Source organism: Arachis hypogaea, chromosome 19 (assembly GCF_003086295.3).
Source record: "Arachis hypogaea cultivar Tifrunner chromosome 19, arahy.Tifrunner.gnm2.J5K5, whole genome shotgun sequence".
Taxonomy (NCBI): Eukaryota; Viridiplantae; Streptophyta; class Magnoliopsida; order Fabales; family Fabaceae; genus Arachis; species Arachis hypogaea.
In genome coordinates this window covers 107,676,318-107,733,647 of record NC_092054.1, presented here as the reverse complement: position 1 = coordinate 107,733,647, position 57,330 = coordinate 107,676,318, and the positions used below count along the sequence as shown (strand labels likewise).

At 35.4% G+C, this 57,330-nt stretch overlaps 1 protein-coding gene across 1 annotated transcript; it reads left to right on the top strand.

Annotated features, from left to right (window-relative positions):
* The first annotated feature begins 11,568 nt into the window (after nt 1-11,568).
* LOC112779795 (uncharacterized) lies at nt 11,569-17,120 on the top strand. The gene is made up of 3 exons (XM_025824141.3): nt 11,569-11,862; nt 15,051-15,314; nt 16,386-17,120. Exons 1-3 carry the CDS (start codon nt 11,695-11,697, stop codon nt 16,665-16,667), a joined length of 714 nt encoding a protein of 237 aa, XP_025679926.1. The 5' UTR covers nt 11,569-11,694; the 3' UTR covers nt 16,668-17,120.
* Nucleotides 17,121-57,330: the final 40,210 nt, after the last annotated feature.

The window sequence follows — 57,330 nt, the reverse complement described above, 5'->3', positions numbered from 1 at the left end:
GAAAGTAAAAGAAACATAATAAAAAGATAATCATGTAAAATGAAACAAGCAAAAAGTTTACACGGTACTAGTGATAATGTTTTTTACTATAATAATAAGTTAATAACACATGGATTGAAAATAAAATCTTTAGGTGTAATTTAAATAATAATTGTTATTGAAGATTCTAAGAAAGTGCAGACATAACGACTGGAGGTGAGTACGCAGAAGCACTTATTCGTTTTCTCGTGCTAATGCTCTCCCACTCTCTTTCCGGTGCAGATTCTTGATTCTATTTGCTTACGTCCGCATCTTTTTTGCTTCCTTCACTCTCACTTCAATATCCACATCAACTTATATATTCAACCTAACTAAGGTAATTGTAAATGTGTTTACAGCAGGAAATTATAAACTATATATAGCTTTTGAATGTAATATCATAATAATAATCTAAAATGGTTTCCAAAGGTTCATAGAGCATAAGTTCTGATCAGAAGTATTTCGAGGTGCACGCATTATTGATAAGAAGCTCTATGATATACGCTTGTCTTTTGTTTTCAAAAATATTGATTTTATATATTGCAAATATGATTTTCTTTTTATGCATGTAGTTAAAATGTATTGAAAATTAATTTTAATGAAAAGCTACTGCATTGGAATTTTTCAAAAAATTGAAAACTACTTTTTTTATATTATAAAAAGATTTGATTTTATAAAATTTACACATATATATGAAAATTAAATAATAATCTTTGAAATAAAAACTAGTTAATGTAAAAGTAAAGGGAAACCCAGTTTTACCAATATACCTCGAGACTATCGGTAATAATAGTTAATGATACTGATGCTTAAAACCATCAATAATAATAAAAAAAAATAATTTTAATTTTAACTTTTAAATAATAGTCATAGTAGTGACTGGGGCGTGCCATGGTCAGCCGAAATTGGTTGCGTTATATTAATACTACTGTAGCAAAATAATATAATGCAAATAAGTAAGTATTTCAAGGATTTTTTATTTTTATAAATTAAATAAATATAATAATTATCGAAATAAATACATCTTTTTTATCTCGTTTACAATAGATAAAACAGTTGGACGTTCATTTACAAGATAAACGAGATATCTTGTTTACATTGTAAACGAGATACATGTATTTAAAAAAAAATTTAACAATAATAAAAAAATAAAAATAATAAAATATATTAATAATATCAATAATTCAAACTTTTAGCATGCAATTATTAGTACATAAAAAGATTGGTAGAATAGATTAAAATAGAAAGATGAGAAACGTGAAATTGGTGCACTATAAATAAAAAACAAAAAGATGAGATAATCGTTTGTCAATTGATAAGAGAGAACTGAGATGGTTATCTCTCACGTTATCTCCCACTATTCACGTAGGATATAACTCGTTTCAATTCTCTTCTCATTGTCCTCATCAACCTCTTTTGTGTTTTATTTATCGTGCATCAACTTCACTCTTCCCATCTCTTAATTTTTAGAAGTGAATACAATTATCGTATTTATTCCCATCATGGAACTTTTCTTGAACACATACGAATTTTTTATTTTTCAAATTTAAATCAATTCAATTATATCATAATTTAATCTAAATTTTTTATATACTCTTTTTGAGTATTAATTGATCAAATACATCTATTTTAATCTTTTTTACTAATTTTTTTATGTACTAATTACATGCCAAAAATTTGGATTATTGATATTATTAATATTTTTTATTATTTTAATTTTTTTTAAAATACATGTATCTTGTTTACATTGTAAACGAGATATATACGTGTCGCGTCATTTATCGATATATACAAAATTATCTCATTTACATTATAAACAAGATAAAAAAAATATTTATTTTGATAAATATTTTTTAAATTATTTATTTTAATAATTATTATAATTAATTTATTTATTAAAATAAAAACTCGATATTTCAATTGATAAAGTATATGACAACAAAGTTTAAGTCATGGCTAATAACTCGATTCTAAACCACACTTACAAGTGTCAAAACCTTCTATCGTTATTTAGGCTGCATTTGATTTTGAGAATAATAAGACACTAAAAATAAGATATAAAAAATAAAAACATAAATTTTATGTTCTTATATCTTATTTAATGATAAACTAAAACAAATTAATAAAATTTAATTTATTTTCATTTTTTTCATTTAAAAAATTTGAAATAAAAAATATAATAATAAAAAATATAATTAATAAAAAATTAACAAAAATAATAAAATAAAAAATAAAAAATAAGTTGTGTCTTTTGTTAGTATTTTCGTGTCTTTCGTATTAGGATGGATACAAAATACACTAATTCAATGTCTTTGGACACATTATCTTTATCTATGTTTCGTCTGTCAAATACAATTTTGTGTCGCTATGTCTTTATCTTAATGTCCTGTTTTTGAAAACAACCACAGTCCTAATGTGTCTCGGTTAATTATCTATTGTGTCTTAATTAATTTTTCTAAAAATTTTGACAAGTCTCTCCTAATAAGATATGGATATATATTTTATATTTCTAAATTTCATCTCATTAAGTCTTTTAAAAAAATTCGAAAGAGTATTTCTATAAATAAGATACTCCACCGTTTAAATTTAAATTTACATAGGAGTCTTAATTTTAATTTTATACATTACATCATAACGATAATAATACAAACATCATACAAATTATGCAAATACTTGTATTAATCTTAACTATCTTATTTCACATACTAAGAACGGAGTAAAAATAAATAATTTTTTTAGCAAACCAATGTAAAAAATCTTTACACCTTTCACTCAGAATTATTTGGTCTCTTCCATCTTACAACAATATCCCAATCTTGCAATCATTTACAAATTAAATATTTTACAATTTAAAAAATATTTTCACATTTATTATTTTCAATTTCAATTAATATTTGATAACAAAAATAAACACAATAATAAATACTAACCTATAGACAAGTTTATATCTACTTACTCCATAAAAAAATATACAATAGAAACAACAACTGCGGTCTCCTTTAATCTAAATACATAAAAAAATTTGCAACACACCACAATTTTATTAGAACTAAACTCAATTAAAAAAGTTAGGGCATTCTAAATGATTGAAAAATACTTAATTAATAAAAAATTAAACTGATCTGATTAAATTGAAAAGCAACTTACTATAATAAAATTATGGAAGAATAAAAAAAGATGAAAAGATAAAAAAAATTTATTGTGTATTATTATTGTATTATGGAAGAACAATACTATCTATTTATAGTAATTATTAAACTGATTTTAAATTTAAAAATAAGATAAAATAACTAAAATCTCTAGATAATTTTATTAAAGAAAGATAAGCATAACTAGCTTAAAAAAATATAAGTATAACAAATTTTGTTTCTAGAAGAAAAAGATAAAATAATAAATAACAAATAAAATAAGAATTTAATATGCCCCCACATGCTGGTGAATGGAAGATGTCAATAATATCCACAGCTTGGATAAGTTTCGATGAAATGATTGAGAAAGACGCGTGCGCTACGGTGATGCAGAAACATAGAAGGAGATGCTATGCTTGAGGGAGAAAGAGCAAGAAGCGATCTTCAGAGAGCGCGTAGAGTGCGATAAGAGAGTCGTGCGGCACAGTGATGTTGAATCATAGAAGGAGATGTTGTGCTTGAAGGAGAAAGAGCAAACAACAATCTTCAAAAAGCATGTAGATCGCGATAAGAGTGATCTTCAGAAGGCGCGTAGAGCGGTAAGAGTGCAAACAGAACTGTCGAAAAAAAAAGAAACACAGACGGAACTAGCGAAAAAGAAGAAGTGCAAACAGAATTACTGGAAAAAAGTAGTGTAGACGGAACTGCAAAAAAAAGAGGTGCAGACGGAACTGTAGGAAAAAAGAAGCACAGATGGAACTGCGGAAAAAAGGAGGCACAAATGGAACTGCGGGAAGGAGTTTGACATGAATATGATGGGAGAACACACATTCTTCCTAGAACTCCAAATCAAATAAAATCCTAGTGGAATTTTTATGCACCAAGGTAAATATGCCAAAGAATTAGTAAAGAAATTTAGTTTAGAAAATTTCAAACCAATGAGTACTCTAATACATCCAAACTATAAACTTGAGAAGGAAGAAAAAAGAAAAGATGTGGATGAAATAAAGTATAGAGAAATGATCAGATCTCTTGTGTATCTAACATCTTCTAGACTGGATATTGTTCAAAGTATTGCAGTTTGTTCTAAATTCCAATCACAACCTAAAGAATCACATCTTTCACTTGTAAAAAGAATTATTAGATACATAAATGGCATTGTTGACTTTGGTTTTTGGTATCCCAAGTCTGATGAATTTTGTGTAGTAGGGTATTGTGATACAGATTTTGTTGATGACCAGGTTGATAGCAGAAGCATGTCTGAAATTTGTTGCTTTCTTGGATAGTCCCTAAATGTGTAGTCAAGCAAAAAATAGGCTGCTGTTGCATTATAGCATTATCCACAACCGAAGCTAAATATATAGCCGCTTCTTTTTATTGTTCTCAATTAATATGGCTTAAAACACAACTTGAAGATTTACAAATTACAATTCAATAGTATTCCTTTATTTGTGACAACATGATTGCCATAAAGATTTCTAAAATTTCTATTTTGCACTCAAGAACCAAGCACATTGAAGTGAGATTTCACTCCATTAGAGAATATGTGCTAAAGGATACAATTAACATACAATTTGTAAAATTTGAGGATTAACTTGCTGATATTTTTATCAAACTTCTGTCTGAAGATAGATTTTGTAAATTAAGAAAAGTATTGGGCATTGTTGAGTCTGATTTCCTAAATTAAGTTGATGATGTAGCTCTCTCTGTGTTTTTGTCTCTCAGATCGACAGGAGATAAAACTGGACAGATAATGACTCTCTTTAAGTCCCTTGAATTTCAGACTAAATGTTGGTAAAATTAATTAATTTAGGTAAAAAACTAAATCTTTGGTAGACCATTGTGTTTCCTTAAAACCACCATTAGGCCAAAAAAAAAAGTTGTATTCTATTATGTAGGTCTCATTGTTTGCATTGATCATTTACAGTAAAAAGAGTATTTGTTTTTAGGGCCTTTCTTTAAGTCAAATCAAATTCAATTTTTCAAATTTTATACAAGATTTGTCTTTTCAAAACTACTTACTTGTATACTCATACTTTTTTTTAAACACTTTTTTTTATTATATTTAAATATCAGTTTGTGTGTTCAAAATTTTTCAAAACATTTATAGTAGTTACCCTTGAAAATTCCTCTTCTTCTCAACCTCCATCATTCCCTTAAACACATTTATTGTGCTCTTATAAAGATGAAAAAAATAGTGACCACACAAAGAGGCACGGACATTTATCGTGCTCCACGAAACCCATCACCAAAAGGGCAAGCTCATACTCATATCCACATTTATTTCTATTCTTCTTCACATTCTTCTCCAGTTTCAGAAACCACGGCAAGAACCAAGACCATGTCTCAACGTCCATCCACAGTGGCAACTGGCATTGGAACTTCTAGGGCAAAAGAAAAGAGACCCATGGGTGATGAAGAACCTCCTACATCTTTACCTCCTCATTTATCTTCTCGTCTTCAAGGACGTTCGACACCTTCTACTCACCCTTCCAAAGGTAACTGAAGACCTTTTTTTAACTTTGTAAAAAAATTCACAAATCTTGATCCTGTTGATTTTAAATTTCATTTCAGTAACCATCCTCATTTTCACTATGATCCTTATCGTTTTCTTCCAGTATGAATTATAAATTTCATAAAGTTATTATTTCTAAAAGACCTCTATGTTCTATATTTGTGGCTGATTTGAATTCTCTGGATAATAAAGGGATTGATTTAAAAAAAATATTTATTTGGACTAGAAAAAAATTTTTGAAATAAAAAAAATCAGTTTACCCTGATTTAGTTAGAGAATTTTATGTCAACATGTATTATCATAAAGAAAGTGTTCACTATTATATTAAAAGCCATGAAATATATTTAAACAAAGAATCTATTGGTGATGTCCTAGATTATTATTATGTTGGTGTCAATGCCTACATTTTTAAAAAATGAGATAATGATCTGGGTATATCACACAAGGATGTACTGACTAATATTTGTGAGAATATTTTTCTCAAGGATGGTATGACTCCTAACCACAAATCCCTAGGTCCTGTCAAAGCCAAACTTCATTGCCTCATCACCCACATTCTCATGCCTTAAAGTAGTTCATATGAATGAGTTACCTTTTGTGACACATTGATTCTTTATGCAATATTCAACAAAACTGAAATTTCATTTGCTTACTTAATGATGCGCTATATGCATAATTATATCAAAAATGATAAAAATATTCTCTACCATATAGCATGTTTTTAACTTGCATCTCTGAGTACTTTGCTGTTGAACTGAACAATAAGTACCAAGAGAATAGAATTTCATCACATAAGGATGGTGGTGCAGTCAAACAGATAAAAGAAAAAGAAACTAAGGCTACCAGAGATACAATTATGGAGAAAGAAGAAGATGAGAGTATTCCTCCTCCTTTTGCTACAGAAACATCAAATTCCAACAAATATTTTATTAATGACATTGTCAAGGATGTGCTACTAGAGTTTGTTAATCTTACAAAGCAAATTATCAACTCTAGCAAACAAGTTAGAAGACTTGCAATTCAAAATAAAAATTCATTTAGAAAGTCTCAAAGCAGGGTTGAAGTACTTCTACTTGAATCATTGGAAGATAATTACATGTTATCTGAGCACAAAAAAGAAGAATTTATGGAAATCAAAGATGAAGGATCTGATGTCTAACTCCTTGTCAATGATGCTATTTCTAAAAACTGTTTTATGTTTGGATTTAAGTTACTTTGACACTTTTATTTCTTTTGGATGATTGTAATAGATGTTGATAGACATCTAACACTGAGCTATATTTTACTGATGGATTGAATAATGAACACTAAATAATTTTTGTGCAAATTTACTTACTTTCCTTTATAACAAAAGGGGAGTAAGTGAAAGAAAAAATGAATTGTTAAGAAGAAAAATAAACTAATTGTTTGAGAAATGGATTGATTGTTTGAGACTGACTGATATTTTGAAAGTATTGATTGTACCTCTGATTGATATTTTTAATAACTATTATTGCTACAGTTTTAATTGATTTTTTATCACTATTATGATTACTGTTTGTTATAAATTGAGGTTGTTTGATGATTTTGTTTGGATAATCAGCTTTATAAATATTTGGCATTGGTTAGGCTGACTCACTTAATGTATAAAGTTATTTGATATAGTGTTTAGATGTTTGGTATTGTTTTGTTATAAATTTTATTGATCGCAGGTTGAAAAATGTAAACATTTAGGGAGAGTCAAGTGAATAAAAGAAAGCGGGAGTTCACATCAAAGGAAAGTTTCTTAAAAATTCTTTGTTATTCTTTTCCAATTCATTTTATAATTTTTATCATCAAAGAAGAAATTGTTGAGTTTAAATAACAAATAAGAAATTAATTAATGATGACTAAATATTATTATTGGGTCAAAATTCCGATTATGTTTGTGATTAGTTTGTTAATTGTGCTAGAAATTAAACTAATCAAAGCTGGCCCAATAAACTAACACAGCCCAAAGAAAAAACAAGTTAGTATGGTTAGTGTGTAGAAATTATATATGGATCAAAAGAAGGAAAGAATCTTGGCTAGTCCAAAACAAACTTAAAGGCCAAACTGATTATCTAAGTCCATTCACCTAACTTGGTTGCTAACTAATAAATGAAACTACATTTCCATCCGAAACTAAATATAAGCCACAGGATCAATTTCTCTTTTCTTTCTCTTCTCTCTTTTCTCTCACCCACGTGAAGTTCAGAAAGAAAATAAGAAAGAAGAAACCTAATTAGGGCTAAAATCAGAGGTGAAAAAAAGGTGAATTACCAAATCTAAGCAAGAAGAGGAAGTCAAACAAGTTAGGGCTAAAAGCAAAGATCATATCCGAAGGCTTATCAGAAGAAATCTATCCATATTGGTATTTCATTGAAGATTGTTGAAGAAATCTTCCTTTTGCATACACAGAATAGAAAATTCGATTCAAATGGAGGTTATAGATCTTTGCAACAAATCTATGGTCAAGAAAGAAACTTGGAGCCAACGTTTTAATACACGGCTCAGATTTATGAGGCTAATATGAAAAAAGATGAAAGAGAAGATAGAAGGTATGGATGCATGTACTATTAAATCACTGCTGCTACTCTATCTCTCTTCTGCACTGCTGCTACTGATATTAGGAAAGAAGAAGTCAAACAAGTTGTTGAAGACAAGTTTTAAGCTTTGGAAACTTTACTCCTGTATTAAAGGGATAAATGGCCAAGGATTGAACTAAGGAGTGAGAGTGATGAGCGGATAATTTATACGCTTTTTGGCATTGTTTTTAGTATGTTTTTAGTAGGATCTAGTTACTTTTAGGGATGTTTTTATTAGTTTTTATGTTAAATTCATATTTCTGGACTTTACTATGAGTTTGTGTATTTTTCTATGATTTCAGGTATTTTCTGATTGAAATTGAGGGACTTGAGCAAAAATCAGATTCAGAGGTTGAAGAAGGACTGCTGATGCTGTTGGATTCTGACCTCTCTGCAGTCAAAGTGGATTTTCTGGAGCTACAGAACTCAAAATGGCGCGCTTCCAATTGCATTGGAAGGTAGACATCCAGGGCTTTCCAAAGATATATAATAGTCCATACTTTGGCCGAGTTTAGATGACGCAAAAGGGCATTGAACACCAGTTCTATGCTGCAGTCTGGAGTTAAACGCCAGAAACACGTCACGAACCAGAGTTGAACGCCAAAAACACGTTACAAACTGGCGTTCAACTCCAAGAATGACCTCTACACGTGTAAACTTCAAGCTCAGCCCAAGCACACACCAAGTGGGCCCCGGAAGTGGATTTATGCATCAATTACTTACTTCTGTAAATCCTAGTAGCTAGTTTAGTATAAATAGGACTTTTTACTATTGTATTAGACATCCTGGATTGTATTTTTGATCCTGTGATCACGTTTTGGGGGCTGGCCTCTCGGCCATGCCTAAACCTTTCACTTATGTATTTTCAACGGTAGAGTTTCTACACTCCATAGATTAAGGTGTGGAGCTCTGCTGTTCCTCATGAATTAATGCAAAGTACTACTGTTTTCTATTCAATTAAACTTATTCCGCTTCTAAGATATTCATTCGCACCCAAGAACATGATGAATGTGATGATTATATGACGCTCATCATCATTCTCACTTATGAACGCGTGCCTGACAAACAGTTCCGTTCTACATGCAACCAAGCTAGAATGAGTATCTCTTAGATATCTAATACAGAGGACCGAGTCCGAGATATTAGAATCTTCGTGGTATAAGTTAGAACCCATGGATGGCCATTCCTGAGATCCGGAAAGTCTAAACCCTGTCTGTGGTATTCCGAGTAGGATCTGGGAAGGGATGGCTGTGACGAACTTCAAACTCGCGAGTGCTGGGCGTAGTGACAGACGCGAAAGGAGGGTGAATCCTATTCCAGTATGATCAAGAACCTCCAGATGATTAGCCGTGCCGTGACAGAGCATTTGGACCTTTTTCACAGAGAGGATGGGATGTAGCCATTGACAACGGTGATGCCCTATATAAAGCTTGCCATGGAAAAGAGTAGGAATGATTGGATGAAGACAGCAGGAAAGCAGAGGTTCAGAGGAACGAAAGCATCTCTATACGCTTATCTGAAATTCTCACCAATGAATTACATAAGTATTTCTATCTTTATTTTCTGTTTATTTATTATTATTATTCGAAAACTCCATAACCATTTGATATCCGCTTGACTGAGATTTACAAGATGACCATAGCTTGCTTCATACCAACAATCTCCGTGGGATCGACCTTTACTCACGTAAGGTTTTATTACTTGGACGACCCAGTGCACTTGCTGGTTAGTTGTGCGAAGTTGTGAAGTTATGTTTGGACCATGGTATTGTGCACCAATTATTGGCGCCATTGCCGGAGAGAGAATGAACAACAAATTTTACAACCTCAGAGTAACAATTTCGCATACCAGAGAGCACAAAGTTCAGATTCTCATAGCTTACAGAGTTATACCTTCTTTTCATTCATGGTTCTCAACTGAATATTCTGTTTTCTCAATTTAATCTTTTTTTTTGTTTCAATAAAAAACGGCATTACTGTAAAAAATGTAAGAAAAAGCCATTAAGTGAAAAACGGCAGAGAGAGTTAGACTTGGAAAAAATCCAAATATTTATTTCATAAATCCTTTATATGTACTTCTGTTTGTTATTATGATCCTGAGGGGATTCCTTGCTAAGTTGGGTGAACCCTTAGTAGTTGTAAATCTAGGTTGAGTTCCTAGTCAAATCTGATTTGGGTAGAAGCTGGGTTTGTCCCAGATAAGATCGGGTTGAATCCTAAGAAAATTGGTGAATGTAACTTGTTAAAAATAGTGAAATTCTATCATAGTTGTGATGCAAACTAACTGTAGGCTACATTGCACAAGGTAGCTGAACCAGAATATATTGCTGTGTTACTTTTTTCTCTGTTTTAATTCTAGTTTTCTTATCAAAACGAAATTGCCTCCTACTTTTCATAATCAGAAATACTTCAAAGCATATATCCCTTCACACAATTATATATGTTTTGCCTCCTCCATTGACAAGAGACAAATTAAAAGTATCTCATATTTTTCAACTCGAGGTGACTTAAGAGACACTACAAGATCTATCCAATTAAAAAAAAAAAGCAAACAAACTTAAAAGAGGCCTAAATTTAAATTTCCTTCACTAAACCACTAATATCCATCAAATTTGTTGAAAAATTAACTATTAAGAGTGTATTTAATGTAAATAAAAATTTTTTAGGATAAAATTAAAATAAAAAATATTTAAGAATATTTTTAAATTTTTTAATAAAATTCAAAAACAAAAAATATGTTTTATCTTTTTAAAATGGATCAATATATAAATAATATAATAAATAGTAATATTTTAAGAATAATATTAGAGAACTAACCTTTTTTCAGTTAATATTAACTATTTTTTTAAATATTTTATTTATTTTAAATTTTAAATTTTAAATCATAAAATTTTAATACTACATTCTAAAATATAAATATTAAACCTAAAATTAATTAATATTAACTAATTAAAAATTAGTTATATATATTTTCTCATATATCTTAATATAAATAAATATACCAAAACAAATCTCTCGTCTTAATTAATATTGTGAGAGATCAAATTTTACTCTTTAAAATAAAATTCAAAATTTAGAGAATTTAAATCCTATTTTTCCTGTGGCCAAACAAAAGTTCAACCTATATACCATAACTTACATTAAGTGTGAAATTATTTTCTGACTTTCTTTAACAGTAATAATACAATGAATCACTCTAACAGATGTTGAATAACAGGAGAAAGTATCAAACCTCCACTAACTTTAAATATATATTTTTTCAACTTTAATTTTCTAACTTATTTATTTATTTATTAACACATATTTGCCTTTATAAATGCAGCCACTAAGCCCAAAATCATGACGAAACCTATATTCTTGTGTAAGTGAGAAAGAATCAGCGAGGATATATCTCTTCTTATTAAGAGAGAGAAACCTAAGCACAAGAAGAAAATCAGAAGAAGATTAAGATGGAATGGAAGAAATATTACTTGGATGTGATATTGGTGCCATTAGGATTTATGATAACAATTGGTTATCATGTATGGTTATGGCATAAGGTTCGGACACAGCCTTCTTCCACCATTATTGGAATCAATACTCATGCTAGACGCTTTTGGGTCCCTGCCATGATCAAGGTACCTATTCCTCTCACTCTTCTTACTGCTATAGCTACCAACCTTCTCCATCAACACCTTACTTAATTATTATAATTAATTACCCCTATGATCAAATAATTCTCTACTTTTACTCCAAAAGAGAGTAAAAGTGGAAGTTCGAATTCTCAAGAGCTCTCTTGTGAAAAACTGTACCGTTTATTGCTCTTGGTCCCGGAGACATAGACTTATCTGTGTCTATCGTTTTAGTCTATTCAAAAGGAAAAAGGCAATGTAATATGGCTAACATAATTTATTATTTTTAATTAGTTAATAATATTTAAAAATATTAATTAATATATGATATTACTCTGCTAGACTAAAAATATTGAATTGCTAATTAAAAGGGTTGGTCAATATAAATTAAAATAACTAGTTCTTGAACTTTTTTGAAAAGGAAATTTTTTCATTTCAACTTAACTTTGACATGTTGTTTTGGTTGGGACCATTTTCATTATTATGTGTATGATATGTATGCTATTTTTGAATATTGATTTTTGAGTAAATAGGCTAATGAATTAGCACTTTCTTATTTTTAGTAATAACTTTTATATGTAACCTATATAATTATATATTTAATATTGTTTCATTATTTCGATAGTAATTAAAAAATATAAAATAAAATAAATAATAATTAAAAAATAACAAAAAATAATTTTAAATTGTTTTAAATTAATTTTTTATTGTCTCTTAAATATTTTTGTTAAACTTGCTATAATGACTATTATATTATTGTTACTTCGGCGAAGGGTTTTTGTTTATGTTGCATGGCCAAGTTGGAGCCAAAGACTGAAACGTATATAAATTGATATTATTAGGTAACGTTTGTTTATTATAATCGTACCTTTGTACTTGAAAGAACGATTTTGATTCATAATCTACCTACTTTTGATATTAGACTTGATAGATTTAATTGAAACCCAAACTAACTTAATGGGTAGTATTATTATGAGACATTTGTTAAGCAAGGTCATCTAATTAAGAGTCTCATCCTTTTTTTCCCTTTTTAACTTAAATCATGACATACATAAACTTATAATATTCAACTCTAGAGTTTATGTCATAAATATTTTCATACCGTACCATATAATTGGTACTAACTACTAAGTATATCTTCTACCAAACATGCGACTTCTAATATATTTGATGTCATCCCCTTGCTTAAGCAAAGCGGCAATTTCACTGTTTGTGATGTAAATGATCGACTTTGCAAAAGTATATTTTCAAATTAAAGGTAACTATGCATCATAGGAATCTTTAGGTATATAGAAGTGATCTAAACCTTATTAATTTATATTCAATTCCCCAGTAGCGGCAGGGGCATGCAAACTTCATTCTCACCTGTGGATGATCAGTTTACTCCTTATTTCGATAAGATAATAATATTAGCTGAAAGTTGCTGATATAAAATCTTGGCTACCTAGCCAAACTGAACATTAATACATTTATCAGAATTTGTCTTATTTAACATTTATTAATTATCACAATAATCAATAAATACTAAATAATATAAGTTATGATTATTTTTTATTAATTTTTTTTAGTTATCAAATATTTTCGATTATTTTATAGGTTTAAGTAAGTTTTTGTTTTTTATTTTTATTTATCTTATGTTAAAATTAATTTTTTTTTGAGATCAACAAATATTAAATTCTAAATTTTTAAGTCATAAAAATTTTAATATTATTATATTATAAAATTATTTTTTTTAAATTAAACTGATAAAAAAATACACATAAATAATTATATTTATGATAATTTTGGTAATACTTTTTAATCATTTTAATTTTTATGAATTTATTGAATTTTTTTGTATTCATATATATTTTCTGTTTGGACACTTCACAAAATATTTATTTACACACACACTAATGAAGATATTTTAGATCATAAATCCGTTAACTGCGAAAAAAGTATTCATCATAAAGTAGTTTATCTTATTGTGACCTAAATACGCACTTGACTCGTGCTTGATTTAAATATTTATATAAGAGATTTAGTTTGATTTTACTAGTTTGTTAATGACTATCACTTGGATATATAAAATGACTGTTTATTTTGGGTAAATGGATTTTTGGTTCATGTATGTCCATGATGTGATGTTTATCATTGTAGAATCTTGCAATTGCAAACCTACAAATATGAATATTCGAAAGAATCAGCATACAATTGGCTGGCCTTGGTTTTTGAGAATATTATTATTATTGTTATTATTATGTTATTCTAAGACACTTTATAATGCCTTTAGCATGTTCTGGTCCACACCTGCATATGAAAGTGGGTTAGTAACTAATACAGAGAAAAGTACTTAATGATTCCACTTTTGATTTTGTGGTCTATAATATATAGGAATTTTTTTTAAACATCTAAATTATTGTACCACATGTCAATATTTAATTATTCGATCTATTTTATTATTGTTGAATTATGATGTAATTAACTAGTTCTTTTTTTATAATTTAATTTTTTATTCTTTTATCACCTTCAATTTTATTGTGTCAAATAAATACTCGGTTTTTAAAAACTCGTGTAAGATATACTATTACTGATGGCTCTAATATAATTTGAAATTTGAGCAAATTAAAATAAAGATAAAGAAAGTGTCATTCACGTTTCTGGCGGCAGTCCACAATGTTAAGTAAATTTAAATCTTTCTAGGCCATAATGCTAAGTGGGTCACACTTATTTTATGTTTCATTTGTTCATTTAATTTTTATATGAGCCATACTGGTTAATGCTTACTTGCTTAGTGCTTTTAGATAAGAGTGGATCGGATACTTTAGAATAAAACATCGTTTCACGTAAGAGTTGTGTTATTTATTTCATAATATAGTATAGTGGTGGAATGTAAAGTGAAGAACTATATATATTAGTGCTTTCAAGTATAATGTAAACAAGTTTTTATAACTGATATTTAAATTATACTAATAATTTAGTTAATTTGACTTATTAAAATATATTATTGGTATCTCTCTCAGCACATTTTTTATTTAAGTATACTACTGCACGAATATAGGGAAGATAAAAGAAAACTCTTTAGAACTTAAATAAATTATAATACTATAGTTGGTTTTTTATATACACTTAAAATATTTAAATTATAATACCAAATCTTTCTATCTTAAAAGAATTTGGTAAGTAATTTGACAAAATCAATTAACATGACACAGGATATTGAAAAGAAGAACATCTTAGCAGTCCAAACTCTTCGGAATCTAATAATGGGGTCAACTCTTATGGCCACAACATCCATTCTCCTCTCAGCAGGCTTGGCCGCAGTCATAAGCAGTACATACAGCATAAAGAAGCCTCTAAACGATGCCGTTTATGGAGCTCACAGTGAGTTCATGGTAGCACTCAAATACGTCACACTCCTTACACTATTCTTGTTCTCATTTGTCTGCCACACTCTCTCAATTAGATTCCTCAACCAGGTTAGCTACTAACTAGTTATTTCGACCTACAAATATTTCATTTCAAAAATATATGTAAACAACAAACTTTAAAAAACCGTAATTAATAATTAATAATTTTTTATTTTTTAAAAAATAAAATTTAAATAATTACTAATTAATAATAATTAATTAATATAAAATATAATTTAAAAATATTTAATTTGTTGATTTATTATGGGCTAGATCTTTATTAATTACCAAGTGGGATTGCATTTCATTTTTATTCACATACGTGTGTATATGGTATGCATCACCGCATTAAATACTGTGATTTTAAGTTGAAAAAAAGTAGACATCAATTTTTAGTTATATATATTAACTAACTTTCTTTTGGGTCTTATAATTTAAAAGGTAAGATTAGATGTTTATGATATGAAATTTAGCATTTAAAATAAATAAAATAATTTTTTAAAAAATAATTAGTATTGGATGAAAAAGTTGGTTCATAGCATTATTATTCTTCTAAATTTATATATCCCAACAATGTTTGAAAAACAATAAAAAAATTAGTCAAAGTAAGCAAATTAAAATTATTTTATTTTGTATTTTTTAATTTAATATACTATATGTATATAAAAAAATCAATTACTAAATTAATTACTTTTATAAAATATATATTAAAATATAAAATATATATTAAAAATAAATTAAACAATACATATATTTATATATATACATAATGACTGATTTAATGTTTATTTTTTTTGTGTGTATATAGTATTTTTATTCTTAATTACTCGTGAAATAATTGGATAATATTAAATACAATTCTGTTATGTGTATACTTTTTATAATAAATACTGTTATAATATTATTATTTTCTTATCAATTAAATATGGATTTTATTTGTTTTATTAATTTAAAAATAATTTAAATACATGATTAATTAATAACAATTATATTTTTATACAAATGTCAAAATTATTTAGTATATAAATAATATTTTTTAATGTAATAATTATATAATTATAGATATTATATGTATATAGATATTGAGTATTATTTCTTTATAATGAAATTAATACTTGTATTGGTATTTATGCGACATAGGTTAGCATGCTCATATGTACACCTCAAGATGTGGTGTCAATGGTGACACCGGAATATTTAACTGATCTGTTGGAGAAGGGGACAATCTTGAACACCGTCGGCAACAGGCTGTTCTACTCGGCGGTGCCGCTCGTGCTTTGGATTTTTGGCCCTGTTCTTGTTTTCTTGAGCTCTGTTGCTATGTTGCCTGTGCTATACAATCTTGATTTTGTGTGTGGTGATGCCAAGGGTAATAAGGCAGTGGTGAGGAGTACTTGTGACAAAGGAGATGGCTATGTTTAATTTCATGAATCTATCAATCTTGGTAATTATTAGATTAACAAAGAAATATCGTTCCATGATTCGATAGTAAGACAAAAGTTTTGTTCATTCAAGATGAACGGACTTTGTCATATTCACATCATAACAATGTGAACACAACAATATCATATTTATTTTGAAAAAAGAAAAAAAAAAAATCTCACGTAATATATATCAGTTAAGGAATGCATGGTTGTGTAGTGAATGGTATATATAGAACAAAACTTTTGTTTTGCTCTCTCGGGTTATGTAAGAATTTAGTTACTCTTAGGTTAAAAATATGACATAGATGGGAAATATATAAAAATGTGTATGCACGTCATTAGGTCCATCATCCACAACTTTGTGTTGTAAAGTAGTTTGTAATATTAATTCACATTTTGAAGTGCTTTACTCAAAAATAATTCAGAGGGATTTTTTCCTAGTGTTTGATTATGATTACTATTACTAATCTTTTGAGTCATGTTCATATATATAATCAAAGCTTTTTCCTCTCTAATGGCACGAAATGTTCTATGTTCTATTGATTGCTTTTGTTTGATTAGGCATTAATAAAAACAATATATAGTAGTGCCATCCTCTGCATACTCCGGTGTTTTGCGATAGTTAAAGATAATAAGACAGAAAAATTGTTTATTTGACATCGATCTTACTATAATATTAGTTAAAATTGACCACTGTAATATTTGTTCTCTAGTATTACTCTATTGTTATTTTGTTCTTTATTCTACTGTTATATTAGGAAAAGTGAGATTCAAATAATTTTTTTTTTGATAAAAAATAAACATTCTTATTACTAAATTTATTAATTATATATGCATGTATTGTAGGTGATTTTGTTTGTGATTTTTGTTATTATAAAAAGACTAATCTTCACTCTTCATTAAAGGGTACAATGTATTGTGTAAAAGAATGCTTTAGATAACGTAATTTAAATGATAAATAACTCACTCTAATATCAATTATGATTTAGATAATAATCGTACTAACTACTTTTCTATTAGAGTAGTTATTCTCTTATGCTTCTTTGTGCTTGATAAGTTTGATATATATATAAATATTTGTAGTTTAATTTGTACAATTGGAAAATATGATCATAATACAAGTAATATTCGTAATCTATTTTCCTCCTTATTAATTCTTCAATTTTAATTTGCAGAATTCATTCTGCATTTCTTCCTTTACAATCCACCTCCTCCCTTAATCTCTGGCACCAATCATGACATCGGAACAAGATTCTAATTTCAATCTTGATTCCAATTCTATTTCTGATTTAAATTAAATAAGGAAAAGTATGAGGAGCCAATATAATTGCTCTACAATGTGTACAATGAGGATAATTTTGTAATTAAAATCAAATGATAATTAAAATAATTAATTATTATTTATTTATTTCAAATTTCAAATTTGAATGAAATTAGGATTCTCCCTTTATTGTTACCTCATTCATCTAATCCTCCCTCTCCTGTTGACCTAGCAGAAACCCTCTCCCCCAATTTGACCAAGCAGCCACTGAAGAGAGTCCCACCGCCGACGCTGGAGAACCAATCCCCATGAAATCCGCTGTAACTTGAGCAGTCGGCGCTACCCAACCGGTCTTCCCGCACGATTGGAGTGTTTCCTTCAAGCTTGGTGTTCGCTGCTGCCATCGTCCCGCGCGCCTCCCTCGTGCTACCGTCGAGCGTCAGTCGTCGACTAGGAGCTCCCTGTCGCCGTCGCCTGCCCGCCGGACATCCGCACGCCCATGTGGACCTGTGTCGCACCATACTCATCTCTAAACGCCGCGTCTTCTTTGCGTTGTCTGTGGTCTGCCGTCAACGAATCTAACGCCACCGTTCCCTCTGCCTGATCGCGACGCTTCTCTTCATCCCCCTCTTGGACTACAAAAGGTCAGTATAAAAGTTATCGTTCTACTCTATAGTGTATGTTTGTTTGACACCTAGGCTTCAGATGTTCTTTGATTAGGTGTATGCTGATTTTGAAGTTTATGGTGGTGCAATGGGATTGAGTTCTTGCTGTTTATATATGGTGGGGCTCCATACCAGACTCAGGAGAGTAAGCTTAGAAGAGGCGTTGATATTGTTGTTGGCACTCCAGGTCGCGTGAAAGTATTGCCTTTATAATATTTGTTGGTTTCATAAAATTGTTTTTCATTTTTGCAATATAATTCATACCTATTGCCAATGTTGATAATGGAAGCTTCAGTCTATTTAATGGCTATTGTTGATTTTATATAGGATCATATAGAGAGGAAAAATATTGACTTGAGCCAGCTAAAGTTCCATGTCCTTGATGAGGCTAATGAGATGCTCAGAATGGATTTTGTTGAAGATGTGGAACTAATTCTAAGTATTTAGTTTGGTTTTTGCCTCTTTGGCTAAATTTCATTTTTTTAAATCTATAATTTATAAATTATTTGAGGCCACTGATGTTCCATGCCAGTATTTGATTTTTTACTTTGTAGCTTCATTTTTTTCAGTATAACAATGGTCCTTGATTTTTACAGGCAAGGTACAAGATGTTAGTAAAGTTTAGACACTTCTTTTCAGTGCTACTTTGCCAGACTGGGTTAAGCATGTATGTATTGTCATCATCCTATGTTTCAGTGCTACTTTGCTAGCCATTTCTTGGGTAAAAAACCTAGCAATGATACAAAAAAAGTGCAGCCAAAGAATTTAATACCAAACCAGCAGAATGGAGAACCACCTCAAGAGAAGGTATTTGACAAAACAATGGATCCAAGATGAAAGAGGGAACATGATCATGCTAATTTGTTACATTTTATTTTTTTGTTGTTTAGTTTAGGTGTGATTGTAACAATCTTTTTTGTCTTTGTTAACCTCGTTTGACAAAAGTTAGAATATGTTGGACATGGGTGTGCTTGCATTTATTTTTCATCTCAATGTATATATGGTTTTGATTCGTATTCATTTATTATCAAACGCAGATGAAGAGGGTGGGATTATGTTATAAAGATATAGTTTTCAAGTTTGTATGCAGTTGTTGCAAGAATCTATACTTGGTTTATTTCAATGAACCATTTTATTTTGGCCGGAATAAACCATTTTACTTGATTAATTTCAATGAATTATATATATATATGATTAGACATGATAGTTATTCTTTATTTTACAAGTAAGGTTAGTAAATTTGTTGTAAATTACTTTATGCTATACTAACTAGTCATTCGGTACGTAGCGGGTCATTTTAGATAGTGAATACATAGTTATCATTATTTGAGATACATTGGATGTTCATTTTTGTACGTGATCGGATGTTCACTTTTGTTGTGAACGTAGATGGTTATTCTTGGATTCTTAATTTTATTTGATGCTTGATGGTAATGCTGGATCTGATTATCATGGTTATCCAATTTGTTACAAGTTTCAGATTGTTATTTAATATAGTCTTTTGGTATATAGCTCGTAGTTTTAGAAAATAATTACATTGTTATTTTTACACATTTATGTTGGATGTTCATTTCTATATGATATTGGATGTTCACTTTTACAGTATTCGTGAATGGTTATTCTTCGTGTTATTCAACTCATACTACCTGTAGCATGCATTCCAAAAGAATCATTGGATCTTGTGTCATGAACACTGATCATGTTGTCCAAAATCATAACAGATTCAAGTCAAATCTGAAAATATGAAAGAGATATCTCTATTCTAAGACATAACAAACCGGGTATTTGGTTCAGTATGTAACTGGATGGTTACTTTCATAAACAAAATAGATGGTCATTTTGACTCACTCGGAGGTGTGTCATGCCTGAACAACTGTACACCAACAGATTCACAGAAGTTTTAAAAAAAAAAGGTATCCACTTGAAACAAGTCCTCCAAAAGTATCATAAATAAATTCCCAAGACTCTAAGCGGTAAGTAATCTATATAACTTAAGGTAATTAAATTCACAGTTGTTAAACCCTATTACGCTACTTCTTTCTCCCTTTGTTCTTCCTCCCATTTAGTAAATTTTCGGCATGTTGTATCAATGTCCTCATGCTAAGTGCCGTGAATGGTGATCTAACTTCCTCGTGCTAGTTCCTCAGAAATCCAATGCAATTTTCTATTCAGTTTGTAACCAACAAAGGAAGATTATAAGAACATGAGCAAAAAACCTTATAGCCATTACAGATGCTAATACAAAAAATAATCATAAGAGCCATTAAGAGAAAGGACTTCCACAGCAAGAATTTAAGTGGTCTGAGAGACCGACTCCTCCAATTATAAATATAACAACCATAAAGGTAAATTAGATTCACACAAAGCAATAACATGGCACACCTAAACAATAGAGTAATAAATGTAACTCAACCATCCAGGTATTTATTGAAGTAACCATCCGTACCACGTCGATCCAGGAATGAATATCTGAATTCGGAGTATGCTCTAGAGACCAAATGTTCTATAATTAAATAAATTTATTTAACACCAAATATAAGAAAATTAATCTCTTTTATGTGATATGTTCATAATAAAAATTAAAGTAAGTCGTATGTATGATAGTGAACTTCTAGCTTGGACTTCTTCAAACAAAATAAAAATGGAACATCAATTAAAAAATGGAACATCAATTACAACTTTTCAAAATCTAAGCATTAGTGTAGCAAGCAAGGAAAATAAAATAAAAAACAGGCCAAAAAACATAATAGTTAGAAAGGCTTTTTATAGTGCTATGGCAGTTTCTAACTCTTCTTTCCAGAGTTGGAAAAAAAGCCATACAACAACTCAATAGTAAAAAGGAAAAAACCTTTTTTCCCCTTCCTCAAAAAGAAAGCTATCATATACAAGAAAAATGAACCGGGTGAACCCTATTCAGTGAATGATTTACTATCACAGTGATTAGAGCAAAAATAATAATAAAAAAAAGAGCATGCTTTTACTTTTTGAATGGAACAAGAAGAAGATTAAATTAGAGATATGTACATGGTTTTCCAACAACAAAAAAATTGAAGCTGAACTTGATGTATATGATAGTCTTTATTTCTTTAATTCATTAGATAATTCTAAATACATCCTGCAAACTCAAAACCTGACAGCTTAAGAAAATCAACTGAAGAATTAATTCAAATGCTGTGTTGCATATCTTAAGTTTTGAACAAGTGTAGGACAAGCCACCAAGAAAAATTCTCTTACACATTCTTTAAAAATTACGTCTTGAACTAGGAGAAGAGAATGCATATTAAACACAAGTGATTTTCTTTTCTTTCCCAAAAAATCGTTTTTATGTCAGTCCAAGAAAAACTGATCATCACAAAAATCAATCACCACCATAATTGTTTCATCTAAATATCTCATTTCATTCATCATTTCCATCTTCATTATATTAAGGCCATGATACAAAATATGATCACAATTCATTATAAATAACATAAATCAACAAGCCCAGAAAATCAAATCAATTTTTTTAAATTAAAATAACCGATCAAAAGGAAAGCTAAAATAATAAATAACAACAAAAGAGAGAGACCCTTACACCTAATTTAAAATTGGGCTAAATCACTAAATTATCCAACTTTACCAAATCAGCTTATATGAAAATAGCAAACAATTAAGTCAAGCAGTTATTTCAATATCATGATCAAGAATACCAAAATTTTAAAACCATTCCCGCTAAAGTTAAATCAATTGCAACAATCTCAACCAATTTCTCATCCCACATGCTCCAGGATACTAAAACTGTACTTATTGCATTTTCACCATGTAGAATCAACCATCCCAGCAACATAATCTATCTCTAGAACAAGATGCAACAACAATAATGAATTACGGAACAAAGAAACTAACCCACTTACTGTGGATGGTCGGCGACGGTCTGGTTATGATGTTCGTGCTGGTCCCGGTGAATGGTCCACGGCAGGCGGCGACACAAGGCGTGGATCCTTAGCTGCGAACCGTGCCACGGGGATGCTTCCAACCACGGCGTACAAGCGCGAAGACTGGGCGATGCTGGGTGGGTCGGTGGTGACGGATGTGCAAGGTTGGACAACAAGACACCGGTCTGGTGGTTCAGTGCCGACGGTGCGATGTGGATGCTGCCAGCGATGGTGTATAGCAGCGAATAGGGGTCACCGACGCAGTTCTCGTCGGAGCTGATGCGGGTCGCGAGAATGGCGGGTGCACGAAGGAGGGGTTGGTGACCAGCGACAGTGACGCGGCGAAGGGGGCTGGTGAGCGACAGTGACGTGTTTGAGGGTTAGGGTAATGGATGGTCAACAATGGTAAATTGGGGGTAATTTGATTTAGGGATAGGAAGTAGAGTAAATGAGATTTATTGTTATTTTTAATTTAATTTAGACCATATAAATAGCCCATTGTACATATTGTATAGATATGTCATTGTCTCCCTAGCGGGACTCATTAAATAATCCTAAATCTATGGAGACCACACTACCCTCTCTTAATCTTTGTACTCATAAAATCTTACCTATTAGAAACACACTTGATGAAGTAAAAAAACTCTTAGAATTAGTTATTTTTAGTATTTTTAATTATTATTTCATCAGTATAAATATTAAATTTTATTAATTAATATATGCAAATTTTAAAAAATATGTACAAATTCTATATTAATTAATGTATATAAATTTTGATAAATATAAATATAAATTATATATTTTTTATATATAAAATTTTAGTAAAAATTATTACTGATCAAATGCGGAGCCAAAAATAATAATATTTTCTGACCATTTAATATTGTTCTTACATTGCATGCAACAACTTGCTCTCTTCACAATTGGAGAAAATGATCTTGAGGATCATCTATGGAAAGATGCAGGTTCATAAAAATTTGCAACAGAAGCTAATAGATTGACAAATACAGTCACCAAGATCTTTAAGAAATGGAAGCTCCATGATAATTTTTCTCACAACTTGGCTTCTTCAATCGATAGATGCTTCTTTTAATTAAGATCAGAATGATTGACTACACATGCATATGAAGTATGGAAAAAGATTCAAGAGTATTTTGCCGACAGAACAACAGTATTATATTGTTCGTCACTCTCTGCTTTAATGGCTTATCGTAGTATATATTTATTAATTTTAAAAAAATAATATTGAATAATTTTTAAAAGTGACTTCAAATATCCTTATAATTGTAGGTAAAATATCTATGGATTTGGATTTTTTAAAGTTTGAATTTCATTTTGGAGAATAAAATGTGATTTCTCACCATTTATTTCATAGGTGAGACCAAGAATAAATATAAAAGAGAAACTATTCAAAGGTAGAAGATCACATTTTACTCTCTAAAGTAAAATTCAAACTTTAGAAGATTTAAATCCAACGTCTATTTGATTTATATATTTATCAACATATGTATATAACTGCTTTTTAGGTCTTTTGCTTGTAATATTATTTTATTTAGCAACGAGTCCTGTGTAGAAGGCCGCGACGGCTCTATGCATGCAGAGTGGTGTTGTTGCTTGGACAACAAGATACGTGTCCCACCAGGGGACAGATTACGGGTGTGTTTAGAGTGTGAGAAGATGTGTTAAGTGTGCTCATGTGATGACTCCCTTTGTTAATTTGTTTCATTAGGAAAAATTATGCTAGCAAAATTCTGGACTTGTATTTTAGGTCTTTGATTGTTTTCTAGACAAAGCCATGGCAATAAGGTTTTTTAAGCTTAGTTTCTGAACATTAACCACTTTAGTTTTTATTTTTGTGAGTTAAATATTTGTTTGTTTATGATGGATTGATTGGGTCGGCCCAATTTTTATTTTTGGACAATGGTCGGGCCAATTTGAAGATAGGGGGTGCCAAAGCGTGGGGTGGATATGGTTGTGATTTCTTCATGTTTGTTTGTTTGTTTTTTTTGTTTTTTGTTTTTAGTAAAATGTATTTAAATTGTAGGAGCAAAGTTTGATAGTTTAAAAGATTTTAAGAAGGCTAGAATATATATTTTAGATTTAATTTAAACAAACATTGCAAATGTAAAACACAAGAGTGATGGGATATGATTTAGTATATTTTGAATGATATTGATGAAATGATTAAATGTTTATAAACTGTGATCCTTTGTTTCTGGTCATTAGATAAGTGGTAATAATATAATTAATATAGAATTTAATTTTGATACACTGTCAATTTTATACATATATTTAAGGGGATTATTTAGATAAAGACCTCTAAACATTTTTTTTAAAGATATTTTTTAATAATTAAAATTTAATACATATAATCAATTAAATCGTATTATTTTTGTCAAAATTAGGTCAGACAAATTAATTTGACCGAAAAATAGTGAATCAAATCTTGAACCGCTCTAAATTAATATTATTTTTGATAAAAAATAACTACAATATCCTTATGGCAGCAGAGAAGTAAAATGTTAGAATTTAAGATTTTTAAAATTAATATACATAATATGAGAATTTTAATCATTTTCTATAACAAGGATATTGTAGTCATTTTCTATAAAAAAATAATATTAATTTAGACCAATTCAAAATTTAATTTACTATTTTTTCTGTCAAATTAATTTGCCTGGCCTAATTTGACAAAAATAACACGATTTAATCGATTATATTTATTAAATTTTAATTCCTAAAATATATCTCTAAAAAAAGACATTTTAGACATTTTTATCTGAGTGACTCCCTACATCTAATCATGTAACGTCACATTATTAACAATAATTATTATTTTCATTTTCATGGACCGTGTGAATAATCATCTAAAAGGATAGATGTAATTACACAAATATATAAAATATTTTACATTGCCAGTGCATCAAAATTAAACTCATGTATTTATAATTACTAAAAAAAAAAGAGAGAAATAAATAAATAAAATTATGGGACCCACTCTACTTAATATTTTTCTTTTTTTATTTTGCCTAACCCTAAATACATACATGTAAGAATCGAAAGTTATTAAATATTCAATTAAAATAAGATAATAATTTAAATGTCCAGAATAGGTTCAAAAATTTAGAAATATTAATTTAAAAATTTGAAGGTGAAATTCGGATTCACCGAATTTTTTTGAGTGGGAAAATATAATTTTCTACAAAAAATTGTGTAAAAATGCGTACCGATAATTTAGCCGGCAGTATCACCTTAAGTCTATCCAGTACTGTATATGAGTAATAAAAACGACATAAATTCTTAGAAAAATAATTAGAATTAAAAATCGGACGCCAATTATAAAAGTTTTGGTCCAAAGTTAGATCAAACGAACCAAAAATACTAAGCAGTTGACTGGGCTCAAGTTAGACCCAACATATATATACCCTTTAATGAGGTCATTTCAGCCATATTCAACACCTTGAGAGGGAGAGGGTTGCTGAATTAGAAGGGAGAACAGGATCCCATTATCACTATTCACCTCCTTTTTAATTTGGCCATATCTCTCTCACTGGAGCTCTGATTTACGTGCCGTTTGCGGCCACGCGAAGTCTTGTTGAATCCTTCAATTTCATCTATACAAATTTGGCAAAAAAAAAAAAAAATCAAATACCATACTCCTTTCCTCTGTCTTATATCAAACTCGAAAATGGCTTTTGGTTTTAAGATTTTTTGTGATTTTAGTTGTTTAGATGACATTTAGCATCGGATAATTGTTGGGTTTTATCCCAATTCATATTGGGTAAGGTAAGAAAGCCTTAAAATCTTGTGGATTACTGATTTTGTGAACTCTAGGATTTATTTTTCGTAAATTATGTGTATTAGCTTTGAAATCTTGTTAGTTGGAGTTAACTTGGTGGATTTGGAGCATTTGGATTTGAGTTAAAGTGGTGGCTGAAGTTTGGAAGCTTGTTTGGAGATATTTTTGGTGTTTTGAGCTTGTGTGAGAATCGGTCAAGGTATGGTTTCGATTTCTTTTAAATAATATGTAATGTTGTGGGCAACTGGTGGGCGGAATTACACTTCGCACAACTGAACTAGCAAGTTGGTGCACGAAATCACAATCACACTTTTGTAATTTCGCACAACTAACCAGCAAGTGCACTGGGTCGTCCAAGTAATACCTTACGTGAGTAAGGGTCGATCCCACGGAGATTGTCGGCTTGAAGCAAGCTATGGCTATCTTGTAACTCTTAGTCAGGATATCAATAATTCTCAGATTTAATTGTAAAAAGTAAAAGAACATGAAATAAATACTTGTTATGCAGTAATGGAGAACAGGTTGAGGTTTTGGAGATGCTCTGTCTTCTGAATCTCTGCTTTCCTACCGTCTTCTTCTTCACACACGCAAGGCTCCTTCCATGGCAAGCTGTATGTTGGTGGATCACTGTTGTCAATGGCTACCATCCGTCCTCTCAGTGAAAATTGTCCAAATGCGCTGTCACCGCACGGCTAATCATCTGTCGGTTCTCACTCATGCTGGAATAGGATCCATTGATCCTTTTGCGTCTGTCACTACGCTCAGCACTCATGAGTTTGAAGCTCGTCACAGTCATCCCTTCCCAGATCCTACTTGGAATACCACAGACAAGGTTTAGACTTTCCGAATCTCAAGAATGGCCGCCAATAATTCTACCTTATACCCCGAAGACTCTGATCTGAATCAGGAGGCTAAGAGATAAGCACTCAATCTAAGGTAGAATGGAGGTGGTTGTCAGGCACGTGTTCATAGGTTGAGAATGGTGATGAGTGTCACAGATCATCACATTCATCAAGTTGAAGTACAAGTGAATATCTTAGAATGGAAGCAAACATGATTGAATGGAAAATAGTAGTAATTGCATTAATTCATCAAAACACAGCAGAGCTCCTCACCCCCGACCATGGGGTTTAGAGACTCATGCCGTAGAAGATACAATATGAAACGTGTAGAGTGTCATGAGGTACAAGATGAATCACTAAAACTAGTTTTTATAATAAACTAGTGACCTAGGGTTACAGAAAATGAGTAAGCTAGAATAGTTAGTGTAGAAATCCACTTCCGGGGCCCACTTGGTGTGTGCTTGGGCTGAGCATTGAAGCTTTCACGTGTAGAGACCTTTCTTGGAGTTAAACGCCAGTTTTTGTGCCAGTTTGGGCGTTTAACTCTAGCTTTCATGCCAGTTCTGGCGTTTTGACGCCAGAATTTCAGAATTTCTATGCTGACTTGGAACGCCAGTTTGGGCCATCAAATATCGGGCAAAGTATGGACTATTATATTGATGGAAAGCCCAGGATGTCTACTTTCCAACGCAATTAAGAGCGCGCCAATTGGGCTTCTGTAGCTCTAGAAAATTTACTTTGAGTGCAGGGAGGTCAGAATCCAACAGCATCTGTAGTCCTTTTTCAGCCTCTGAATCAAATTTTTGCTCAAGTCCCTCAATTTCAGCCAGAAAATACCTGAAATCACAGAAAAATACACAAACTCATAGTAAAGTCAAGAAATATGATTTTTGAATAAAAACTAATAAAAACATAATAAAAACTAACTAAAATATACTAAAAACAATGCCAAAAAGCGTATAAATTATCCACTCATCACAACACCAAACTTAAATTGTTGCTTGTCCCCAAGCAACTGAAACTCAAATAGGATAAAAAGAAGAGAATATACTATAAATTCCAAATTATCAATAAAACTTAGCTCCAATTAGATGAGCGGGACTAGTAGCTTTTTGTCTCTGAACAGTTTTGGCATCTCACTTTATCCCTTGAAGTTTAGAATGATTGGCATCTCTAGAAACTCAGAATTTAGATAGTGTTATTGATTCTCCTAGTTCAGTATTGTTGATTCTTGAACACATTTACTTTATGAGTCTTGGCCGTGACCTTAAGTATTTTGTTTTCCAGTATTACTACCGGATACATAAATGCCACAGACACATAACTGGGTGACCCTTTTCAGATTGTGACTCAGCTTTGCTAAAGTCCCCAATTAGAGGTGTTCAGAGCTCTTAAGCACACTCTTTTGCCTTTGGACCACGACTTTAACCGCTCAGTCTCAAGTTTTTACTTGACACCTTCACGCCACAAGCACATGGTTAGGGACAGCTTGGTTTAGCCGCTTAGGCCAGGATTTTATTCCTGTGGGCCCTCATATTCACTGATGCTCAAAGCCTTGGATCCTTTTTATTACCCTTGCCTTTTGGTTTAAAGGGTTATTGGCTTTTTCTTTTTCTTTCTTTTTCTTTTTGCCGAATATGTTTTTTTTTCACTACTTTTTCTTGCTTCAAGAATCAATTTTTTTATGATTTTTCAGATTATCAATAACATTTCTCTTTTTCATCATTCTTTCAAGAGCCAACAAATTTAATATTCATAAACAACAAATTCAAAAGATATATGCACTGTTCAAGCATTCATTCAGAAAACAAAAAGTATTGTCACCACATCAAAATAATTAAACTAATTTCAAGGATGAATTCGAAATCATGTACTTCTTGTTCTTTTGTGATTAAAATATTTTTCTTTTAAGAAAGATGATGGATTCATAGGATATTCATAGATTTAAGACATAAACTTTAAATTTTATTAATCATGGAATGAAAATAAGACTCAAAAATAAATATAAGAGCAAACCAATAATAATAGAAGACAGAAAATTAAAAATAGAAAAATAAATGACTCTTAAAATAGATTCCTAATAATAAAGGTTATCACAGAGTTAGGACTCAACAACCTTGATTTTGAGCAGTGGATGCTCCTTCAATCTGTGGGGTATTTGGTCCTTCAAGGGAGAGCTTCTGGCGCTTCAGCTCCTGTAGCTCACGCCCCTGCTTCTCCTGTTCCTTAAGCAGCTTGCAGAGCATGCAGTTTTGATTCTGCTGTTCTTCTTTAAGTTGATCCACAGCTTCTTGCAGCTTGGTGACAGATGTTTCGAGGCGGGTCCAGTAGTCAATTTCAGGGATTTCTGGGAGGAACTCCTGTGCCCTCCTTTTGATGGAGTTGTCTTGCACTTGTTGTCCTTCCATTGACTTCTTGGTGATTGGGTGTTCGATTGGGATGAATTCATCTACTCCCATCCTCACCCCAGCATCTTTACATAGCAGAGAAATTAAGCTTGGGTATGCCAGTTTGGCTTCAGTGGAGTTCTTGTTTGCAATTGTGTAAATCTCACAAGAAATCAGATGATGAATCTCCACTTCGTTTCCCAGCATAATACAATGAATCATCACCGCTCTTTTGACAGTGACCTCAGAGCGGTTGCTAGTGGGCAGTATGGAACGCCCAATGAAGTCCAACCAGCCTCTTGCGACTGGTTTGAGATCTCCTCTCTTGAGTTGGTTTGGGACACCTTTTGAATTGGTTATCCACTTAGTTCCAGGGAGGCATATGTCCTCTAGAACTTGGTCCAACCCCTTATCTTCTCTCACCATTCTCCTATTAAAGGATTTTGGATCATTTTGTAGTTGAGGCAATTTGAAGACCTCTCTTATTTTGTCCAGATGGAAGTAAATAATCCTCCCTCTGACCATGGTTCGGTAGGTATGAAAGGCGGTTCCAGTTATTCTCTGCTTATCTGTCAGCCACAGATTTGAATAGAATTCATGAACCATGTTTCTTCCAACCCTTGTTTCAGGATTAGCTAGAATTTCCCATCCTTTGTTTCAAATTTGCTCTTGGATCTCCGAATATTCGTCTTCTTTAAGATCGAATTTAACTTCCGGGATCACTGATCTTAGATCTATTATTTTATGGTAATGGTCTGCATGTTCTTTGGTGAAGAACCTCTCTTGATTCCAAAGACTCTTTGGAGTATTCTCTTTCTTGCCTCTTGAATTGGTTTGTTTTCCCTTAGCAGCCATGATCTTGATGAGTCTTAGCTCAGTGATCATGAAAAAATACACCAAACTTAGAGGTTTGCTTGCCCTCAAGCAAAAGAAAGGAAAGGGGAGAGAGAGGAGGAGAGGAAAATTTGAATAGTGGAGAGGAGGGGATGGCCGAATGTGTATTTATAAGTGGAGAGGAGGGATTTCAAAAATTTTGAAAAAGATATGACATAAAGATATGATTGGTGGAAGAAAATAGAATCATGATATGAAAAAGATGAGATTTTTAAATGAAAAAGATATAAAGAGGTTAAATATGAAAATTTGTTTATGCATCTAAGAAGTAAGAGATGATATGATGAGTTTGAAAAGATTTGGAAAGAAATTGAAAAGATGCTTGAGTTTTTGAAGAAGATTTGGGAAGGATTTGAAGGTAATTTGAAAAGAGATTTAGAAAATTGTTGAATTTTTGAAAATTGAGGGTGAATGATGAAAGTTTGAAACATGTTTATGCAGAAAATTATGAGTCAAAACATGAAAATTTGAAAAATTTTGAAGTGGAAAACAAAATCCTCTCCCCTGTCTTTCTGTCGTTAAATGCCCAGAATGGTATCCATTCTGGCGTTTAACGCCCATAAGTTGGCCATTGTGGGCGTTTAACACCCAGCCAGGTACCCTGGCTGGCGTTAAACGCCAGAAATCCTTTGTTACTGGGCATTTTTCTGAACGCCCAGGATGCTGCAATTCTGGCATTAAACGCCCAAAATGGTACCTTTACTGGCGTTAAACGCCAATAATGGTATCCATTCTGGCGTTTAACGCCCAAAATGCTCCTTACTGGCGTTTTCTTGCCAATGAGCTCCTTTTCTCTGCTTTTTGTGCTGAATCCTTCTGTAACTCTATGAATTCCTTCAATTTTGATGATTAATCTTGAAGAGAATTTATATTAAACTTCTCTAAGTATTAAGTAAAACAAATAACTTGCTAATGGCTGGGTTGCCTCCCAGCAAGCGCTTCTTTATTGTCTTTAGCTGGACTTTGACTGAGCTTTATTCAAGCCTCAATTTTGAGCATTCTTGCTCAAAATTGCTTTCAAGATAATGTTTGATTCTCTGTCCATTAACAATGAACTTTTTGTCAGAGTCAAAATCCTAAAGCTCAACATATCCATATGGTGATACACTTGTAATCACATATGGTCCCCTCCGCCGGGATTTCAATTTCCCGGGGAATAGTCTGAGCCTAGAGTTAAATAGCAGAACCTTCTGTCCTGGTTTAAAGACTCTAGATGATAGTTTCTTGTCATGCCACTTTTTTGCTTTCTCCTTATAAATTTTAGCATTTTCAAAAGCATTGAGTCTGAATTCCTCTAGCTCATTCGGCTGGAGCAATCTTTTCTCTCTAGCTAACTTGGCGTCCAGGTTTAGGAATCTGGTTGCCCAGTAGGCCTTATGTTCCAGTTCCACGGGCAGATGACAGGCCTTGCCATACACAAGCTGGTATGGAGAGGTTCCTATAGGAGTCTTGAATGCTGTTTTGTATGCCTACAGAGCATCATCCAAGATTTTTGCCCAATCCTTTCTACGGGCAATTACAGTCCGTTCCAGGATTCTTTTTAGTTCTCTATTAGAGACTTCAGCCTGCCCATTTATCTGTGGGTGATTTAGAGTTGCTACTTTGTGGCTAATTTCATATTGGACCATAGCAGAGTATATCTGTTTATTGCAGAAATGAGTGCCCCCGTCACTGATTAGTATTCTGAGGACGCCAAATCTGCTGAAGATATGTTTCTGGAGGAATTTCAGTACGGTCTTAGTATCATTAGTGGGTGTGGCAATTGCTTCTACCCATTTAGATATATAGTCTACTGCCACCAGAATGTAAGTGTTTGAGTATGATGGTGGGAAGGGACCCATGAAGTCAATACCCCATACATCAAACAACTCAATCTCTAAGATCCCTTGTTGAGGCATGACAAAACCATGAGGCAAGTTGCCAGCTCTTTGGCAACTGTCACAGTTATGCACAAACTCTCGGGCATATCTGTAGAGAGTAGGCCAGTAGAAGCCACATTGGAGGACCTTAGTGGTTGTTCGCTCACCTCCGAAATATCCTCCATACTGTGATCCATGGCAGTGCCATAGGATCTTCTGTGCCTCTTCTCTGGGTACGCATCTGTGGATCATTCCATCAGCACATCTCTTAAAGAGATATGGTTCATTCCATAAGTAGTACTTTGCATCTGAAATTAGTTTTTTCGTCTGCACCCTGCTGTACTCTTTGGGTATGAACCTCATAGCTTTATAATTCACAATGTCTGCAAACCATGGTGCTTCCTGAATGGCAAAAAGTTGCTCATCCGGAAAGGTTTCAGAGATCTCAGTAGGAGGGAGGGACGTCCCTGCTACTGGTTCTATCCGGGATAGGTGATCAGCTACTTGGTTCTCTGTCCCTTTTCTGTCTCTTATTTCTATATCAAACTCTTGCAGAAGCAACACCCATCTTATGAGCCTGGGTTTTGAATCCTGCTTTGTGAGTAGGTATTTAAGAGCAGCATGGTCAGTATACACAATCACTTTTGAACCTACTAAATAGGATCTAAACTTGTCAATGGCATAAACCACTGCAAGTAACTCTTTTTCTGTGGTTGTGTAATTCTTCTGTGCATCATTTAAAACATGGCTAGCATAGTAAATGACGTGCAGAAGCTTGTTATGCCTCTGTCCCAACACTGCACTAATGGCATGGTCACTGGCATCACACATTGGTTCGAATGGTAATGTCCAGTTTGGTGCAGAGATGACTGGTGCTGTGACCAGCTTAGCTTTCAAGGTCTCAAACGCCTGCAGAAACTCTGTGTCAAACACAAATGGTGTGTCAACAGCTAGCAGATTGCTCAGAGGTTTTGCTATTTTCGAAAAATCCTTTATAAACCTCCTGTAGAATCCTGCATGTCCCAGAAAGCTTCTGATTGCCTTTACATTGGCAGATGGTGGTAATTTTTCAATTACCTCTACTTTAGCTTGATCCACCTCTATTCCTTTGTTCGAAATTTTATGCCCAAGGACAATTTCTTCAGTCACCATAAAGTGACATTTTTCCCAGTTTAAAACCAGGTTAGTCTCTTGGCACCTTTTCAGAACAAGTGCTAGATGATCAAGACAGGAGCTGAATGAGTCTCCAAATACTGAGAAGTCACCCATGAAAACTTCTAGAAATTTTTCCACCATATCAGAGAAAATAGAGAGCATGCATCTCTAAAAGGTTGCAGGTGCATTGCACAGACCAAAAAGCATTCTTCTGTAGGCAAATGCTCCAGATGGACATGTGAATGTTGTTTTCTCTTGGTCTTGAGGGTCTACTGCAATTTGGTTGTAACCTGAATAGCCATCCAAAAAGCAGTAATAGTCATGACCTGCTAGTCTCTCTAGCATCTGGTCTATGAATGGTAAAGGAAAATGATCCTTTCTGGTGGCGGTATTGAGCCTTCTGTAGTCAATACACATACGCCACCCTGTGACTATTCTTGTAGGAACCAGTTCATTCTTTTCATTGTGAACCACTGCCATGCCTCCCTTTTTGGGTACAACTTGGATAGGGCTTACCCAGGGGCTATCAGAAATAGGATAAATAATCCCAGCTTCTAGTAACTTAGTGACCTCTTTCTGCACCACCTCCTTCATGGCTGGATTTAGCCGCCTCTGTGGTTGAACCACTGGCTTAGAATCATCCTCCAATAGGATCTTGTGCATGCATCTTGTTGGGATAATGCCTTTAAGATCACTTATGGACCATCCAAGAACTGTCTTGTGTGTCCTTAGCACTTGAATTAGTGCTTTCTCTTCTTGTGGATTTAAAGCAGAGCTTATGATCACTGGAAAAGTGTTACCTTCTCCCAGAAATGCATATTTCAGGGATGGTGGTAGTAGTTTGAGCTCGGGTTTAGGAGGCTTATCCTCTTCCTGAGAAATTTTCAGAGGTTCTTTTATTTCCTCTGATTCCTCCAGATCAGGCTGAACATCTTTAAAGATGTCCTCTAGCTGTGATTCAAGACTTTCAGTCATATTGATCTCTTCCACCAAAGAGTCAATAATATCAGTGCTTATGCAGTCATTTGATGTGTCTGGATGCTGCATAGCTTTGACAGCATTTAACTTGAACTCATCCTCATTGACTCTCAGGGTCACTTCCCCTTTTTGTACATCAATAAGAGTTCGTCCAGTTGCTAGGAAAGGTCTTCCTAGAATGAGAGTTGCACTCTTGTGCTCCTCCATTTCCAGCACTACAAAGTCAGTGGAAAAGGCAAATGGCCCAACCTTGACAATCATGTCCTCAATTATGCCTGGTGGATATTTAATGGAGCCATCAGCAAGTTGAAGACATATCCGGGTTGGTTTGACTTCTTCAGTCAAGCCAAGCTTTCTGATAGTGGATGCAGGTATTAGGTTGATACTTGCTCCAAGGTCACATAGAGCTGTCTTGGTACAAGCACCCTCTAATGTGCATGGTATCATAAAGCTTCCTGGATCTTGAAGCTTCTCTGGTAAGCTTTTCAGAATGACTGCACTGCATTCTTCAGTGAGAAACACCTTTTCAGTTTCTCTCCAATCCTTCTTATGACTTAAGATCTCTTTCATGAACTTAGCATAAGAGGGTATTTGCTCAAGTGCCTCTGCAAATGGGATCTTTATCTCAAGAGTCCTGAGATAGTCTGCAAAACGGGCAAATTGTTTATCCTGCTTCGCTTGGCGGAGTTTCTGAGGATAAGACATCTTGGCTTTATATTCTTCAACCTTAGTTGCTGCAGGTTTATTCCCTACAGAAGTGGTTGGAGAAGCCTTCTTAGAGGGGTTACTATCAGCACTTGCAGGTGTCTGATCCCTCATTGGCGTTTGAACGGCAGGATTGGGTGCTGGATGGGCGTTTAACGCCAGCTTCCCACCCTTTTCTAGCATTTGAATGCCAGAACTGGGCAAGGAATGGGCATTCAACGCCAACTTTTCTCCCTTTTCTGGCATTTGAACGCCAGAAATGGGCATCCACTGGGCGTTTGACGCCAATCTTTCACCCTTTTCTGGCGTTTGAACGCGCCAGAATTATTCCTCTCTGGGCTCTTGCTGTCCTCAGAGGGGTTTTAGGCAGTGGTTTGGTCATCCTCTGTCAGTTGTTCTTTTCTTGGATTTTTGCTACTTTGAGCTGAATTATTCAATGTCTTCCTGCTCCTTAGTTGGACAGCTTGGCATTTTTCTGTTATCTGTTTAGATAGCTGCTGTCTTGTCTGATTCAATTGTGCTTCCATATTCTTGTTAGCATTTTTAGTGTCTTAAAGCATCTCTTTAAATTCTGCTAATTATTTTGTCATAAGGAGTAATTGCTGATTAAGTTCAATAATCTGTTCTTGAGGATTAGGATCAGTAGTTACTGTCCTAGCCTCTTCTTTTATAAAGGACTCACTACTTGAGTACAGATGTTGATTTCTAGCAATCGTATCTATGAGTTCTTGAGCTTCTTCAATCATCTTTCTCATGTGTATAGATCCATCAGCTGAGTAGTCTAGAGACATTTGAGCTCTTTTTGTAAGCCCATAGTAGAAGATGTCTAACTGTACCCACTCTGAAAATATTTCAGAGGGGCATTTCCTTAGCATCCCTCTGTACCTCTCCCAGGCATTATAAAGGGATTCATGATCTTCTTGTTTAAAGTCTTGGATGTCCAGCCTCAGCTGTGTCATCCTTTTTGGAGGGTAAAATTGATTCAGGAATTTGTCTGATAACTGTCTCTATGTTTTTATGCTTGCTGTGGGTTGGTTATTTAACCACCTCTTAGCTTGATCTTTTACAGCAAATGGAAACAGTAATAATCTGTAGACATCCTGATCCACTTCTTTATCACGTACTATGTCAGCAATTTGTAAGAACTGTGCCAGAAACTCAGTATGTTCTTCTTGTGGAAGACCGGAATACTAGCAATTTTGCTGCACCATGATAATGAGCTGAGGATTTAGCTCAAAATTGCTTGCTTTGATGGGAGGTATACAGATGCTACTCCCATATGCAGCTGTAATGGGGTTAGCATATGACCCCAGAGTCCTTCTGGACTGTTCATTTCCACTTATGTCCATGATGGAGAAAAGGGAATTGATATGAATTACAATTAAATTATATTTTTAATTTTTTTTATTTTATTTAATGAAAAGTAATAGAAAAATAAAACCAAATAAATGGAAGATAAAATAAAACTTTCAAAAATTAGAAGAAAATGAAATAAAAGCAAATTGAAAACTAAATTAATTAATTAATTAAAAAGATTTTGGAAAAAGAATGCTTAGTTAATTTCGAAATATGAAAGAGAAAAGTAGTTAAGTGATATTTTTTTTTAAAAGTGGTGCACGAATTGTGAATCACACTTTTCACACTCGTACCACTAACCAGCAAGTGCACTGGGTTGTCCAAGTAATACCTTACGTGAGTAAGGGTCGAATCCCACGGAGATTGTTGGTTTGAAGCAATCTATGGTTATCTTGCAATTCTTAGTCAGGAAGTCAATTATATTTATCAGTTGAGTTGCGAATAAACAAGAGAGCATGGATTAAAGGTTACTTGTTGTGCAGTAATGGATAATATGTTGGAGTTTTGGAGATGCTTTGTCTTCAGAATCTCTGCTTTCCTCTGTCCTCTGATTCATGCACGCACATCCTCCTATGGCAAGCTGTGTGTAGGTGGATCACCGTTGTCAATGGCTACCATCCATCCTTCCAGTGAAAAGGGTCCAGGTGCGCTGTCACCGCACGGCTAATCATCTGCAGGTTCTCAGTCGTACCGGAATAGGATTTACTATCCTTTTGCGTCTGTCACTACGCCCAGCACTCGCGAGTTTGAAGTTCGTCACAACCATCCAATCCCAGAATCCTACTCAGAATACCACAGACAAGGTTTAGACTTTCCGGATTCTCATGAATGCCGCCATCAATCTAGCTTATACCACGGAGATTCTGATTAGGGAATCTAAGAGACATTCATTCAATCTGATGTAGAACGGAAGTGATTGTCAAACACACGTTCATGGATTGAGGAAGGTGATGAGTGTCACTGATCATCACCTTCTCTATAGTTAGGCGCGAATGGATATCTTAGATAGAAACACGCATGTTTGAATGGAAAACAGAAATACTTGCATTAATTCATCGAGACACAGCAGAGCTCCTCACCCCCAACAATGGAGTTTAGAGACTCATGCCGTCAAAGAGTACAAACTTCAAATCTAAAATGTCATGAGATTCAAAGTAAGTCCCTAAAAGTTGTTTAAATACTAAACTAGTAACCTAGGTTTACAGAGAATGAGTAAACTATAACAGATAGTGCAGAAATCCACTTTTGGGGCCCACTTGGTGTGTGCTGGGGCTGAGTCTAAAGCTTTCACGTGCCTGGGGATGTTTTGGGCGTTCAACGCCAGCTTTGGATCCTTTTCTGGCGTTGAACTCCAACTTGCAACTTGTTTCTGGCGCTGGACGCCAGAGTTGGGCAGAAAGCTGGCGTTGAACGCCAGTTTACGTCATCTATTCTTGAGCAAAGTATGAACTATTATATATTGCTGGAAAGCCCTGGATGTCTACTTTCCAACGCAATTAGAAGCACGCCATTTGGAGTCCTATAGCTCCAGAAAATCCATTTTGAGTGCAGGGAGGTCAGAATCCAACAGCATCAGCAGTCCTTTTTCAGCCTGAATAAGATTTTTGCTCAGCTCCCTCAATTTCAGCCAGAAAAAACCTGAAATTATAGAAAAACACACAAACTCATAGTAAAGTCTAGAAATATGAATTTTGCCTAGAAACTAATGAAAATAAACCAAAAATCAACTAAAACATACTAAAATCTATATGAAATTAACCCCAAAAAGCGTATAAAATATCCGCTCATCACAACACCAAACTTGAACTGTTGCTTGTCCTCAAGCAACTAGACAAATAAAATATAAGACTAATAGGTTGAGAAGCAATAATATCTCAGAGTTTTTGAGTGAAGCTCAGATTCTAATTAGATGAACGGGACTAGTAGCTTTTTGCTTCCGAACAGTTTTGGCATCTCACTTTATCCATTGAAGCTCAGAGTGATTGGCATCTATAGGAACTTAGAATTCAGATAGTGTTATTGATTCTCCTATTTTAGTATGATGATTCTTGAACACAGCTACTTTATGAGTCTTGGCCGTGGCCCTAAGCACTTTGTTTTCCAGTATTACCACCGGGTACATAAATGCCACAGACACATAATTGGGTGAACCCTTTTAGATTGTGACTCAGCTTTGCTAAAGTCCCCAATTAGAGGTGTCCAGGGTTCTTAAGCACACTCTTCGTTTTACTTTGGACCTTGACTTTAACCGCTCAGTCTCAAGTTTTCACTTGACACCTCCATGCCACAAGCACATGGCTAGGGACAGCTTGGTTTAGCCACTCAGGCCAGGATTTTATTCCCTTAGGCCCTCCTATCCACTGATGCTCAAAGCCTTGGGATCCTTTCTATTACCCTTGCCTTTTGGTTTTAAGAGCTTTGGCTTTTTCTGCTTGCTTTCTCTTTCTCTCTCTTTTTTTTTCTGCAAGCTTTGTTCTTTGCTGCTTTTTCTTGCTTCAAGAATCATTTTTATGATTTTTCAGATTATCAATAACATGTCTCATGTTCATCATTCTTTCAAGAGCCAACATATTTAACAGTCTTAATCAATAAATTCAAAAGACATATGCATTGTTCAAGCATTCATTCAGAAGAAAGAAAGCATTGCCACCACATGTTACTAATTAGAAATTTTCTTATTAAAAACTCGAATTTTATTGCCTCTTATTCAAAAGATCTACTATTTTATTCATGTTTGCTGATGATGAGAAAAATAGACTATAACTTAATTGGAGGTAAAATCAAAATAGACACTAATTACTACTATATGACTCCTAAGGTAAACTCTTATAACGACAACTTATCATAGAGTTAAAGCAGAAATTGGAATTTAAAAACCTTTGTTCTGGGAAGTGGATGTTCCTCGGATCTGTGGGGTGCTTGGTCCTTCAAGAGATAACTTCTGGCACTTCAATTCGCTCAAGTTACGCCCTTGCTCTTCCTGTTCTTTAATCAAATAGCAAAGAATTTGACTGTGTTCCTTCTGTTCCTTTATTATTTGTTCCAGAGCTTCTTGTATCTTGGTAACTGATGTTTCAAGATACTCCCAATATTCAGATTGAGGAATTTCTGGGAGAAATTCCTGTGTTTTCTTCTTGATGGGGTCATCCTGTGCTTGTTGTTTTTCCATTGATGCTTTGGTGATTGGTTTCTCAATTGAGATATACTCAGTTATTCTCATCCTTACTCTAGCGTCCTTACAGAGCAGAGAAATCAAGCTTGGGTAAGCCAACCTGGCCTCTTTAGAATTTTTATTAGCAATTTTGTAGAATTCAGTTGAAATCAGTTGATGAACTTCCACTTCTTTTCCCATCATGATGCAATGGATCATCACTGCTCTTTTAACAGTGACTTCAGAACGGTTGCTGGTGGGCAGCAGAGAATGCCCAATGAAGTCCAGCCATCCTCTGGCGACTGGTTTGAGATCTTCCCTTTTGAGTTGATTTGGGACACCCTTCGTGCTAGTGGTCCACCTTGCTCCAGGGATACATATATCCTCTAGAATCTTATCCAGGCCCTTGTCTGTTCTCATCATTCTCCTGTTGAAAGAGTCTGGATCATCTTTCAACTGAGGTAGCTTTAAGATCTCTCTGATCTTGTCAGGGATGGTATGAACAATCTTTCCTCTGACCACGGTCCGATATTCATAGAAAGCAGTTCCAGATAGTTTTTGCTTGTCTGTCTGCCACATATTAGCATAGAACTCCTGGACCATATTCCTTCCCACTTTCGTCTTAGGATTAGCTAGGACCTCCCAGTTCCTGATTCGAATTTGCTCTTGGATCTTCGGATATTCGTCTTCTTTCAGATCGAATCTAACTTCCGGGATCACTGATCTTAGACCCATTATTTTGTAATAATGGTGTGAATGTTCTTTAGATAAGAACTTCCCTTGATTCCAAAGTAGTTTTGGAACGCTCTCTTTCTTGCCTCTTGAAGTGGGTTGTTTTCCCAAAGGAGCCATGATCTTAGTGATCACGAATAAACACACCAAACTTAGAGGTTTGCTTGTCCTCAAGCAAAAGAAAAGAAAGGAGAGGGATAGAAGGAGAGCTAGGTGCAATTGTTGATGGAGGAGGGGGAGGCCGAACCCATATTTAAAGGGAGGGGGTAGGTTCGAAAATTTAGAAAAGATATGATAAAAAAGATTGATTTGGAAAAGATAAGATAGAAGATATGATAAGAGAGGATATAGTTTAAAATTGAAAAGATATAAAAATTTTTTGAAAAAGATAAATCTAGATTTTGAAAAAGATAACGTGGAGGTTTGAAAAAGATATTAGTTGAAAAGATAGATTTATTTTGAAAATTTGAAAAAGAGTTGAATTGAATTGAAAAAGAGGGTTTGTGCTTATGTGTTAAGATACATTTGATATTTTTAAGGTAGGGTTTTTAGAAATTAGGGATTTTAGAAATCAGGGTTCTTAATATGTTTATGCAAGAAATCATGAATTGAAGCATGAAAATTAAGATTAAAATAAAAAATATGAAGAAAAAATGAATTTACCTCCTCCCCACCATCCTGGCGTTTGAACGCCCAAACGCTGCATGTTTTGGGCGTTCAACGCCCAAATGCTGCCTCTCCTGGGCGTTCAACGCCCAGCTGCTGCTTCTTTCTGGCGTTGAACGCCAGGAAGTCCTTTGTTACTGGGCGTTTCTCTGAACGCCCAGAATGCTGTAAATCTGGCGTTAAACGCCCAGAAAGAGCTTCTTTCTGGCGTTTAACGCCCAGATGGCTATCCTCACTGGCGTTCAACGCCCAGTGGATGCTTCTGTTGGGCGTTGAATGCCCAAAACAGACTTTTACTCGCGTTTTCTTGCCAGTGAGCTCTTTTTCTCTGTTTTGTGTGCAGAATCCTTCTGTAACCCTGTGAACTTATACAATTGACTCTTTACCTTAGGATCAATAAATTTTATATAAATAAATATAAATAAAAATAGGGCAAAATGCTTAGAGGATTGATGCCCCATGGCTGGGTTGCCTCCCAGCAAGCGCTTCTTTATTGTCTTTAGCTGGACCTTGCTGAGCTTTTAGTCTAGCTTCAGCCTTGAGCACTCTTGCTCAACATTGCCTTCAAGATAGTGCTTGATTCTCTGTCCATTGACAATGAACTTCTTATCAGAATCAATATCTTGAAGCTCCATATAACCATATGGTGATACACTTGTAATCACATATGGTCCCCTCCACCGGGACTTCAGTTTCTCGGGGAATAGCCTGAGCCTGGAGTTGAACAACAGAACCTTTTGTCCTGGTTCAAAGATTCTAGATGACAGCTTTCTGTCATGCCACTTTTTTTATTTTTCTTTATAAAGCTTGGCATTTTCGAAAGCAGTGAATCTGAATTCCTCTAGCTCATTTAGCTGGAGCAATCTTTTTTCTCCAGCTAATTTGGCGTCAAAGTTCAGGAATCTGGTTGGCCAGTAGGCTTTATGTTCCAGTTCCACGGGCAGGTGACATGCCTTACCATAGATCAGTTGGTATGGAGAGGTCCCTATAGGAGTCTTGAATGCTGTTCTGTATGCCCACAGAGCATCATCCAAGCTTCTTGCCCAATCCTTTCTACGGGTATTTACAGTCCGTTCTAGGATTCTTTTTAGCTCTCTGTTAGAGACTTCAGCTTGTCCATTAGTCTGTGGATGATATGGAGTCGCCACCTTGTGGCGAATCCCATACCGGACCATGGCAGAGTAGAGTTGTTTGTTGCAGAAGTGAGTGCCCCCATCACTGATTAGTACTCTAGGGACCCCAAACCTGCTGAAGATATATTTCTGGAGGAACTTCAGCACTGTTTTAGTATCATTGGTGGGTGTGGCAATGGCCTCAACCCATTTTGATACATAGTCATATGCCACCAGAATATAAGTGTTTGAGAATGATGGTGGGAAAGGTCCCATGAAGTCAATTCCCTATACGTCAAACAACTTAATCTCCAAGATTCCTTGTTGAGGCATGGCGTAACCATGAGGCAGATTACCAGCTCTTTGGCAACTGTCACAGTTACGTACAAACTCTCGGGAATCTTTATAGAGTGTGGGCCAATAGAAGCCATATTAGAGGACCTTGGTAGCTGTTCGCTCACCTCCGAAATGGCCTCCATATTGAGATCCATGGCAATTCCATAGGATCCTCTGTGCTTCTTCTCTAGGGACACACCTACGGATTATTCCATCTGCACATCTCTTAAAGAGATAGGGTTCATCCCACAAGTGGTACGTTGCATCAGTGATTAATTTTTTCTTTTGTTGCCTGTTGTACTCCTTGGGTATGAACCTTGCAGCTTTATAGTTTGCAATATCAGCAAACCATGGTGTTTCTTGAATGGCAAATAAATGCTCATCCGGAAAAGTCTCAGAGATCTCAAGAGAGGGGAGGAACGTCCCTTCTACTGGCTCTATCCGGGACAGATGATCAACCACTTGGTTCTCTGTCCCTTTTCTGTCTCTTATTTCTATATCAAACTCTTGCAGAAGCAACACCCATCTGATGAGCCTGGGTTTTGAATCCTGCTTTGTGAGTAGATATTCAAAAGCAGCATGGTCAGTATACACAATCACTTTTGATCCTACTAAGTATGATCTGAACTTGTCAATGGCATAAACCACTGCAAGTAATTCTTTTTCTGTGGTTGTGTAATTTTTCTGGGCATCATTTAAAACGCGACTAGCATAATAAATGACGTGCAGAAGCTTGTCATGCCTCTGTCCCAATACTGCACCAATGGCGTGATCACTGGCATCACACATTAGCTCAAATGGTAATGTCCAGTCTGGTGCGGAAATAACTGGTGCTGTGACCAGCTTAGCTTTCAGCATTTCAAACGCCTGCAGACACTCTGTGTCAAACACAAATGGCGTGTCAGCAGCTAGCAGATTACTTAGAGGTTTTGCAATTTTTGAAAAATCCTTTATAAACCTCCTATAGAATCCTGCATGCCCCAGAAAGCTTTTGATTGCCTTAACATTGGCAGGTGGTGGTAATTTTTCAATTACCTCTATTTTTGCTTGATCCACCTCTATTCCCTTGTTTGAGATTTTATGCCCAAGGACAATCCCTTCAGTCACCATGAAGTGACATTTTTCCCAGTTTAAGACCAGGTTGGTCTCTTGGCATCTCTTCAGGACAAGTTTCAGGTGATCAAGACAGGAGCTGAATGAGTCTCCATATACTGAGAAGTCATCCATGAAGACCTCCAAAAATTTTTTCACCATATCAGAGAAAATAGAGAGCATGCATCTCTGGAAGGTTGCAGGCGCATTACACAGCCCAAATGGCATCTTTCGATAAGCAAACACTCCAGATGGACATGTGAATGCTGTTTTCTCTTGATCCTGGGGATCTACTGCAATCTGGTTATAGCCTGAGTAGCCATCCAAAAAACAGTAATAATCATGACCTGCCAGTCTTTCTAGCATCTGGTCTATGAATGGTAAAGGAAAATGATCCTTTTTGGTGGCTGTATTGAGCCTTCTGTAGTCAATACACATGCGCCACCCTGTAACTGTTCTTGTAGGAACCAGTTCATTTTTTTCATTATGGATCACTGTCATGTCTCCCTTTTTTGGGACGACTTGGACAGGACTCACCCAGGGGCTATCAGAAATAGGATAAATAATCCCAGCCTCTAGTAATTTGGTGACCTCTTTCTGCACTATTTCCTTCATGGCTGGATTCAGCCGTCTCTGTGGTTGAACCACTGGTTTAGCATTATCATCCAATAAGATTTTATGCATGCATCTAGCTGGGCTTATGCCCTTAAGGTCACCTATGGACCACCCAAGAGCTGTCTTGTGTGTCCTTAGCACTTGAATAAGTGCTTCCTCTTCCTGTGGATTTAAAGCAGAGCTTATGATCACTGGAAAAGTGTCATCTTCTCCCAGAAATACATATTTCAGGGATGGTGGTAATGGTTTGAGCTCAGGTTTAGGAGGTTTTTCCTCTTCCAGAGGAAATTTCAGAGGCTCTTTTATCTCCTCTGAATCCTCCAAATCAGGCTGAACATCTTTAAAGATGTCTTCCAACTCTGATTCGAGACTCTCAGCCATGTTGATCTCTTCTACTAAAGAGTCAATAAGATCAACTTTCATGCAGTCTTTTGATGTGTCTGGATGCTGCATGGCTTTGACAGCATTCAACTTAAACTCATCATCATTGACTCTCAGGGTTTTTTCCCCTTGTTGGACATCAATGAGGGTTCGTCCAGTTGTTAGGAAGGGTCTTCCTAGAATGAGAGTAGCACTCTTGTGCTCCTCCATTTCCAGCACTACAAAGTCAGTGGGAAAGGCGAATGGCCCAACTCTGACAATCATGTCTTCAATCACGCCTGATGGGTATTTAATGGAGCCATCAGCAAGTTGGAGACATATCCGGGTTGGTTTAACTTCTTCGGTTAAGCCAAGCTTTCTGATAGTGGATGCAGGTATTAGGTTGATGCTTGCCCCAAGATCGCACAAAGCTGTCTTGGTGCAATTACCTTCTAATGTGCATGGTATCAGAAAACTCCCAGGGTCTTTAAGCTTTTCAGGAAAGCTTTTTAGAATGACTGCACTGCATTCTTCAGTGAGGAGAACTCTTTCTGTTTCTCTCCAATCCTTTTTATGACTCAAGATCTCTTTCATGAACTTGGCATAAGAAGGTATTTGCTCAAGTGCCTCTGCAAATGGAATCTTTATTTCAAGAGTTTTGAGATAATCTGCAAAGCGAGCAAATTGCTTATCCTGTTCTTCTTTCCGGAGTTTTTGACGATAAGGTATCTTGGCTTTATATTCCTCAACCTTAGTTGCTGTAGGTTTATTGCCTACAGAAGTGGCTGAAGAAGCCTTTTTAAAGGGGTTGTCATCAACACTTGTGTGTGTCTGATCCCTCACTGGCAATTGAGTGCCAGAGTTAGAAGTTGGAGTGACGTGAGACGCCAATTCCTTGTCTGTTCCTGGCGTCTGAACGCCAGAACTGTGCCCATTTTGGGCATTCAGCGCCAGATCTTGCCCATTTTGGGCGTTCAACGCCAGATCCTTGCTTGTTTCTGGCGTTGAACGCCAGTCCTTGCTTGTTACTAGCGTTGAACGCCAGTCTTGGGCATGGTCTGGGCGTTCAGTGCTAGCCTTCAACCAGATTGCTGGCGTTTTAACGCCAGAATTACTTTTCCCTGGGCTCTTACTGTCCTCAGGTGAATTTTGGGTGGTTTGCTCAATCCTTAGCTCTTTGCTGCCTTGAGGTGGGGTATTTAATGTTTTCCCACTTCTTAATTGAACTGCTTGGCATTCTTCTGTTATTTGTCTTGACAGCTGCTGCTTTGTTTGCTTCAATTGTTCTTCCATATTTATATTAGCCATCCTTGTCTCTTGTAGTTTATCCTTGAATTCGGCTAACTGCTTTGTTAGAAAGTCCAATTGCTGATTGAATTTAGCAGCTTGTTTTATAGGGCTGAGTTCAGCAGTTACTGTTTTAACCTCTTCTTTCATGGAAGGGTCACTGCTTAGGTACAGATGCTGATTCCTGGAAACTGTATCAATGAGCTCTTGAGCCTCTTCAATTGTCTTTCTCATGTGGATAGATCCACCAGCTGAGTAATCTAGAGACATCTGAGCTCCTTCCGCAAGCCCATAATAGAAGATGTCTAACTGAACCCACTCTGAAAACATTTCTGAGGGGCATTTTCGTAGCATCTCTCTATATCTCTCCCAAGCATCATAAAGAGATTCCTTATCTCCTTGTTTAAAGCCTTGGATGTCCAGCCTTAGCTGTGTCATCCATTTTGGGGGAAAGTATTGATTCAGGAATTTTTCTGTCAGCTATTTCCATGTCCTTATGCTAGCCTTAGGTTGGTTATTTAACCACCTCTTAGCTTGATCTTTTACAGCAAATAGAAACAGTAATAGTCTGTAGACATCCTGATCTATTTCCTTATCATGTACTATGTCAGCAATTTGTAAAAATTGTGCCAGAAACTCTGTAGGTTCTTCCTGTGGAAGACCGGAATACTGGCAACTTTGCTGCACCATGATAATGAGCTGAGGATTCAACTCGAAGCTACTGACTCCAATGGAGGGTATGCAGATGCTACTCCCATATGAAGCAGTAGAGGGGTTAGCATATGACCCCAGAGTCCTCCTGGACTGTTCATTTCCACTTGGATCCATGATGGAGAAAGGGAGATGATGTAAAAATAAAAAAATTTTATTTTTATTTATTTATTTATTTCGAAAATAAAATAAATTAAAATAAAATAAATAAAAATAGGTGAAGATTTTCGAAAAATGAGGGGAGAGAAAGTGGTAAGGAAGTTTTGAAAAAGATATGATTTGGAAAAGATTTTTAATTTTGAAAAAAAATATGAATTTTTTTAAAAATAATTTTCGAAAATTTGTTTTAGAAATAGAGAGAAAAGATATTTTTTTGAATTTAGTGAGGAGAGAGAAAAACAATAAAATAGCACAAGATTTAAAATTTTTAGATCTAATGCTCCTAGTTTTCGAAAATTTTGGAGGGAAAACACCAAGGAACACCAAACTTAAAAATTTTAAGATCAAAACACAAGGAAAACTCAAGAACACTTTGAAGACTCACAAGAACACAAGAATATGAACAAGAAAACACCAAACATAAAGTTTGGCACAAGATTTAATCAAGGGAAAATTATTTTTGAAAAAGATTTTTAATAAAACTGGTGCCCAATCATCAAGAACATAAACCAACACTCTAGCCAATTGGGCAATAAATGTAACACTTGTTTTGAAGAAGGATATTTTTAACCAAGAACAATAATAAGAGACTCTAAACCAAAAGGAAAAATTTTCCTAATCTAAGCAACAAAATAAACCGTTAGTTGTTCAAACACGAACAATCCCCGGCAACGGCGCCAAAAACTTGGTGCACGAATTGTGAATCACACTTTTAACACTCGTACCACTAACCAGCAAGTGCACTGGGTCGTCCAAGTAATACCTTACGTGAGTAAGGGTCGAATCCCACGGAGATTGTTGGTTTGAAGCAATCTATGGTTATCTTGCAATTCTTAGTCAGGAAGTCAATTATATTTATCAGTTGAGTTGCGAATAAACAAGAGAGCATGGATTAAAGGTTACTTGTTGTGCAGTAATGGATAATATGTTGGAGTTTTGGAGATGCTTTGTCTTCAGAATCTCTGCTTTCCTCTGTCCTCTGATTCATGCATGCACGTCCTCCTATGGCAAGCTGTGTGTAGGTGGATCACCGTTGTCAATGGCTACCATCCATCCCTCCAGTGAAAAGGGTCCAGGTGCGCTGTCACCGCACGACTAATCATCTGCAGGTTCTCAGTCGTACCGGAATAGGATTTACTATCCTTTTGCGTCTGTCACTACGCCCAGCACTCGCGAGTTTGAAGTTCGTCACAGCCATCCAATCCCAGAATCCTACTCGGAATACCATAGACAAGGTTTAGACTTTCCGGATTCTCATGAATGCCGCCATCAATCTAGCTTATACCACGGAGATTCTGATTAGGGAATCTAAGAGACATTCATTCAATCTGATGTAGAATGGAAGTGATTGTCAAACACACGTTCATGGATTGAGGAAGGTGATGAGTGTCACTAATCATCACCTTCTCCATAGTTAGGCGCGAATGGATATCTTAGATAGGAACACGCATGTTTGAATGGAAAACAGAAATACTTGCATTAATTCATCGAGACACAGCAGAGCTCCTCACCCCCAACATTGGAGTTTAGAGACTCATGCCGTCAAAGAGTACAAAGTTCAGATCTAAAATGTCATGAGATTCAAAGTAAGTCCCTAAAAGTTGTTTAAATACTAAACTAGTAACCTAGGTTTACAGAGAATGAGTAAACTATAACAGATAGTGCAGAAATCCACTTTTGGGGCCCACTTGGTGTGTGCTGGGGCTGAGACTAAAGATTTCACGTGCCTGGGGCTGTTTTGGGCGTTCAACGCCAGCTTTGGATCTTTATCTGGCGTTGAACTCCAACTTGCAACTTGTTTCTGGCGCTGGACGCCAGAATTGGGCAGAGAGCTGGCGTTGAACGCCAGTTTACATCATCTATCCTTGAGCAAAGCATGAACTATTATATATTTCTGGAAAGCCCTGGATGTCTACTTTCCAACACAATTAGAAGCATGCCGTTTGGAGTTCTGTAGCTCTAGAAAATCCATTTTGAGTGAAGGGAGGTCAGAAACCAACAACATCAGCAGTCCTTTTTCAGCCTGAATAAGATTTTTGCTCAGCTCCCTCAATTTCAGCTAGAAAATACCTGAACTTACAGAAAAATACACAAACTCATAGTAAAGTCTAGAAATATGAATTTTGCCTAGAAACTAATGAAAATAAACTAAAAACCAACTAAAACATACTAAAATCTATATGAAATTAACCCCAAAAAGCGTATAAAATATCCGCTCATCACAACACCATACTTGAACTGTTGCTTGTCCTCAAGCAACTAGACAAATAAAATATAAGACTAATAGGTTGAGAAGCAATAATATCTCAGAGTTTTTGAGTGAAGCTCAGATTCTAATTAGATGAGCGGGACTAGTAGCTTTTTGCTTCCGAACAGTTTTGGCATCTCACTTTATCCATTGAAGCTCAGAGTGATTGGCATCTATAGGAACTTAGAATTCAGATAGTGTTATTGATTCTCCTATTTCAGTATGATGATTCTTGAACACAGCTACTTTATGAGTCTTGGCCGTGGCCCTAAGCACTTTGTTTTCCAGTATTACCACCGGGTACATAAATGCCACAGACACATAATTGGGTGAACCCTTTTAGATTGTGACTCAGCTTTGCTAAAGTCCCCAATTAGAGGTGTCCAGGGTTCTTAAGCACACTCTTCTTTTTGCTTTGGACCTTGACTTTAACCGCTCAGTCTCAAGTTTTCACTTGACACCTCCACGCCACAAGCACATGGCTAGGGACAACTTGGTTTAGCCGCTCAGGCCAGGATTTTATTCCCTTAGGCCCTCCTAACCACTGATGCTCAAAGCCTTGGGATCCTTTCTATTACCCTTGCCTTTTGGTTTTAAGAGCTTTGGCTTTTTCTGCTTGCTTTCTCTTTCTCTCTCTTTTTTTTTCTGCAAGCTTTGTTCTTTGCTGCTTTTTCTTGCTTCAAGAATTATTTTTATGATTTTTCAGATAATCAATAACATATCTCATGTTCATCATTCTTTCAAGAGCCAACATATTTAACAGTCTTAAACAACAAATTCAAAAGACATATGCACTGTTCAAGCATTCATTTAGAAGACAGAAAGCATTGCCACCACATGTTACTAATTAGAATTTTTCTTATTAAAAACTCGAATTTTATTGCCTCTTATTCAAAAGATCTACTATTTTATTCATGTTTGCTGATGATGGGAAAAATAGACTATAACTTAATTGGAGGTAAAATCAAAATAGACACTAATTACTACTATATGACTCCTAAGGTAAACTCTTATAACGACAACTTATCACAGAGTTAAAGCAGAAATTGGAATTTAACAACCTTTGTTTTGGGAAGTGGATGTTCCTCGGATCTGTGGGGTGCTTGGTCCTTCAAGAGATAACTTCTGGCGCTTCAATTCGCTCAAGTCACGCCCTTGCTCTTCCTGTTCTTTAATCAAATAGCAAAGAATTTGACTGTGTTCCTTCTGTTCCTTTATTATTTGTTCTAGAGCTTCTTGTATCTTGGTAACTGATGTTTCAAGATACTCCCAATATTCAGATTGAGGGATTTCTAGGAGAAATTCCTGTGTTTTCTTCTTGATGGGGTCATCTTGTGCTTGTTGTTTTTCCATTGATGCTTTGGTGATTGGTTTCTCAATTGAGATATACTCAGTTATTCCCATCCTTACTCCAGCGTCCTTACGGAGCAGAGAAATCAAGCTTGGGTAAGCCAACCTGGCCTCTTTAGAATTTTTATTAGCAATTTTGTAGAATTCAGTTGAAATCAGTTGATGAACGTCCACTTCTTTTCCCATCATGATGCAATGGATCATCACTGCTCTTTTAACAGTGACTTCAGAACGGTTGCTGGTGGCAGCAGAGAATGCCCAATGAAGTCCAGCCATCCTCTGGCGACTGGTTTGAGATCTTCCCTTTTGAGTTGATTTGGGACACCCTTCGTGCTAGTGGTCTACCTTGCTCCAGGGATACATATATCCTCTAGAATCTTATCCAGGCCCTTGTCTATTCTCATCATTCTCCTGTTGAAAGAGTCTGGATCATCTTTCAGCTGAGGTAGCTTTAAGATCTCTCTGATCTTGTCAGGGATGGTATGAACAATCTTTCCTCTGACCATGGTCCGATATTCATAGAAAGCAGTTCCAGATAGTTTTTGCTTGTCTGTCTGCCACATATTAGCATAGAACTCATGGACCATATTCCTTCCCACTTTCGTCTCAGGATTAGCTAGGACCTCCCAGTTCCTTATTCGAATTTGCTCTTGGATCTCCGGATATTCGTCTTCTTTCAGATCGAATCTAACTTCCGGGATCACTGATCTTAGACCCATTATTTTGTAATAATGGTCTGAATGTTCTTTAGATAAGAACTTTCCTTGATTCCAAAGTGGTTTTGGAACGCTCTCTTTCTTGCCTCTTGAAGTGGGTTGTTTTCCCTTAGGAGCCATGATCTTAGTGATCACGGATAAACACACCAAACTTAGAGGTTTTCTTGTCCTCAAGCAAAGGAAAAGAAAGGAGAGGGATAGAAGGAGAGCTAGGTGCAATTGTTGATGGAGGAGGGGGAGGCCGAACCCATATTTAAAGGGAGGGGGGTGGGTTCAAAAATTTAGAAAAGATATGATAAAAAAGATTGATTTGGAAAAGATAAGATAGAAGATATGATAAGAGAGGATATAGTTTAAAATTGAAAGGATATAAAAAATTTTTGAAAAAGATAAATCTAGATTTTGAAAAGATAATGTGGAGGTTTGAAAAAGATATTAGTTGAAAAGATAGATTTGTTTTGAAAATTTGAAAAAGAGTTGAATTGAATTGAAAAAGAGGGTTTGTGCTTATGGCTTAAGATACATTTGATATTTTTAAGGTAGGGTTTTTAGAAATTAGGGATTTTAGAAATCAGGGTTCTTAACATGTTTATGCAAGAAATCATGAATTGAGCATGAAAATTAAGATTGAAATGAAAAATATGAAGAAAAAATGAATTTACCTCCTCCCTACCATCCTGGCGTTTGAACGCCCAAATGCTGCATGTTTTGGGCGTTCAACGCCCAAATGCTGCCTCTCCTGGGCGTTCAATGCCCAGCTGCTGCTTCTTTCTGGCGTTGAACGCCAGGAAGTCCTTTGTTACTGGGCATTTCTCTGAACGCCCAAAATGTTGTAAATCTGGCGTTAAACGCCTAGAAAGAGCTTCTTTCTGGCGTTTAACGCCCAGATGGCTATCCTCACTGGCGTTCAACGCCCAGTGGATGCATCTGTTGGGCATTGAGCGCCCAAAACAGACTTTTACTGGCGTTTTCTTGCTAGTGAGCTCTTTTTCTCAATTTTGTGTGCAGAATCCTTCTGTAACCCTGTGAACTTATACAATTGACTCTTTACCTTAGGATCAGTGAACTTTATATAAACAAATAAAAATAAAATAGGGTAAAATGCTTAGAGGATTGATGCCCCATGGCTGAGTTGCCTCCCAGCAAGCGCTTCTTTATTGTCTTTAGCTGGACCTTGCTGAGCTTTTAGTCTAGCCTCAGCCTTGAGCACTCTTGCTCAACATTGCCTTCAAGATAGTGCTTGATTATCTGTCCATTGACAGTGAACTTCTTATCAGAATCAATATCTTGAAGCTCCACATAACCATATGGTGATACACTTGTAATCACATTTGATCCCCTCCACCGGGACTTCAGTTTCCCGGGGAATAGCCTGAGCCTGGAGTTGAACAACAGAACCTTTTGTCTTGGTTCAAAGATTCTAGATGACAGCTTTCTCTCATGCCACTTTTTTTTATTTTTCTTTATAAAGCTTGGCATTTCGAAAGCAGTGAATCTGAATTCCTCTAGCTCATTTAGCTGGAGCAATCTTTTTTCTCCAGCTAATTTGGCGTCAAAGTTCAGGAATCTGGTTGCCCAGTAGGCTTTATGTTCCAGTTCCACGGGCAGGTGACATGCCTTACCATAGACCAGTTGGTATGGAGAGGTCCCTATAGGAGTCTTGAATGCTGTTCTGTATGCCCACAGAGCATCATCCAAGCTTCTTGCCCAACCATTTCTACGGGTATTTACAGTCCGTTCTAGGATTCTTTTTAGCTCTCTGTTAGAGACTTCAGCTTGTCCATTAGTCTGTGGATGATATGGAGTCGCCACCTTGTGGCGAATCCCATACCGGACCATGGCAGAGTAGAGCTGTTTGTTGCAGAAGTGAGTGCCCCCATCACTGATTAGTACTCTAGGGACCCCAAACCTGCTGAAGATATATTTCTGGAGGAACTTCAGCACTATTTTAGTATCATTGGTGGTGTGGCAATGGCCTCAACCCATTTTGATACATAGTCAACTGCCACCAGAATATAAGTGTTTGAGAATGATGGTGGGGAAGGTCCCATGAAGTCAATTCCCCATACGTCAAACAACTCAATCTCCAAGATTTCTTGTTGAGGCATGGCGTAACCATGAGGCAGATTACCAGCTCTTTGGCAACTGTCACAGTTACGTACAAACTCTCGGGAATCTTTATAGAGTGTGGGCCAATAGAAGCCACATTGGAGGACCTTGGTAGCTGTTCGCTCACCTCCGAAATGGACTCCATATTGAGATCCATGGCAATCCCATAGGATCCTCTGTGCTTCTTCTCTAGGGACACACCTACGGATTATTCCGTTTGCGCATCTCTTAAGAGATAGGGTTCATCCCACAAGTAGTACTTTGCATCAGTGATTAATTTTTTCTTTTGTTGCCTGTTGTACTCCTTGGGTATGAACCTTGCAGCTTTATAGTTTACATATCGGTAAACCATGGTGTTTCCTGAATGGAAAATAAATGCTCATCCGGAAAGTCTCAGAGATCTCAAGAGAGGGGAGGGACGTCCCTTCTACTGGCTCTATCCGGGACAAATGATCAGCCACTTGATTCTCTGTCCCTTTTCTGTCTCTTATTTCTATATCAAACTCTTGCAGAAGCAACACCCATCTGATGAGCCTGGGTTTTGAATCCTGCTTTGTGAGTAGATATTTAAGAGCAGCATGGTCAGTATACACAATCACTTTTGATCCTACTAAGTATGATCTGAACTTGTCAATGGCATAAACCACTGCAAGTAATTCTTTTTCTGTGGTTGTGTAATTTTTCTAGGAATCATTTAAAACGCGACTAGCATAATAAATGACGTGCAGAAGCTTGTCATGCCTCTGTCCCAATACTGCACCAATGGCGTGATCACTGGCATCACACATTAGCTCAAATGGTAATGTCCAGTCTGGTGCGGAAATAACTGGTGCTGTGACCAGCTTAGCTTTCAGCGTTTCAAACGCCTGCAGACACTCTGTGTCAAACACAAATGGCGTGTCAGCAGCTAGCAGATTACTTAGAGGTTTTGCAATTTTTGAAAAATCCTTTATAAACCTCCTATAGAATCCTGCATGCCCCAGAAAGCTTCTGATTGCCTTAACATTGGCAGGTGGTGGAAATTTTTCAATTACCTCTATTTTTGCTTGATCCACCTTTATTCCCTTGTTTGAGATTTTATGCCTAAGGACAATCCCTTCAGTCACCATGAAGTGACATTTTTCCCAGTTTAAGACTAGGTTGGTCTCTTGGCATCTCTTCAGGACAAGTTTCAGGTGATCAAGACAGGAGCTGAATGAGTCTCCATATACTGAGAAGTCATCCATGAAGACCTCCAGAAATTTTTCCACCATATCAGAGAAAATAGAGAGCATGCATCTCTGGAAGGTTGCAGGCGCATTACACAGCCCAAATGGCATCCTTCTATAAGCAAACACTCCAGATGGACATGTGAATGCTGTTTTCTCTTGATCCTGGGAATCTACTGCAATCTGGTTATAGCCTGAGTAGCCATCCAAAAGCAGTAATAATCATGACCTGCCAGTCTTTCTAGCATCTAGTCTATGAATGGTAAAGGAAATGATCCTTTCTGGTGGCTGTATTGAGCCTTTTGTAGTCAATACACATGCGCCACCCTGTAACTGTTCTTGTAGGAACCAGTTCATTTTTTTCATTATGGATCACTGTCATGCCTCCCCTTTTTTGGGACGACTTGGACAGGACTCACCCAGGGGCTATCAGAAATAGGATAAATAATCCCAGCCTCTAGTAATTTGGTGACCTCTTTCTGCACCATTTCCTTCATGGCTGGATTCAGCCGTCTCTGTGGTTGAACCACTGGTTTAGCATTATCATCCAATAAGATTTAAAGCAGAGCTTATGATCACTGGAAAAGTGTCATCTTCTCCCAGAAATACATATTTCAGGGATGGTGGTAATGGTTTGAGCTCGGGTTTAGGAGGTTTTTCCTCTTCTAGAGGAAATTTCAGAGGCTCTTTTATCTCCTCTGAATCCTCCAAATCAGGCTGAACATCTTTAAAGATGTCTTCCAACTCTGATTCGAGACTCTCAGCCATGTTGATCTCTTCTACCAAAGAGTCAATAAGATCAACTTTCATGCAGTCTTTTGATATGTCTGGATGCTGCATGGCTTTGACAGCATTCAACTTAAACTCATCATCATTGACTCTCAGGGTTATTTCCCCTTGTTGGACATCAATGAGGGTTCGTCCAGTTGCTAGGAAGGGTCTTCCTAGAATGAGAGTAGCACTCTTGTGCTCCTCCATTCCAGCACTACAAAGTCAGTGGGAAAGGCGAATGGCCCAACTCTGACAATCATGTCTTCAATCACGCCTGATGGGTATTTAATGAGCCATCAGCAAGTGGAGACTATCCGGGTTGGTTTAACTTCTTCGGTTAAGCCAAGCTTTCTGATAGTGGATGCAGGTATTAGGTTGATGCTTGCCCCAAGATCGCACAAACTGTCTTGTGCAATTACCTTCTAATGTGCATGGTATCGAATGACTGCACTGCATTCTTAGAATGATGCACGATTCTTAGTGAGGAGAACTCTCTGTTTCTCTCCAATCCTTTTTATGACTCAAGATCTCTTTCATGAACTTGGCATAAAGAAGGTATTTGCTCAAGTGCCTCTGCAAATGGAATCTTTATTTCAAGAGTTTTGAGATAATCTGCAAAGCGAGCAAATTGCTTATCATGTTCCTCTTTCCGGAGTTTTTGAGGATAAGGTATATTGGCTTTATATTCCTCAACCTAGTTGCTGTAGGTTTATTGCCTACAGAATGGCGAAGAAGCCTTTTAGAGGGTGTCATCAGCACTTGTGTGTGTCTGATCCCTCATGGCAAGAGGCCAGATTAGGCTGATGACGTATCTTGGAAAAATTGGCATTCGCGCCAGACGCTTAAGAGATCCTGTGTTTCTGCGTAAGAGTGCTGACGTAGAGCCCATTTGCGTTCAGCGCCAGCCTTCCACCAGATTGCTGGCGTTTTAATGCCAGAATTACTTTTCCTTGGGCTCTTACTGTCCTCAGGTGAATTTTGGGTGGTTTACTCATTCCTTAGCTCTTTGCTGCCTTGAGGTGGGGTATTTAATGTTTTCCCACTTCTTAATTGAACTGCTTGGCATTCTTCTGTTATTTGTCTTGACAGTTGCTGCTTTGTTTGCTTCAATTGTTCTTCCATATTTATATTAGCCATCCTTGTCTCTTGTAGTTTATCCTTGAATTCGGCTAACTGCTTTGTTAGAAAGTCCAATTGCTGATTGAATTCAGCAGCTTGTTTTATAGGGCTGAGTTCAGCAGTTACTGTTTTAACCTCTTCTTTCATGGAAGGGTCACTGCTTAGGTACAGATGCTGATTCTTGGCAACTGTATCAATGAGCTCTTGAGCCTCTCAATTGTCTTTCTCATGTGGATAGATCCACCAACTGAGTAATCTAGAGACATCTGAGCTCCTTCTGCAAGCCCATAATAGAAGATGTCTCACTGAACCCACTCTGAAAACATTTCAGAGGGGAAATTTTCGTAGCGTCTCTCTGTATCTCTCCCAAGCATCATAAAGAGATTCCTTATCTCCTTGTTTAAAGCCTTGGATGTCCAGCCTTAGCTGTGTCATCCGTTTTGGGGGAAAGTATTGATTCAGGAATTTTTCTGTCAGCTGTTTCCATGTCCTTATGCTGGCCTTAGGTTGGTTATTTAACCACCCTCTTAGCTTGATCTTTTACAGCAAATAGAAACAGTAATAGTCTGTAGACATCCTGATCTATTTCCTTATCATGTACTGTGTCAGCAATTTGTAAAAATTGTGCCAGAAACTCTGTAGGTTCTTCCTGTAGAAGACCGGAATATTGGCAACTTTGCTGCACCATGATAATAAGCTGAGGATTCAACTCGAAGCTACTGACTCCAATGGAGGGTATGCAGATGCTACTCCATATGAAGCAGTAGGGGGTTAGCATATGACCCCAGAGTCCTCCTGGACTGTTCATTTCCCACTTAGATCCATGATGGAGAAAGGGAGATGATGAAAAAATAAAAAAAATTTATCTTTATTTATTTATTTTTTATTTATTTATTTCAAAATAAAATAAATTAAAATAAAATAAATAAAAATAGGTGAAGATTTTCGAAAAAATGAGGGGAGAGAAAGTGGTAAGGAAGTTTGAAAAAGATATGAGTTGGAAAAGATTTTTAATTTTGAAAAAAAATCTGAATTTTTTTAAAATAATTTTCGAAAATTTGTTTTAGAAATAGAGAGAAAAGATATTTTTTTGAATTTAGTGAG

Coding starts and splice junctions, on each gene's coding strand:
- LOC112779795 (XM_025824141.3), top strand. CDS start 11,695: ATGGAATGGAAGAAATATTACTTGGATGTGATATTGGTGCCATTAGGA. Junction 11,863..15,050: donor GGGTCCCTGCCATGATCAAG/GTACCTATTCCT, acceptor AACATGACACAG/GATATTGAAAAGAAGAACAT. Junction 15,315..16,385: donor CAATTAGATTCCTCAACCAG/GTTAGCTACTAA, acceptor TATGCGACATAG/GTTAGCATGCTCATATGTAC.